This window comes from Erythrolamprus reginae, chromosome 2, assembly GCF_031021105.1.
Source record: "Erythrolamprus reginae isolate rEryReg1 chromosome 2, rEryReg1.hap1, whole genome shotgun sequence".
Classification (NCBI taxonomy): Eukaryota; Metazoa; Chordata; class Lepidosauria; order Squamata; family Dipsadidae; genus Erythrolamprus; species Erythrolamprus reginae.
In genome coordinates this window covers 223,293,864-223,354,871 of record NC_091951.1, presented here as the reverse complement: position 1 = coordinate 223,354,871, position 61,008 = coordinate 223,293,864, and the positions used below count along the sequence as shown (strand labels likewise).

The 61,008-nt window shown below is 42.0% G+C and overlaps 3 protein-coding genes across 7 annotated transcripts; all 3 read left to right on the top strand.

The window, feature by feature from the left end:
• Positions 1-5,615: 5,615 nt before the first annotated feature.
• Positions 5,616-13,660, top strand: TPI1 (triosephosphate isomerase 1). Of its 2 annotated transcripts, none has more exons than XM_070742051.1 (7): positions 5,616-6,046; positions 9,504-9,627; positions 9,726-9,810; positions 9,956-10,088; positions 10,609-10,694; positions 10,836-10,923; positions 13,096-13,660. In XM_070742051.1, exons 1-7 carry the CDS (start codon positions 5,935-5,937, stop codon positions 13,212-13,214), a joined length of 747 nt encoding a protein of 248 aa, XP_070598152.1. In that variant the 5' UTR covers positions 5,616-5,934; the 3' UTR covers positions 13,215-13,660. The 2 variants fall into 2 exon arrangements, 1 of the variants encoding a protein (XP_070598152.1); XR_011558226.1 differs by having other exon boundaries at positions 5,847-6,046; positions 10,836-11,577; positions 12,792-13,660.
• Positions 13,661-19,346: 5,686 nt separating this feature from the next.
• Positions 19,347-32,305, top strand: LRRC23 (leucine rich repeat containing 23). 3 transcript variants are annotated; one of them, XM_070742050.1, is made up of 8 exons: positions 19,347-19,672; positions 21,019-21,149; positions 22,429-22,541; positions 22,702-22,955; positions 23,074-23,204; positions 28,610-28,746; positions 30,256-30,517; positions 32,013-32,305. In XM_070742050.1, exons 2-8 carry the CDS (start codon positions 21,042-21,044, stop codon positions 32,052-32,054), a joined length of 1,047 nt encoding a protein of 348 aa, XP_070598151.1. In that variant the 5' UTR covers positions 19,347-19,672; positions 21,019-21,041; the 3' UTR covers positions 32,055-32,305. The 3 variants fall into 3 exon arrangements, with proteins under 3 accessions (XP_070598151.1, XP_070598150.1, XP_070598149.1); XM_070742049.1 differs by having other exon boundaries at positions 19,653-19,782; XM_070742048.1 differs by lacking the exon at positions 19,347-19,672 and adding an exon at positions 19,728-19,833.
• A 74-nt stretch (positions 32,306-32,379) lies between these two features.
• On the top strand, positions 32,380-59,924 carry ENO2 (enolase 2). 2 transcript variants are annotated; one of them, XM_070742046.1, is made up of 12 exons: positions 32,380-32,595; positions 40,225-40,326; positions 43,880-43,975; positions 44,242-44,300; positions 45,566-45,635; positions 49,904-50,037; positions 50,983-51,205; positions 51,337-51,534; positions 51,643-51,844; positions 51,964-52,072; positions 54,395-54,453; positions 59,222-59,924. In XM_070742046.1, the coding sequence occupies exons 2-12, from the start codon at positions 40,242-40,244 to the stop codon at positions 59,289-59,291; spliced, it is 1,305 nt and encodes a 434-aa protein (XP_070598147.1). In that variant the 5' UTR covers positions 32,380-32,595; positions 40,225-40,241; the 3' UTR covers positions 59,292-59,924. The 2 variants fall into 2 exon arrangements, with proteins under 2 accessions (XP_070598147.1, XP_070598148.1); XM_070742047.1 differs by lacking the exons at positions 32,380-32,595; positions 40,225-40,326; positions 43,880-43,975; positions 44,242-44,300 and adding an exon at positions 44,637-44,705.
• Positions 59,925-61,008: the final 1,084 nt, after the last annotated feature.

Here is a 61,008-nt window from a genome sequence, read left to right as displayed (position 1 = left end):
ATTGATTCCTGTGGGAAACATTGTTTCGTCTTACAAACTTTTCACCTTACAAACCTCATCCCGGAACCAATTAAGTTCATAAGACGAGGTATCACTGTATTAGAGTTAGACCTACATATTACTAAACTGCCTACCTTTTGCTTTTAAGGTTTTATGCAAGCTATAAGTGGATCAATGTAAATGCAAAAATTATTTTCACTGCAGGGATTTAAAACAAACCCCTTTAAACAAAGTGCAAAAACCAAGATCCCAGGGATATATTCAAGTCTTAAATGCAGCCTTTGGGGGTGGGATCCAAATTGTCAATACAATTGTAATTCTTAAAATGAGACAAAGGAAAAATAGAAACTGAAAATATTGAAGTAATTGTCTCTGTCCCCAGCATTTTAGTGAATGTTACAAATATGCCACTGAAAGCCCACATTTGGTGATCTGCATGAAATTGGTTGAGCATCTCTGCCTAAATAATAAGGATCAAATGGACTAAAGTTGGTCTAGTCCACTTGACAGCCCTGTCCTGGGGATACACAATTTTTGGCAAAAAAAAAAATAAAGTAAAAAGCCATTAGACTATTTGCTGCATTGGCCCAGGAAGCAGAGGTTGTTCTTTATAAGCAGATAAAAGTCCCCAGATTAGGAAATACATTAAGTTGAACTTTTGTACTGTGTTGAAGTGAAGCCACACAGAGGTTGTAAATTTGTTTTAGCAAAACAAGATAAAATTGGCGTGTACAATATTTTGGAGCTTTATGATAGAACAAAACGTGGGGTTTCCTGATGATGAAACGTGTTTCAACCATACATCTTATACCTCGTTCTCCCATAGCTTAGCATAAACTATGCTAAGCTACACTTCAGTAAATTTGATTTTTCTTCAGAATAGGAGGAAATGTAAGCTAGAGCATTATGAAAGCAACCATATTACTCAATTTTCATTATAGTTGTTGCGGGGACATGGAACTATGTATCTTAATAAGTTTTTGTTTAAAAATTGGGAAATTTCCAAATGTTTCCTGTAACCATCTAAAAGTCTTTTTACTCCAGCTTTTTTATCTTGATTTCCTTGCAGGCATTTAAAACATATTTTCAAATTAACAACAAAATGGTTACAGAAAAGAGATATGAGGTTTTGGAATGCTCTTTACAGAAAAAACCTTGAAGATCTGGCTTCCCCCCCTCCCCCCTACGTGAGTTTAGGAAAGAAATTGAGCCCTCATTGTTGATATATATTGCCTTCAGCAGCTACTTCTTGCTCAGCTGGTTTTGATACATACATAAATCCCTTCTCACCCCTATCGGTGGTACATCTCTTCCTCAATCTTGAATTCTCTGTTAGGTACCTGGGAGTTTGAGGATTGTACACAATATCTTATCTGTTCTCAGTAATGCACTCTTCTGGACAGAGAACCCTGATGTCTCCTGGGATCTTTTAGAACCACTCTCCCAGCTTAGAAGTTGCAGACCCAAGTGCTCCTACCACCATTAGCATCACTTTGGCCTTTACTTTCCATATCCTCTCTAGTTCCTTCTCCAGGCCCTGGTACTCCTCCAGCTTTGCATACTCTTTACTCCTGTTGCTATTGCTTGGTACCACTATATTTATCACCACTATTGGTTGTGATAAATGTAGAAGTCTATTACCACGATATCTGGTTGACTGGATATACCTCCTGCCCATCTGGATCTGGAAATCTCACAGAATCTTATTCTCCATAATCTTCTGTGGAATCTTCCATCCGGACATGGGTGACTCTAACTCATGCACTGTGCAGAAGGTCTTGTACACAATGCCAGCCATTTAGTTGCGCAGTTCATAATATGCTGTTCCTGCCTGCACCTTACATCTTGTCACTGTGTAAGAACATAAGAAGAGCCATGCTGACTCAGGCCAAAGCCCATCAAGTCCATCACTCTGTGTCACACAGTGGCCCACCAATTGCCCATGGGGATTTTGAGCAGAAAGAGAAGGCAAGACCCTCCCTTTCCCCTGACCCCCAACAAATGGTACTCAAGGGAATCCTGCCTGCCTCAACCAACATAGAGGCGCCACATGGGCATCCGTTTCAATAACCACCAATACACTTGGCATTGATGAATCTGTCTAATCCTGCCTTGAAGCTATCAAGGCTGACAGCTGTCAGACCTCTTCTGTTAGTGAATTCCATAAGCCAATGACCCTCTGGGTGAAGAAATATTTCCCTTGATTTGTCCTCACTTTCTTACCTATGAGCTTTAGGGAGTGCCCCCTTGTCCTAGTATTGTGTGATAGAGAAAATATTTTTTCTCTATCCACCTTTTCTATCCCATGCATGATTTTATACATTTCGATCAAGTCACCCCTTAAATGCCATCTTTCAAGGCTGAAGAGACCAAGGTGTTGCAACCTGGTATCATAAGGGAGGTGCTCCATTTCCTTGATCAATGTGTTGGACTGTTTCTGAGGTCTTTTGCACAGTCTACATCTTGGGCGCTATCTAATGTGATAGTTCTTTGTTTTTATGGATCTGGTGCTTTGTGCTATGCTGCTATAATAAGTGCCTCAATCCTGTCTATTAGTCCAGCCCTTCCTAGGTTCTAATCTGGTAGGATTTCACAATGTCGCCCACCTCAGCTATTTGTCAGTAGTTTGGTACATCCCATACAGGGTTTGGTCTTGCCATGGCACTTCCTCTGCTTGATCTTTCTGCCATGTTTAGTGTTGCCTTGTTCATTCTCTCTGCAGCTCATAATTCCAAATTAATCGGGCCTGGAAGAGTGAGGAAATTACGGTAAAAGTACTGAAGCGTCTCAAATTTTGCATCCATCACATTCACTGCTTATTTTGAATATATAAATAACTTCACATAAATATGTCTACATTTGCAGAAAGTTTTTTAGTGGAAAAGTGTCCTATTTGGAGATGGTATCAATTACTTAGTTGAAACCAGGGGTGGGCTATTGCCCAGATGGTGGGGGGGGGGGACGGGGACACAGTGGGATAGCAAAAATGGAGCTCCACCCCAGAGCGCCCAATTTGCATTGAAAGATGTTGAAAGAAAATGCAGGGCATCCTGCATAAGCCACGCCCACAGTGTGGTAGTAAAAATTTTGGTAGATCTTCACTGGTTGAAACATACTATTTGATTTGGCATGCAACAACGTTTAATTTAATTTATTCGACTTCTATGCCGCCCAATCCCAAAGGACTCAGGGCAGCTTACAACAATACAGAACAATACAATGATGCAATAATAAAAAGAAGTCAAATATTAATACTACTGTAATTATAAAAACCCATTATAAATCCATACTTAAATAACTTCCTATAAAATCCCTAAATCCAAGCTAACAACAACATGCATACCAATCGAACATGATTTGGGCATGCCTGATGTTAAGATTCACAGCCCCCAGGCCTGTCAGCAAAGCCAGGTCTTGACAGCTTTTCGAAAGGACATACATGAAGAGCCTATTCTACCTCTACTGTGCAAAAAAGAGGAAGTGATGCCGTGAAAAATCTGAATCTGGGTTTTCCTCCTACCATATTTTGCATGTGGCTATGTAATCCCAGAAATATAAAGTTTCCAGAAAGAGTGGACAAGTCAAGTGCAACTGCACCCATCCTCAACTTTTATTTTTTCTCTACATGAACTATGAATTCAGCAAATTTTATTCTTGTCATTGTCCCATCAGAGAAGAATGAAATTCTCACATATGAAGAATGGTTGCAGGAACTGGGTATGTTTAATTGATGAAAAGAAGGACCAGGGGAGACATGTTAGCATGAGCCAGCAGTGTGCAGCAGCTGTCAAAAAGGCCAACACTGTTCTAGGCTGCATTAAGGAGCCGAGGTGGCGCAGTGAGTAGAATGCAGTACTGCAGCCCACTAGAACTGACTGCAAGTCAGCGGTTCAAATCTCATGATTGACTCAAGGTTGACTCAGTCCTCCATCTTTCCAAGGTGGGTAAAATGAGGACCCGGATTGTGGGGGCAATTTGCTGGCTCTGTAAATTTGCTGGCTCTATAAAAAGCTAGCATGTTATAAGCCCGAGTCTAAGGAGAAGGGCGGCATTAAAAATTGAATGAACGAATGAATGAATGAATGAACAAACAAATAAACAAACAAATAAACAGAGTGATAGAATCAAGAGCATGTGAAGTGTTAACACCACTTTATAATACTTGGTAAGGCCACACCTGGCATACTGCATTCAGTTTTGGTCGACACAATGCAAAAGGGATGTTGAGACTCGAAAAAGTGCAGAAAAGATCAACAAAAGGGATTAGGGGACTGGAGGATAAAACATAAAGAACAGTTGCAAGAATTGGGTATGTCTAGTTCAGTGTTTCTCAACCTTTGCTGGCTGGGGAATTTTGGGAGTTGAAGTCCACACATCTTCCAGCAGCCAAGGTTGAGAAACACTGGTCTAGTTTAATGAAAACAAGGACCAGGAGAGACATGATAGCAATGTTCCAATATCTCAGGGGCTGCCACAAAGAAGAGGGAGTCAACCTATTCTCCAAGGTACCTGAGGGTAGGAGAAGAAGCAATGGGTGGAAACTAAACAAGAGAAAAGTAACTTAGAACCAAGGAGAAATTTCCTGATAGTTAGAACAATCAGTGGAACAGTTTGCCTCCAGAAGTTGTGAATGCTCCAACACTGGAAGTTTTAAAAAAGATATTGGATAACCATATGTCTGAAATAGTGTAGGTAGGGTTTCCTGTCTAGGCAGGGGGTTGGACTAGAAGACCTCCAAGGTCCCTTCCGACTCTGTTGTTGTTATTGTTGTTAAATTCCTGCTTCCTCAACAGTTTTTCCCCACCAAATATCCAATGTCTCAGAGATGAGGATTTTTCTCCCTCTGCAAGTTCTAAAAGTGTCTGTTAGAAGTATTGCATACAAATATGCTGAATGCCTGGCATAAGAAGCATAGGGGTGCAGCATGCAGAGGAAGCAGCAGTTGCAGAGGTGGGCTGCGGTGCTTGCCCCCGTGGCTCTAAGTGATAGCGGAGTTCAGTGCAATTCTGCTACTGCACCTGGGCCATTCCACCTTAGCAGCTCACCTCTGAGCAGTTGGGATGCTTCACAATGGCATATGCATGTATGTGTAGTATATGCATGTCTGTTTCTGTTTTATGTCATTGTATATGAAATTCAGCAAACTTTGTCCAGAACAGCTGAACTAAGTATGTCAGATTTAGAGGGGCGGGGGAATGCTGAATTTGGTTGGGTTTGGGTCAGGGGGTAGGCTAAGTTGGCTCTTCTATGACTTGTGGACTTCAACTCCCAGAATTCCTGAGCCAAGCATGCTAGCTCAGGGATTCTGGGAGATGAAGCCAACTTAGCCTACCCCTGGGTTGGGTAAACCAATGTCCACATCTTTCATCCCGAAGCAGGGGGTCCTCTAACCTGGCAACTTTAAGACTTGTGGACTTCAACTCCCAGAATTCTCTAGCCAGCATATCTGGCAGGAGAATTCTGGGAGTTGAAGTCCACAAGTCTTAAAGTTGCCAAATTTGAAGACCTCGCTGCCTAACAGGCAGGGATTTAAGCTGCGCATGCTCCTAGTTCCGGGCGATTTCTACCTCAGGGCCGGATGATAAAATATGTAACACCGTCACTCAGAGTTTAACCGGAACAAACTCAACAGGCCTTAGTTCCAAGCCTTCCCGCCTCTCCGTAAGGGAACTTTCAGCCTCGCTTCCTAAGCCGCAAACCCCCTCCCCCCGGAACTCTCGCGATTACGCCGTCTCCGCCTCCCACTTTGACTGGCCGACCGAGAAGCCAATGGCAGGAGCGCGCTCTTGCGCAACGTCTCCGGTTGGTGGGCGGGCTTTCCCCGGGTGTCTATAAAAGCCGCCTGGCGAGGGTGATCCGGCTGCCGCTGCGCTCTTTTGACCTTCTTGTCTCCTTCGGAAAGCTCCCCGAGCGGACGGCCCAGGCACCCCCATCATGGCACCAAGGAAGTTCTTCGTGGGCGGGAATTGGAAGATGAACGGCGACAAGAAGAGCCTCTCGGAACTCATCCACACGCTCAATGAGGCGAAGATCCCCGCAGAGACCGGTAAGGAGGAGGAGGAGGATTTGAACTTGCCGGATGCCTTTGTCTCTGCGGGAAGAGAGGAAGACCGGGACCTCTTGCCTGAAGGAGGCGCCTTGCAAGAGCAGCCCCGGATCCTTCCCTTGCATTCCGGCGCTGCATCCCCCAATTGCAGGCGTATAGGCAGCGGGACTCGGGTGGCTTTGCTGGGCGTGGGAAAGAACCCCAAGAGCTCCCGCCCGTCTTCCTCCCCTTCCTCTCGCCCATCAAGCGGCATCTTCTTTCCGGTGGGGCCATTGCAGAGCATCCTTCCCCTGGCGAAGGAGGTGCTCGCCGGCGCCGCGCCTAAATATAGCGCCCCTCCTCCTGCTTGTGTGGCCGCCTGCACGTACCTCCGAGGCTGCCTGGCTGTGCGGAGCTTTATAGCAATGAATGGCGGGGCAATCGGGCTGTGGAGGAAAGCAGATTCTGGCTTTGGGGTGGTGGGGTGGTGGTGGAGGGAAAGCTATCCGATTGATATTTCTGCCTATCACGCAAAACAACTCTGCAAAAACTATGTAAATCGTACTATAGGTAGATCCGCTATTGTAAAACGTACTATAAGTTGCATGGACAGCTTTTTGTTCCTTGTTGCACAACATGTGGGCTCTGCAGATCCTGCCGACCTGTGGCTCTGTCTGTGCTGTTCATGTATTTTTACCTGCATATTACAGCTGGGTTATAAGACTCAAGACCAAATAATAATAATAATAATAATAATAATTATTATTATTATTATTATTATTATTATTTATTAGACTTGCATGCCACCCCTCTCCGAAGACTCGGAGTGGCTGACAACAAAATATAAGAGATGTATTTATTTATTTAATCTATCTATCTGTATGCTGCCCACTCCCGAACCACTCAGGGCTGCTTGCAGCAATAAAATAACAAAGACAGTATAACAATTAAGTCTCAATAATAATAGTAATATAAAACTATCAAAATCTCACTAATGCAGTCCTACTGTGTCATACATCCCAATCAAGTCTTATTTAGGCTGGAATTAAAGAAAGTGGCAATCACTGAAGCCAGGTTTTCAAGGCTTTCCGGAAAGCCAGTAAAAGGGGGCGGCAGTAGAGATAATAAATTTAGCCAAGCTAATAAAACTATAATTCAGACCTTTTATTAAGTAAAAATACATGAATAATATAACATTTCAAGGAACCAGTTTAGACTATGACTTTCCTTGCTTCCTGTATTGGCAGTCCTAGGATGACTAGGCCTATTTGCAGCAGCCACAGCTTTGCCCAAATCACAGTAATCTCACGTTTAAAAGACTCCATCTGGTCTCTTTTGAGAATGAAGCAATAAGATAGGGATTGCCAAATTAGTCTGCTTCTGAACCTTCAGTTCTTCCTTGTGAGTGAAATCTTAACGGTCTTTTGAGTGAAACTAAGTGAAACAGGTTGACCAGCTGTCTTAACAAGAGTTCCGCAGAGCAGCCAAAGAGGATGATACATCTGGGGCCTTTTAATATCGAGCCCATTCTGTATAGGGAGGTAGCATCCTAGCATGTTGCTCTGAACAGTAAAGAAATGCCTTTTAATGCTATTTGCATAACTCAGTGAGAATTCCTCTGGTAGCAATGACTTGAGAGAAAGCATCAGACAGAACCAGACCCTTCTGGCAAGATCTCTGCTAGCTCTATCAAATCAGAAAGGGCAAGGTGGATTGAGAAAGGAGTGCACTTTCTGAAGTGATATTCGAAGGAAATGTCAAAGGCTCCAGAGGAGAGAGATTCCTAAATATAGGTGTTAGAGTAGTGCCTAAAAATACCACCTACTGGAAACTTTATCCCTATAGCCTGCTAAAGGTCAAGAGAAGGGATGAAGTATAAGAGATACAATTTATTGACCCAGATACTCATTCTATTAATACCCCTTCTATATTGTGTTGCTTGCTTGATTAGTTGAGTAGACTACGTTTGAATGAATTCTGCATATCCTAGTCTACATTACCAATCTGTATTGAATAGAATACCACAATAATGGTTTGTCTCTTTCCTATATTTTTTCAACCTGGTTTAAAAAAACCTCAGTTATGGAGTACACATAGAAAAAAAAATCATTGAAACACAGGTTTCTTACCCCTCAGAATATTTTTCCTAAAGTATAAGATACAGGCCTATGAGGTTATAGTTATAAAGGTTATAGTTCACTATTGTAAGAAGCTGCTAGGACTAAGCATGATTCATGGGCTTAGCGGTGGGATATTTTTTTAACCTTCTCTCACTACGTTTTCTTCCAGTTTTATAACTGCATGGTACATACAAAAGTATGCAGCTGCAGGCTAATTGCTCATTCACCTAAGTGGTAACTGTTTTACTTACTGGTTATCCTTCAGGATCTTAAATGGGATGAAACATTTTCCCATCCCTAGGTGCAACAATTCATTTAACTTTCTGACTTTTTTTTTTTTTTTTTTTTTTTACAAAAATGACAATAAATAAACTTATGGTAGAATAGAGCTGACAAGCAGAACCATACAGAACAAAAGAGTTACTATAATTCTTCTGTCTGCCTAAAATAGTTCATGTTGAAATTTTTAAGCAGACAGAAACAATGGTACTTAGTGACTTCTTGCATAGTAGAATATGTTTTATTTGATCAGACTGAACTGTAGTGATAATATTCATCAGAGGAAATATTCATCAGAACATAAAAACAAAAACCATCTGTTTTTATGTTCTGATGAATATCACCTCTTCTTCAAACCAAGCCACTACAACAGTAGGCCAGGCTGGTTTTGAAATGTGCATGAAAACACATCTGCTCTTTCTAGACTGTAACAATGTGCTGGTAAGAGAAATGTGTAGAATATTTGAACAGCAGGTTTGCACAAGATATGGATATGTACTTCTGGTGGGGGTTCCTGTGCTGGCTTCAAGCCAATCTTGATAGTTGTCAGACCCAAAAATCAAGAAAGACATGCAATGAATCTTCCAAGAAAATTTCTTTATTGTCCCATACTGTAGACAGAGTAATGCCCAACTAAAGCAAACTGTTATCCACATGAAGCCTATAGTTAGGGAACCATTAGGGTGGGTCTGTCTTTACCCTCTTTCTCAGAAATTATCTGAACTAAGTTGTTTCTCTGGAATGCATTCTCCCTCCTGAGAAGCTCTCTCCCTACTACATTTCATCACAAGGGATTACCTTTAGGAAAGTATACTCAATTAAAAATACATTTGAGTTTACCCATCTGATTTGAATAGTAAGAGCATAGCATTAAGTGCAGTTGATGCTTATGATACAGCTGTACATCAGTTATAAAGGCTAAGGGCTAACCAGGGATGGATTTGGGGCTCATATGTGTCCTATGAATGTCATAACTGAATAGAGGATTTGAATGCAAATGAATGAAAGGTAAGTCTGCAACTGAAAGGGCATTTTAAGTTTCTGCTTTATCCCACGTGGTCTTCTTTTTCTTGCTCCAGAGGTAGTTTGTGGTGCCCCTTCCATCTACCTTGATTTTGCCCGTCAGAAACTTGATGCCAAGATTGGGGTGGCTGCACAGAATTGTTACAAGTTGCCTAAAGGAGCTTTTACAGGAGAAATCAGGTAGGTTTGCCAGAATTCTCAGGCTGAGCAAAGCTGCGTGTTTTAGCTAGCAGTGTGCTAAAAGCTCATTTTCTACAATCTGTTTCCACTGTTTCCAGCCCATCCATGATAAAAGATGTTGGTGTCGCCTGGGTGATCTTAGGACACTCTGAGAGAAGGCATGTCTTTGGCGAGTCAAATGAGGTGAGGGATTTGCCTCTTTGGGTTTCTTTTCCTTCTTTACTGCCGTCTATGACAGGCACTGGGTTTTATATATTCAGGATATGTACCAGGATATACCCCAAGCTTGTATAAGTTTTTTTTTTACATTGTTTCTGGTTCTTTTCAGCTCATTGGACAGAAGGTGGCCCATGCCTTGTCTGAAGGACTTGGGGTCATTGCTTGCATTGGAGAGAAACTTGATGAGCGAGAGGCTGGTATCACAGAGAAGGTGGTGTTCGAGCAGACCAAGGCCATTGCTGGTAAGAGACCATGGGGGAACTAGGGAAGGAGTTTCTCATCTCCACCACCCTTCCTGACATCTTCAGAAGAGCAAACATCTCTTGGTTTTTTTAAAAATAAATTTAAGTTCCCATTAACTAGGGAGATTGTAGTAGTAAAACACCATTTATTGCCTTTAAAGTAATGGGACAATTATACTAGATTAGGCACAACACCTCATCATTCATGCTCAGAAAGTCTTACATCATAGTTTTCAGATATTTTAGGCAAATCCGAATATGTCTCTTGTGGATATACTAATGCCCATTGTCAAAAGCAAGGGCTCCCAAGTTAAAGGGTCATTGCTATGACTGATTTGTCATTACTTATAGGGTGTTTTCATTTGCATCACTTGTTTTCAGCCTTTGTTGGCTAACCATGGAAATGCAGGGAGGGAAGCTGTAAAGACACCATCAGATGACCTTTCTTCCCCTCTCTGCCATCTGGGATTTTTTCTAGTCTTTAAATAACCGTTTATTTGCTTTGTTTTTTCCCCCCCAGACAATGTGAAGGACTGGAGTAAAGTGGTTCTTGCCTATGAGCCAGTTTGGGCCATTGGAACCGGTAAAACTGCAACTCCCCAGCAGGTATGAATGTGACTGGGGACATCCTGTTTTCAAACCTCTTGAGAGTGAACAGCATTTCTCACCTTCACTTCAAGATGCTTGCTGCATGACAATACAACTTCTTAAATGGCCACTTTAAAAAAAAACTATTTCCTCTTGCAGGCCCAGGAAGTTCATGACAAGTTGAGGAACTGGCTGAAGACCCATGTTTCTGAAGCTGTTGCACAGTCAACTCGAATCATCTATGGAGGTAGGTCTATTATCATCATTGTATAAGACTGCTGTGGTAGCAATTTGCCAGTTTGTCTCCTGAATGCATAGAAAACTCCCAGTTTCTATTTTCTGCGTAATAAACATATTTGACTGATTCATCTTTGTAGACCACAAACCCATGCACTGGGACTGTACTTAATGAGCAGATGGGTAATAACCCCCCTTCACTCTCATCTACACACAATTGGGGTGTGAAAAAAGTTTTTTAAAAAGTTTATCACTCTAGACTAGATGATATTTTATGAGGAAACAAGCAGCTGTTAAGTGGTATTCAGTAAGACTTATAGATGCCTCCAAAAATGATTTGGAAGAAATGCTTCTCATTCACACAAGCACAGTATCTCTTTGGTATTTGTTAAAACAACTTAGTTTCAGATTAATGTGGCTCTCCACAAACTTTGGGGTGGGGTGGGGGAAAATTAGGGTGTTCAGTCCCCTTAAGTAAATTACAAAGCTGCCAACCATACTGAATAGGTTTCCGATAAGGATTTTTTTATTTATTTAAAAGATTGATTTGACTGCCTAGGCTTACAGTGTTAAGAAATATCCTCTCTCCTGTATTAAAAACCATCAAGCTCTAACCAAATACCATAATAATTTGATTGTTATATGCCATTCAGAGTTGCTTTTTGTGGAATGGATGGCTAGTTAAATATGATAAAATAACAGCCTTACATATCAACTGTGTTTGCGCTGGGTTCAATTCATGTCTTTGCCCACTGTTAATGGAAAACTAGACTTGCCTGCTAGGCAGAATCCATCCTACCAGATGACATCATACCAAATGACATCATTTGGTAGAGGAGGACTTGAAGCATGCCCATCCTGTTGGATCTGGTAAGATGGGCAGATTTCCTTAAGAAAGAGACAACCTGGCTCTGTGCCATTCATGGCTTTAAAGGTGATAATCAACACCTTGAATTGCACTGAGAATGAGAACCAGTGGGGGTTTATAGTACAGGTGATATTTGGAGCTGTGTGTGCCATTGCATTGTGGATCAAATGAAGCCTCTGAATGGTCTTCAAGGGCCATCTCTAAACTGCATTGTAGTACAAGTAGTCCTCACTTACCAACAACCACTTGTTCAGCAACCATTCAAAGTTGGGACAGTGCTGAATGAATGAAACTTATTACTTGTTCTTCAAAGTTCTGGCTATTGCACTGCCTCTGTGCTCACGTGATTGCAATTCAGGTGCTTGGCAACCCTCTTGCACTTAGGACGGTTTTGATATCCTGCAGCAGTATGTTTACCTTTTGTGACCTTACCTGCTAGCTTCCCACAAGCAAAGTCAATGGGGGAGCCAGGACGGAAGGTTGCAGGTCACTCTGGGAAGTCCCCTCCCTTGCTTTCCTGTGAACTGTGCCACACACTACATTCCTCGACCTCTCTGTACTCACAAACCTTCTTTCCCCCTGGCCTCCTTGAACTTGTATGGACCCACATCATCTTCTCAGCATCTCTTGTGCTTTCAACCTCCTTCTCTTGGTCTCTCCAGGCTCACATGGACTTGTGCCCTCAGCTTTCATACATTCATGCCACACCACAACACCCGCCTTCCCTAACTCTCATAGAGCCCGCACCAAGTCTCCAGGTCTCCCACAGACCCCACCTCCACCCCTGGTGGCATCCCACCATTTCCCACAATGACTTGCATGTCTTGGGGTTATGACAGCAGCCAAGCTTGCAGTCACTAAGTGATGTAGTCATGTAATTGGCTTTTTATTACCTTTGAGCTATGGCAATCTTGGTTGCCATTGTAACTTGAAGATTGTCTATATCAGTGTTTCCCAACCTTGGCCACTTGAAGATATTTGGACTTCAACTCCCAGAATTCCCCAGCCAGCAAATGCTGGCTGGGGAATTCTGGGAGTTGAAGTCCAGATACCTTCACGTGGCCAAGGTTGGGAAACACTGGTCTATATATCTCTTTCAGATTGTACTCCACCACATGCCTATTGCCTAAACCCATCTGATTAAACTGTACATTCCGTTTTTTCCCAAAGCTTTGCATGGGCATCGTTGGGAGCATTATCTTAAGAAAAAATAATGACGATGAAACACTTTGCATTTTCTGTTTTTACTTGCTTCATTCTACTTTCTGGATTTTTTTTTCTTTCTTTCGCTAAACGAAATTTTATTCTTTCCAGGTTCAGTTACTGGTGCCACCTGCAAAGAATTGGCTTCCCAACATGACTTAGATGGCTTCCTTGTTGGTGGCGCTTCCCTGAAACCTGAATTTGTAAACATCATCAATGCAAAACAGTGAAACCTTCTGTAGAATCCGAATTATTAAAAAAAAAAAGCTGGAGGGGAGAACCCAACCTAGTTGGAAGAGAAATACTGTAAAGATACACTTGCACTCAAGTGAAATGGCCTCACCTTCAATCCCTTTCCCCACCTTTATCATTCACCTCTGCTGCTAAACGTGGATGCCAATATATGAATATTGTGTTACTTCATAAAAGCAATATTTCATGTGCTTCCTCTACTCATGAGAGGGGCTTCCTGCCTTGGTCTTTATAGGCCCTGTAAACTAGTCAGAGGCCTGTTTTCTTTCCACTTCAAAAACTTCTGCTCTAGAGGGTCATCTGCCTTGTTAATGGTTCACCTAATTTGGACTCAGTGCCTAGTGGCTTGTACTTGCCTGTAAGTTGTATATTCCTTCCGTGTCTCCTAGGCCATTGGTAACTAGAAATAAACAAATGGAAAGTAGCGTGTAGGAATTATTTTTGTTGTTCGAAAGAAAAACATCTCAAAAGGTTTTGGCATACATAAGACATTTTTTGAGAAAACATCGCTGAATTCTCATTCCTTACCACTGGTGGTTCTCTTCCAGCAAGCTAGGAATTGGAACTGGATATAAGAAACCATATGAATATGCTTAAGAGAAAATGTCTGTAAAACACCGAGGGCTTGGATTTCTCAAGTTCTACAGCAAGAATCCAGGCTTAATTCTTCCCTATGTCTGGCATATAACTGGTTGCTAGTCAGTTCCTCACTAGTGTTATGAAATGTCTTCAAGCTCTATCAAACACTACCAGTTCCACTTCTTTATAGTTCAAATGACACCTAGCCTCAGATGGCTAGGCACAAAACGGTTTTCCTTGTGTTAAGAATGGGATTCTGCTTAAAAAGTGCCTAATTGTGAGCATCAGAGGGACAAATTAAATACATCCTGAATTTCTGGAAGCCCCATTGATTTCTGACCCAACTTTCTCTCATTTCTTTAATTTTTATTAAATAGTTTTTCAAACAAAATGCAATTTAGGAAATAAAGGTTTTTTAAAAAGGGAACAAAAATTTTAAAAACCCTATGACTACTCACTTTGCAACAAAAATTAACATGTTATCCAATTTGCTTCATCAATATTACAAAGATCCCTTTTCGCCCCTGGTTTAGTCCTTATTCTCTTATCAAATACAGTATATAAACCACCTCACCTTTCTCTATTTTCAACAAAAAGACCATTAAAGTTTTGTTTTATTCATGATAAATAGCTGAATTTCATCTCAAATCTTCACAACCCATTTCTCCATTGTACATATGGTTGTCTTATTTCTCATGCACACTGCCAAAAGTAGAAATGTAAGCAATAATATAGTCAAAGATATTTGCTGAATTAAGGGAGAAATTGAAATGGATAATATTCAAGAACTACTGGTGGAAAAAATACTGGTAGAGATAGCATCTACAGTGTTCCCTCAATTTTCGCGGGTTCGAACTTCGCGGAACGTCTATGCCACGGTTTTTCAAAAATATTAATTAAAAAATACTTCGCATTTCCCCCCCCGTATACCACGGTTTTTCCCGCCCGATGACATCGTATGTCATTGCCAAACTTTCATCTGCCTTTAAAAAACATTTTTTAAAATAAACTTTAATAAATAAACATGGTGAGTAATAATCTAAATGGTTGCTAAGGGAATGGGAAATTGTAATTTAGGGTTTTAAAGTGTTAAGGGAAGGCTTGTGATACTGTTCATAGCCAAAAATAGTGTATTTACTTCCACATCTCTACTTCGCGGAAATTCGACTTTCACGGGCGGTCTCAGAACGCATCCCCCGCGAAAATCGAGGGAACACTGTATTACAGCAACTGCACTTGGAAATCAACTTGCCTTGTACAAATTTTATCAAGATGAAAATACATTATATCCAGTCACTGAATTTGGATGAAGCAGGTTTTGGGGCTCTTCTGTTTAGATCAGTGTTTTTTTCTTGCCACATTTGAAAAATACTGATCTAGATGTGTGCATTTGTTCCATGTCCAGATGAAGAATATGGTAATATTAGAAACTCCTTGTGCCGCTTCTCAGGCTGGGCTGATTCTATCACATTCTTTGGTCATACTTTGGCTCCTGCCTCAGATCTGTTGAATAGACTACAATGTGGTTTGCATGTCACTGGTTTAATTCCTCAGAGAACAGCCTGTTTTGATGCTGGATTTGTTTGAGGAGGCTGTCAGTTAAAGCATCTGTCAGTTCAGTTTGTTGGATTCAAATGACTCCATTAATATAACACCAAAAAAGATTAAACCTGCTGCATGTTTTGTTTTTTAAGTTGACATAATCAAGGGGTTAAACTTGAATTAACCCCTTGATTAGTAATTAAGCCCCACTGAGATCAATAAAACTTGCGTATATAGGATTCCAATATACAGTATAAATTGAAGAAATCAGATTAGCGATCTGTAACAAATCATCTATCTGAATACTCAAAAACGTATTTTTAACCATAGCACTTACTAGACCAAAAATCATGAATTAGGCAGATATTTGAATTAGACTTTTTATCTACACACTGCATAGAATTTAACAAGATGAATGTGACTATAAACATTTAAATTCTGGATCTATAAATCAGATAAATAATATTTGGGCCAAAGATCTTCTCTATTAACAGTCATATCACAGAAATAGAGCAAATACCTTGGGGCCTTTGCTACAACATATCAAAAATAGTTGTAGCCTAATTTCTTAATATGCTCACGCATAAGGGAAATGGTGTGGTTTCTAGAAACCCCAAAGTCAAATATTAAACTGATAAGTTATTTCATAAATACCACTTTATTCAGTAGATTGCATAACTTTTAATCCAATTACGGGGAAGAAATTATTGAATTGTTATATGTCAGCAAACAGTTTGATCAATCCTATGTCTTATAATAGTAGCATGTGCAGATAAGGACATGTGATCTTGGACTTCGGACAGTATTACATAGTAGCCATCAAGAACAAGGGCAAAGTTCATAAAAGAATTGGAGTTGACTAAAGAACATACTGAGATGGGAAATGATAAACATCTTGACAAAAGAGATTGTTCATGATCCTAACTTCTTCAGAGGGAGAAAGTGATAATTCCCAATTTTTTAATTTACTAGAGTAAAGACTGAAATAAAACTAGTGCCTCGTGTACAGTAATGGTAAGAACAAAAACTTTTACAAACATTTTTAAAAGTATGAGATTATTCTCCAAAGAAGAAGAAACCCATCTTACACAAGATACCAAATCATAAAATATGTGGAAACTCTAGTATAAAAGCTGCCATGATAAGATAAACCAGAAACAAGCCAATCACATTCTGATGTAATAAGTGAGCTCAGACTTATTCTTAAAATCCAATGCAATCCTAATCACAGTGGTCCTGTCCAGAATACTTCTTCATGTTAACAATCTTCATGCATATTTGAATTGATTCAATTTTGATAATCCCTCATAACTAAATGAAGTCACAACCTGCATAATTGGTGACAGGCGGTCTCAAAACATTCTGTGTGACTTTATAGAACAGGGTTTTTTATTTCCCACTTTTTTTTGCTCTTCCTGTTTTACCATAACTAAAGTATATCTTGGGAATGGTTCAACAAAATCCTTAACAAATCTCGTTTAATTTCTAATAAATTGAATTTTTACACTGTCTATAGCCAGCCTTTAGATTCCGAGCACTGGATAAAATGCCTGGTCAGACCTCTAGAATTAGCCTGATAGTGCCCACATTTTATCTTCTTTGAGCTATACGTACTTAGCTTTTAGGAAGAATTTTACGCATGTTCCAAATGTATCTGCTATGTAAGTAATGGATTTCTCAAGAGTGCAGTTACTTGTGTAGATGTAAACCTACATGTTTTATGTCTTCTGTCACTTCATTGACATGCCCTTTGGGGCACCGAGCAAAATCTATTTTCATGTTAAAAGAGCAAGGGAGAGACATACAATGACAGGGGTGTCAAACTCGATTTCATTGAGTACCACATCAGGGTTGTGTTTGACCTGGGGGGTGAATGGCCAGCTTGATGTCACTCATCAAAATTCTGTTTCTGGCTGTAATGGCCTCCTGCAGTTCTCTGCCAGCAAAAACAGAGCTCCTGGAGCTCCATTTAGAGGGCTGCAGGAGGCCTTTACAGCCGAAAACGGCGCCTGGGAGAGTTGCACGCAGCCCTACTGAGCTCCATTTTTGCTGGCAGAGGCACCACAGGCCTGTCCTTTACTGTTTCCAGGGCAATCACATGGGCCAGATCCAAGTACCCTATGGAATGGATCCAGCCCGCAGACCTTGAGTTTGACACCCCTGCCCTATGATATTTGAGTGAAGGAGTCCACAGAATATAGAAGTGGACACCACAGTCTTTGGTGCCATCTGCCATCACCAGACTAGTGTTTTCAGTCTCCTGACTATCCACTCTCCTCAGAAATCATACTTCCTATTTTTGATGGTAGATATCAAAGAAATAGCAACATTTTTGAGAGAAAAGCATGTTGCTATTAGGAAGGTCAACCCTGTCTGGTCCAAGTGAATACTGTATAATGAAATCACAATTCTTCTCTTGCCCATCTCAATGACTTCACCATGTCACTGTTCACTAACTGTGACCCTTGACTGCGGTAGAAAGAGCAAAGCAAATGTTTTGTTCATGCTGGGAACATATTTCCCCAATTACTGTACTTGCAATTTAATTAGAAAATTTTGAGATTGACCAAGAAGAGCTGCTTCATTCAACTGATGGCACTATTCTCTTATGCACCAAATCCTCTGCAAGCTGAAATCAAGAACCAATAACGGTGAAGATTTGTAGCCCAACGTGTTTATTATACATTCATAGGACGCACAGCCTCCTTCCTCACCCAACCTTCTGTATCTAAGTGCCTTTTACTTAATTACTTAATTTACTTAATACACAACACTTTTGCCAACTGACCTGCATGTTAGATTAGTCTAAAATAAATGCAGAATAAGAAGTTCAGCAGAATTCATTAAAAGCAATACTAAAATGAGTTAAAAGCCTAACAAAAGGCCATGCTGCAGTAAAAGCAACTTGGTTCTTTGGCTTGTTCAATTGATTTGCCATGCTGATTCATCCTTGTAGTATAAACCCATTGCATGTGGATGAATCAGTCACTACAGCTTATCATATTCTCTCAACAGCACCCCAATTTATTACCATCCCTTAAGTCTCCTCCGTTGATGAGGGAGATGCAATGGATCCTCATGAACCTTATTTGTCACGCATCTATAAGCTATTTAGCCAGGCAGCCAAAAAGTTATAGAAGTCAGAAGGAAATAAAATAGGGAAGGTGCAGGGGATTGAAAGACCTGGCAGAATAAATGCAGTGAACAGCATTCACATGAGATAACATGTTAGCATTACTGAATACATTTGACAAAACATGATATAGAAGAGGGATACAGATACACACACTGTATGTGTGGAAGATTACTGTACTTCACCCTGAATGAAGAACATAGAGCACAGAATGGTAAGAGCTGGAAGGGGGACCTTGAAGGTTTTCTAGTCCAACCCCTTGCTCGCCAGGGGTAGGCAAAGTTGGCTCTTCTAGGACTTGTGGACCTCAACTCCCAGAATTCCTGAGCCAATCATGCTTGCTCAGGAATTCTGGGAGTTGAAGTCCACATGGCCCAGGAGAGCCAACTTTGACTACCCCTGGCCCTATACCAATCCCGCCAGGCCTGGTGCCATTGAGCAAAGAAACCTAGATCTGGTCAGGAATGATAGTGAGAGTATGTATGTTGAGTAGGGTTTTTTAATTAATGCTTTTATGAATTGTTTTTACTTGTTGGAAGTTGCCCAGAGTCCTTTGGAATTTGGGTGGCATATAAGCACAATTAATAAATAAATCATAAATAAATTCAGATAAATGGTTATACCAAAGGTCTTCAAACTTGGCAACTTTAAGACGTGTGGACTCCAACTCCCAGAATTCTCCAGCCAGCATAGCTTTCTGGGAGTTGGAGTTCACGCGTCATTTAAGTTGCCAGGTTTGAGGACCTCTGTGACTCTTATGTCCAAAGTAACAGCGTGGACATCCTATTATTTCTTGTCTTTTGCATCCCATCACTCATTGTTGACCCGGGTCTGCTTCCCTCCTTCTGACTCCTTTGGGGGGGAGGCTTCTCAAGCTTAGCCACTTTTGCGGAATCCAATTCCAGATTTCCCTCAAACGCCAAGCTTGAGGGCCGCAGCTTGGGAGGCTCTACCCAAGGACGCTTCTCCCGCGCTTTCTTCTGAGGGCCGTCTTCGCGGGTTGGCAAAACCTGGCAGTCAGTCATTCGGGGGGGCCGTCGTAGAAGCAAAGGCATCCGCGTTAACAGCGCCCGCCTCCTCTCCGGAGTTGCCCCTAGCAACCAAGCAATCCACCTTTAGTGGTTTAAATCTTGCACCGGTTGAGCAACTCGGAATATGGATAATACCGTAGTAAGCGTTTAGGTACTGCCGGATTGGAGAGTTGAAGGAACGCGAATTGGGCAGAAGGTGGCGCTAAACAGCCGGAGGGGGGTGAGGGTTGCCTTGGTTTCCACGAGAATAGGGACGCTAAGGTAGGCAAAAAGCAATAGAGGGCTTTTCAACCGGTGCAGCTTCTGCCCAGGGTAGGTAATGAAGTGCCTCTGTCGGTTTTCTCCTTTTTTAGGTGAAGCAGATGGGTGCAAGGACTTCAGTTTCTCTTTTTGCCGGAAATTAAAGTCCTTGTTTAATTTCTTATGTATCTGCCTTCCTATGTCCTAGTTGGCCTTCATGGAATTGTCACTTTCAACCCTCTTGGTCTCCAATAGATTTTTTTCCTGAGGCTTCTGACCAAGAAAAGATTCTAATCCACATGACAACTGCCTGGAATATTGTTTTAAACCCAGCTTAAGTTTGTTTGTTTGTTTGTTTATTGTTTATTTATTTACTGCACAAAAAATAAAGGGAACACTTAAACAACAGAATATAACTCCAAGTAAATCAAACTTCTGTGAAATCAAACTGTCCACTTAGGAAGCAACACTGATTGACAATCAATTTCACATGCTGTTTTTGCACATTCAACTTTGTACAGGACAAAATATTCAATGAGAATATTGCATTCATTCAGATCTAGGAAGTTATTTGAGTGTTCCCTTTATTTTTTTCAGCAGTGTATATTTCTCAAACAATTATAGGATAATAAATTGTATAAATAAACATTGGAAAAGTAATGATAAAAAGTAATGATAGAAGACCATAGAACAGTAGGACAGGGATGGTAGGCACAATGATGCGCTTATGCACGTCCCTTACAGACCTCTTAGAAAGGGGGAGAGGGCAATTGTAGATAATCTAAGGTTAAAGGTTTTGGGGTTAGGAGTAGAAACCACAGAGTCAGGTAGAGCATTCCAGGTGTTGATTACTCTATTGCTGAAGTTGTATTTTTTGCAGTCTAGTTTGGAGCAGTTGACATTTAGTCTAAATCAATTATGTGCTTGTGTTGTTGCGGTTGAAGGTGAAGTAGTCGCTAATAGGAAGGACATTTTGGTATATGATTTTATGAACTATAGTTAAGTTGGGACGGAAACGACGGAGTTGTAAGTTGTCTAATCGAAGAATTTCAAGTCTGGCGGAGTAAGGTATTCTGTTGCGGGAAGAGGAAAATAATAGGACATTTCCTAAAAGCATTTCCCTCCCGTCACCTTCTGTGATGGTAATCCTCCAAATGAGAACATTTTGCCCTTCTGACCAATACCAAGTTCATATTCAATTGAAATAAGATTCTTGGCCAGTTGTTAGAAATCACTTACAATCTTTGTTATTTATAGCCTGAAAGCATTATCTCTGGAAAATGTCAGATGAGGAACCTGATGATGAAAATGATACTGAAGAAGAACTTGAAGAAAAGAAGGAAGAGAGGGAGGAAGATGAAGGGGAAGGGGAAGAAGTTGAGGAAGAGGTAACGCATGTTAATATTAATTGTATTTCCCCCCCAAAAAATATATAAAACACATTTCCTTTAATCATTCATGGAATTTATACAGTATCTCAATCCAGGCAGTAAACAGTTTATTGAAATTACATTAAATTTGGAACATGTTTTCTCTGCCCATCAGAGGCAATGCAATGATGTAACTCTTAACATAGCCTATGTCTCTTTGCAAAAGATACCACAAGTTCCCTTTCTAAAGCAGCGCCTGTTTTAAAATGTATAAAACAAGAAATTCCTGACAAAAAAGAAGAAACAGTAAACAGTGAACTTTGTAGAAATAAAGTAAATGTATGTACATCTCTGAAATAATGGATGCTGATTTTATTTATTTATTTATGTTGTCAAGTACATATTTGTAATATACGTAGATTGTTTATCTGCATAAGATGGATACTGATAAGAGGGAACATTAGGACAGGGACAGTAGCATGCTGATGCGCTTATGCACGCCCCTTACTGACCTCTTAGGAATTGGATGAAGTCAACAGTGGACAGTCTAAGGGTAAAGTTTTGAGGGTTTGGTGATGAAACCACAGAGTTCAGGCATTAACCACTCTGTTGCTAAAGTCATATTTTCTACAGTGAAGTTTGAGGCAGTTTACTTTGAGTTTGTATCTATTGTGTGCTTGTGTATTGTTTTGGTTAAAGCTGAAGTCGTCGTTCATAGGAAGGACATTTTACCATATAATTTTATGAGCTATGCTTAGGTCATGCTGAAGGCGACATAGTTCTAAGCTTTCTAAGCCCAGGATATCAAGTCTGGTTGCGTAAAGTATTATGTTGCAAGTTGAGGAGTGGAGGGCTTTTCTAGTGAAGTATCTCTGGACACTTTCTAATATATTTATTTCCAATATGTGGGTTCCAGACATATGAGTTGTATTCAAGGATTGATCTGGTGAATGTTTTATATGCTCCGGTTAGTAGTGTGATATTACCGGAGAAGAAGCTACGTAAGATTAGGTTAACAACTCTTGAAGCCTTTTTGGCGATGTAGTTTTGGGGATTTTAAATAAAATTGTCAGCTGAACTTTTTATCTCTCCCCACTTCCCAGCTTATCTGCTGTAGTGAAGAAGACATCAAACACATGCACAGAAAGGAAGGCATGTAAAGTGTAGAAGGAAATGTGTGAGGAAAAATAACTATTGCCTTATCATTCACTCTTGATACAAAAGGATTGATACAAAAGGATTGCTGTGACTTGGTGTTTTCTTTTATCTTTTCTTGACTGTGCTTTTCCACCCACAGCCCCAAGTTTCAAACTCTCTCAATGAGGAGATGGTGAAAGAAGGCCTCTCACTTTTATGTAAAACTGGCAATGGCCTTGCACACGCCTTTGTGAAATTAGAAGTCAGAGAAAAGTAAGTGCACACACATATATATATCTTACTTTTCTAAGAATTTTGTCTCCTTTCCATGGGCTTTTAGTCCACTTTCTGGTGGAATAGAAATGTTTAGGGAAGACACTGGAAAACTGATAATTTGGGAATAATGCAATTATCACTATTCATTTTGTGACAGGGAACTGACAGATATCACATTCATCCATAATTTCATCCATCTACGGTATGTAGACTTGTCAGACAATTTGCTCCGTGACATCTCTGCATTAGCATTTCTCAGACATTTGCTGTGGCTAAAAGTGGATAATAATCGGTTAGTCAGTGCTGGCATAGAAGAGTTGCCCTACTTACAGATTGCAAGCTTTGCCAACAACCACATCAAGGATTCTAACGGCATTTGCCACTCACGTTTGTTCAGCCTTAACCTGAGAGGTGAGTGGGTATACACTTATCCATCTACGGTATGTAGATGAATGAATCCCATGAATCTAGAGGAAGGAAAGGAATCCTGGACAAATTAATTATCGCTGCTTATTATTCTCATATCCAGGGAATATGATTGAGGAACTATCAGGACTGAATCCAGATATCTTATCAAATCTGCATACAGTGGAGTTGCGAGGAAACAGTCTAAAGTCTACAGCTGGAATCTACTTGCCCAAGCTCAAAAACCTGTACCTGGTAAGGAAACTTGTCCTCAAATACCCTTTTTACTATACAGTGGTACCTCAAGATACGAACCCCTCGTCTTATGAACAACTCGTGATACAAACTCGGGGTTCAGAAAAAATTTGCCTCTTCTTACGAACGTTTTTCGAGTTACGAACGCCAAACCCGAACTTCCGGGTTCGGCGTTCGGAGGCTCCTGGGAAGCCGCCTGGCTGTTTTAAAAGGTGACCGCCGGGCTGGGGGGCTTCCCAGCACCCCCCCGAACCCCGAACCCAGAAGTTCGGCAAAAGTTCGGGGTTTGGGGGGGTGCTGGGAAGCTCCCCAGCCCGGCGGTCACCTTTTAAAATAGCCGCGCGGCTTTCTAGGAGCCTCCCGAAGCCGAACGCCAAACCCGAACTTCCTCGTTCGGCGTTCGGAGACTCCTGGGAAGCCGCGCGGCTCAAGCCTCCTTCGGTGGTGGCGGCCGGCTTCCGGGTTTCTGAGTTTTGGGCTTGCACGCATTAATTGCTTTTCCATTGATTCCTATGGGAAACAATGTTTTGTCTTACAAACTTTTCACCTTACGAACCTCCTCCCGGCACCAATTAAGTTCGTATCTTGAGGTACCACTGTATATCAAACTAGACATGGTAATTGTGTACATTATTTATTTATTATTATTTAATTGGATTTGTATGCCATCCCTCTCTGGGGACTCGGGGCGGCTCACAGCATATACAAAAAACAGAAAACAATAGTAAACAATCCAATTAATAATACATTCAAAACAATTATTTAAAAAATTCTAATTTAAAAAGCTATCATTACCATTCATTTGACGATCATACTAAAACATTCATTGGTTGGGGGGAAGATCTAAAAACCCCAGGCTTGGTGGCAAAGATGAGTTTTTAAACTCTTTCAGAAGGCAAGGAGGGTGGAGGCAGTGCAAATCTCCAGGTGGAGCTGATTCCAGAGGGCCGGGGCCTCCACAGAGAAGGCTCTTCACCTAGGTCCTGCCAGCCGGCATTGTTTGGTTGACGAGACCCTAAGGAGACCAACTCTGTGGGACCTCACCGGTCGCTGGTATTCGTGCGGCAGAAGGCGGTTTTGGAGATAGTCTGGTCCTATGCCACGTAGTGCTTTATAGGTCATAACTAACACTTTGAGTTGTATCCGGAAACAGATCGGCAGCCAGTGCAGTCTGCGGAGTGATGACGAGATATGGGCATGTCTTGGAAGGTCCAAAACCACTCGCATGGCTGCATGTTGGACAATCTGAAGTTTCCGAACACTCTTCAAAGGTAGCCCAATGTAGAGAGCATTGCAGTAGTCGCACCTCAAGGTGATAAGGGCGTGAGTGACCGTGAGCAAAGACTCCCTGTCCAAGTAGGGCTGCAACTGGTGCACGAGACGGACCCGGGGCCCCCTCGCCACAGCTTAAAGATGGTGCTCTAAAGTTAGCTGTGGATCAAGGAGGATGCCGAAGTTGTGAACCCTCTCTGAGGGGGTCAATAATTCCCAACCCCCAGGGTAATGGATGGACAGATGCTTCGCTGAGTGGACATGTATAGCTGAGTATTGTCAGCATACTGATGGTAACTCACCCCATGTCCTTGGATGATCTCACCCAGTGGTTTCATGTAGATATTAAACAGCAGGAGGGAGAGGACCGACCCCTGAGGAACCCCACAAGGTAGGGACCTAGGAGTCAACCTCTGACCCCCCACTAACACTGACTGCGACCGACCAGAGAGGTAGGAGGAGAACCACCGTAGAACGGTGCCTCCCATTCCCAACCCCTCCAGTCGGCGCAGAAGGATACCATGATCGATAGTATCGAAAGCCGCTGGGAGGTCAAGAAGCACCAGGACAGAGGATAAACCCCCATCCTGGGGCCCCCAGAGATCATCCATCAGCGTGACCAAAACCATTTCCATACTGTAGCCAGGTCTGAATCCTGACTGCCAAGGGCCTAGATAATTGGCTTCTTCCAAGGACTGCTGGAGCTGGAGTGACACCATCTTCTCAACAACCTTCCCCAGGACGATAGTTATTGAATACGGCCGGGTCCAGGGAAGGCTTTTTGAGGAGGGGGCGCACAAGTGCCTCCTTGTACGGAGCCGGAAAGGACCCCTCCCTCGAAGAAGCGTTGGTAATCTCCTGGACCAAGCACCATGTCACCTCCCTGCTGGCTGAGACCAGCCAGGAGGGACATGGGTCCAGCAAACAGGTGTCAGAACTCACAGCTCCAATGGCCTTGTCCACTTCATTAGGTGTCACCAGGTCAAACTCGCTCCAAACAGGTGGACCAAGACGAGCCTGTCTTCTCGACTGACTCATTGTCAATCGACTCTGTACTCCAATTGGAGTCAAGTACATAAATATATTACAGAGCAATATAGTTATAGAGGCTACAGAGAAGCCTGAGAAACACTGACGATGTGAAAGGTAGAGTGTGCAAATGAAAATCTTCCCTTTTTTTGCCTTGTTATAATACATTTTTCCAAGTTTTCCTTGCAGTACATATAGCAGCTTCAAAGAGACAGTTTATGCCAGATTGTGTAATATAGTTAAATAGAAGATGTGTTAAATTTATTTATTTATTTTATTTATTTATTTTGTCCAATACACAATACACATTGAAGAGAATAGACATGTAGTAATATATATAAAGAAAAGGATAGAAGAAAAGATATAAAAATAGAGGAGAAGATATATGAAAGGAAGAAAAGATAAATGAGATAAGGAGAGACAAATGTATCTTTTCCTTTTATGTACACTGAGAGCATATGCACCAAAGACAAATTCCTTGTGTGTCCAATCGCACTTGGCCAGTAAGGAATTCTATTCTATTGCTCTGCTCTTGCCTTTATACTCTCTCTAGGAGGCCGGCGAGGGCCGCCCTCTTTCCAGAGACAGACATCCTGATTGGGTCTGTGGCTCCTTTTATTTATTTATTTATTTTGTCCAATACACAATGAGGGTTTTAGTGGGCATATATATATATGTATGTCACATGTTTTTTTGCTGAATTTGAAAATTAAGGGAGACTAGGATCTATTTCGGCCTTATTTTGGCCTCATCAGCTAGCCATACCCACTGGGACTTGAACCTGCAACTTTTGCCTTGTAAGGCAGAGAATTATCCTCTAGGCCAGTGTTTCCCAACCTTTTTTGAGCCGCGGCACATTATTCATATTTTCAAAATCCTGGGGAACATTGAAAGGGGGGGCGGGGGGGGGCGGGCTAAAGAAAAGTTTGGACAAAAAAACCCTCTCTCTTCCTCCCTTTCGCTCTATTTCTCCCTCTTTCTCTCTTTTCCTTCCTTCCCTTCTTTCTCTCTCTCCATCCCTCTTTCTTTCTCTCTTTTTGCTCTCTTTCTCTTTCTCTCTCCCTCCTTCCCTTCCTCTATGTCTTTCTCTCTCCCTTGCTCTCTCTCTCTCTGTCTCTCTTGCTATCTCTTTCTTGCTTTTTTCTCTCTCTCTTGCTCTCTCTCTCTTTCACTGTCTTGCTATATGTCTCTTTCTTTCTCTTTGCCTCTCTTGCTATCTCTCTTTCTTTCTCTCTCTTTCTCTCTCTGTCTCTCTTGCTTTCTCTTTCTCTCTCTCTCTGCCTCTCTTGCTAAGTCTCTCTTTTTCTCTTGCTATGTCTCTCTTTCTCTGCCTCTCTTGCTGTCTCTCTTTCTTGCTCTCTCTCTCTTTCTCTGCCTCTCTTGCTATGTCTCTCTTTCTCTCTCTCTCTGCCTCTCTTATATGTCTCTCTTTCTTTCTCTCTCTCTCTCAGCTGACTGCAAGCGGGAGCCCTGACGGCGGCAGCTGGACGTGCTGCTGGACACTGTATGTGCCAGGCCCGCAGCGCCAGCATGTACGACGTCCAGCAGCACGTCCAACCGCCCCCGTCAGGGCTCCCGCTTGCAGTCAGCTGAGAGAGAGAGAGAGAGCGCTCCCTCTCGCCGCCGCCTCCCTCTCACCGCCACCATCTCCCCATGACTGCCTGCGGCCGATGCAGCTGCCCCCCCGCTCCTACCGCCAGTGCCCTCCCGCCGGGCCACAAAGGACACTTGCCGCCGACGCCAGGGAAGCTCCAGCTGGGCGGGGCGCTGCCGGTACTTCCGTCCTGGGGCTCCCGCTTGCAGCTGTCCCCCGGCTCCTGCTCGATGCCGCGGTTTTCGGCGCTCTCCTGCTGGGCCCCAAATAAGGAAGGCGGGAAAAAGGCGCGAAGAATGGAGCTCTCCTTCTTCCTGCCTTCCTTCTTTGGGGCCCAGCAGGAGAGCGCCAAAAACCGCGGCATCGAGCAGGAGCTGGGGGACAGCTGTGAGCGGGAGCTCCAGGTCGGCACCGGCAGCGCCCCGCCCAGCTGGAGCTTCGTGGCACACCTAGCCGTGTCTCGAGGCACACTAGTGTGCTGCGGCACACCGGTTGGGAAACGCTGCTCTAGGCTACAGTATTCAATCCCTTCAGCTCTGCACCAGAGTTATATATACACACATAGAAAAATACATGATGAAGGTTATAGAGGAGATACTCATAGTAAAATATATCTAAGAAAGAATAGAAAAGAAGATATAGTAATAGAACATATCAATGAAAGAATAGAGGAATAGAAGAAGAGTTAGAATAGAATAGAAGAAGAGTTAGAAGAATAGAAGAATTGCATAGTCTGATCTTTTGAATTTAAAAATGGATACAATTTCAATCATTAACATGTAGAATTACAGTCCAATGTTAGTGTACAATTTCCCAAGCTTGACTCCAATTTTTGTTGATGCACTGTAAAGATTTTACTAAGAACTCCACAAATCTGCGTTCAGACTCCCATTCTAGTTCCCAAAAAGCCCACTGAATGAAGCAGCCACATTCTCAGCAGTCTAACAGTGTTATAGTAAGAATAAAAAAAGAGTGGGAGGACAGAAATCACGCTGAGCTCCTTGACGAAAGAAACAGCATAATCTTGAAATTAAATTAACAATAAAAACAAAATGCAGTGTAAAATTGATCACTGGGGAATATAGAGGGAACATGAGTGATGACTCAGATTTGTCACACATCATGTGTCAAGAATGTGATCTTTCATATTTATTCATCTTAGGACAATTTCTTTATTACACTTGAGATCACAATAGTATGCAAACTGTCAAGATATTCTTGTCTCTTAATCAGGCAGAATGTAACAAAAAGATTTATAGGAGACAGAGGCAAGTGCTAACTTGATTCTGAAGCCATAAAATCTATAGAGATTAAATTGAATGCAGGAAATCCACCTATTCCTCAATTTTCTCCTTTGTTTCCAAGCAAGACTTTGAAAATGATATCTCTAAAATTAATTGCAAACACATGACTGGTGTATAAGGTCTCTTATTCCTCATTATTGGGTGAATGTACTTTCAATTCAACTCTTTTCTCTACAGAATACCCTATAATATCTTTTTTTTTAAAGGCTCAGAATAATATTAGTCAACTCGAGGACTTGGAAAATCTGGAGCAACTCACAACTCTGCACCTGCGTGACAATGTAATTGAAGTGTTGGATGGCTTCTCAAGCAACATGAAATCTCTTCAGTACATCAACCTACGGTGTGAATAGGCTTCCATATTGAATATCAAAGTCCCTTTGGAAATAAAGAGAACAATATGAGAAGTTATGTTTAAACCATGTCTTCCTAATAAATATCAATCTTTTTTTTAAAAAAGAAATGCACTAGAACAATGATGGGTGGCACATGGAGCCATATCTTCGGGCACAAGTGCCATTGCCATAGCTCAGCTTCAACATGCATGTCTGCCGGTCAGCTGATTTTTGGCTCACACAGAGGCTCTGGGAGGGTGTTTTTGGCTTCCAGAGAGCCTCAGGGGGATGGAGGGGGGTGTTTTTATCTTCCCCCCACCCCCTGGCTCCAGAGAAGTCTTTGGAGCCTGGGGACGACGAAACATGAGCCTACTGGGCCCACCAGAGGTTGGGAAACAGGCTGTTTCCGGCCTCCAGAGGGTCTCTGGGGGTTGGGGAAGCTGTTTTCAACTTCCCCAGGCATTGAATTATGGGTGTGGGCACTTGTGCATGCGCAATAGTGCACGCCCATGTTCTTTCGGCATTTGAGGGGAAAAAGGTTCGCCATCACTGCACTAGAACATTACTGCTATTGACTGCATTAGATCATAGCAACAGGGACAATCTTACATGGTTGCGGTTAAATTATTGGATACGAAGCGGGGACAATGGATTCTAGTTTAGCAGTAAGTCACATTCATTTCCACAGGATTTTATACAAAAAAAAGGGAATTTTATATATGCCCCACCAACGTCCCCCAAATGAGGTAGGAAATGAGGCAAGGGCACAGAGGAGGCATTTGAATTATATAGCAACTATAAAAATAATAAATGACTTGTTCAAAATGAAATGTCAATAGAAATCAAGAGATAGACTTGCAACAACAGTAACTCTCATTTTGCATCATAAAGTATAATCACACCATGTTCTCATTAGTGACTTCTAAAATCTACCTAGCATCACTCAAACATCATTGAGGCAATATAAAGCTTGCTCTCAATATAACTACATCAGTACAATGATTATTCAGTGATTGTAGACCAATACAAGACTCACTAGTAGGGTCTGATATAAGATGCCCTGATATAAGGATGTTAGATTTGTAAAAAATGAATATTAGCAGCCAACAGACTTTTAAAGCTTCTAAGACATTTATTCTATTTGAATAATGTGATTTGTAATTTAAACAGTTGCAGTTCACAATAATTATTAATTTCTACTGACCCAATTGGTCTTAGGTGGTGATTGTTTTTTTTTTTTTGCAGTTATTAATAATTTAAATTTAAATGTCTTGCTTATTATTATGACCTTAGCTTAATGGGAAGATTCTGACACCAGATGTCATATAAAAGTAAACAATTGTACAAGTAAAGTAGGGCAACAAAGGAAATAGTTTAAATTCAGAAAAAACTCTGACTTCATTTATTCTTCCCACTTCCTCCTGAAATTATTGTTTTCTTTAAATTATTATTTTCGTTCTTTAAATTATTATTTTCGTCATAGGGATATATTTTCTATCTCTTTCCCATTTCTGCAGGGGAAATGCAATTTCACAACTCCAGGAGTTGGAAAAGCTGCAAATGCTGCCCATGTTACGAGCCCTGGTCCTGTTAGAAAATCCTTGTTCGGATGATGCAGAATACCGCGTAGAGGTCCTGGTCCTGCTCCCAAACCTGGAGCGCCTTGATAAAGATTTCTTTGAGGAAGAAGAACGCAATGAGGCTGCAGAAATACGTCAAAGGAGAAAGGAAGAAGAGCTGGAGTTACAGAAAGAAAGAGAGAGAGAGAAGGAGCTTGAAGTGAGACAAAGAAAAATATTTTTTTCCCAATTAGAGCAATGTGAAATATCCAGCCCTTTTATCTTTTGTTATAATTACCTTAGATGTTTTTCTTTTAAGTCTACAGTAGTGTCCCATATGGATCATAACTGAGAAGTGGGCACAGGGAGAATATGATATGAGCACTGAAGGCAGATGAATTCTATATGGATAATACATTTCCTTACCAAGGTTGTTCAACTATTTTGTGTAGCTGTTTAGTCTTGAATGGTGCACCTGGATAGTTCTCATGAACTATATTACATTTTATATTACCTTAATCCTTAACAGTATTTCATTATGGCATAAATTTGCTGCAATACAAATCTATTTTAATTGAAAACCCATACTTGATGAAGGGGATTTAGCCAACTGAAGCTTAATTTTATAATAAATTATTTATAGTGGTCTTTAAAATTCTACAGCAAATTTTTATGCAGCATATTGTTATGAGCTTCTTTTGGAAATTTGTAAACAAATGCAAAGTTGGCAGAGGCACAGAAAGAGAAAAATAATATCTAATTTAAAGGAATACAAATGTACTGGAATAAAAAGATTCTGTTGTTGCAAGGATAAAATTTTGGATTCTGCAATGTCACTAGTTCTAAAGGGACCTTTGGAAAACAGAATAAATCATTCCATAACAGAATTTATGGAACTAAAAGGAAGTAGCAGATGGTGCTATCTATACTATAGAGTAGAAGATTTACAGGTGCGTTGTTTTTTTTAAAAAAGCACAGGAAACAAATAGATATTGGGAAACCACTGGGAAAAAACCAATAACTGATTTGTCATTTGTCATTGACATTTGTCAATGTCATTTTATAAAATTATGGTGCAGCCACATTGAGCAGAGGACATAGTATCTATAAAGAAGGTATGGATAGTCCTACTGAGTAAAGATACTACAGAAGTATACAAGGATTTGGGTTGAGTACAAAGAATCAATAAAGGTGATAACCAGCAATTCAAAATTAAACATGTGCAAGGAGATTCTTCACTACAGACTGCATAATTATCTTACGAAACTTTGAAATTGTACTAAGACAAATGTGCAGGAAACAGTTTGATTATTCCATTATTCCAACAGTATGTTCACCCCTGAAGTATAGATGAGTAAAATCATACCTGCTTAAAATAAAGGTACTTCATTGTTTATTGTTTGTAAAATCCATAATGTGCCCTAGAATTGTACAAAAATAAAAGGCAAATAATTCACTGGGGATGCCTCCCTGAATTGGAATATCCAGATTAATGGGAGCTAATACTCTTGCTACTTCCAACAGAATTTGCCAAGGAGAGTGTCTCTGAAGATTATGTTGTTCCTGTCTACTATATGGCTATTGTGATAACAGTTGTGAAAAATAACTCGCTTCTGGTGCAGCCTGTATACTTAGAGTACGACTGATGCTTTGCCGTTCTAAGATCCTCATTTGGAAACACTCTGAGCCTGTTCTTCTCCCTCCGTATTTTTCAGGAAGCAGAAGAGACTACTCAAGAAGACTTAACAACTGAGTGACAAGAATATGTAAGTCCCCGGAAAGGAGTAAGAGCTATAAGCTGCCTTCCAGAGTCTTCTTCCGTGTGTTGTACAGTTCTGACCCAGCTAGCACTAATCTCAGCATGTCACAACAGAAGAGAATTGCACAGCTCCTGGATGGAACCACATTTGTGGATAGCATTTTTGGGATGGTTGCCTGTTCTTTCAAATAAGTTGTGGTTGAAGCATTTCAATAATAATAATAATAAAAAAGAGCCTGGTGAAAGCAAGGCAAAGCGTGTTGCTTTTGCTATCCCATTTCTGCAGCACTATCTCCCCCTCCCTTCCCGAGTCACTCCATCCTCTACGTGCTGTTTGCAAAGCTCCCTAGAAATCCTGACTCATTGTCGGCTCTAGGTCACATGCTGCCATCCTGGCCCTATCAGGAGCGGCACTATCCCACCACTGCTGCTGTTGCTGCTCATCCAGCTACTGGCTCAGAGGATACAGAAGCTTCCCTTCAAGTCCTGCATCTTTCAGCTCGCCATCTAACTCCTCTTAGCAGCACTGCACTAGGAGGGTAAGTGCCAGCCCCCTATCTCCCTTGTCAACCCCCCCCCCTCCACTCCCAGTGACTTAACCCTGGTTCTCAGCAATTACCTCTTAAAGACGACTCCTTTAAGTATTACAAATATTGTCTTTGCCATTCTGAATTTTTTTAATGTTAGCTTTCTAACACATGACCTTCTGAGCTTTCTGTCTCGCCTTTGGTGGCTGCAAATTCCTTTCTCTGGATGTTGTTTTTGTGATGCCCGATCAGAACTCTAGAGTTGAGAGTTGGAGACCAAAAAGAAAAAAAAAGATGTATCCTTAACAGAGATGTGCAGGGAACCTGACAAGTCTTTTTCACGCTAAAGGTGAGCTGAGTTTCTCCCATTATCACCGGCCATAGGCAAGTAGATGGTGCCACTGCAGACTGTACCACAACTGTGATTGACACAGAGTGATAACACTGGACATCTGTGTTCCACTTTGGGATCCTGAAAGGAAAGCAATGGCAGCCTGATAATCTCTTGTTGCACCATCTTAAGATGGTGGTGTGCTTTCCATCTTTTTGCTGGCATCTGGGAAAATGAAGATGTGGATGGGTTTCGTGCGACCAGAGCCTTATCTGAAAGCCTGGAGCTGCAGTCCAGGCAGACATAACATTCAAACAGCTTCTCGTGGCTTTCTTAGGCTCCTCAACTGTGTCTCCTTCTCCCCCTCCCTGGCCAATCCTTATCCCTGCTTATCTGAGCCTGACCTCCTTTCAGAACCAAACTGATCCTCCTGGTTCCTCTGATTTTTCTTACTGCTGGTTTGGAAAGTACTGTACTTGTATGGGAGAATGGGAAAGAGAGAGCTGGTGGAAGAAACTGGGGATGGTGTCAGGAAAGCAGCTTGAATAAACCCAGCTTTTCTGAACCTAAGAGCCTTTGAAGGACAGGGTCAAAGCAGATGATGCAAGCCAATAAAATGTTCTAACCTCAATCAGTACTGGGATGACTCAAGTGTATCCATAGGGCTGATGAATGGAGAATTCTAGATTGTTTTTGGACCCTGCCAAAGAAATGCTGAGACTAATGGAATCCTCAATATAGGCGCCAATCAATGCAAAACAGAATGTAGAGAAGAAATAAATAAATCTCCAGATACTAGAACAGAGAAATTTCTGAGCTAGTTGAATCTTGCCCTCTCAGAGTGACAGTCTGGGATAACAGGTCAGAATAGTGGCTGGTGGGGGGGGGGGGAATATATACTTTAAGGGGCCAGAAAATACCAGCCATAATGACTGACACTTAAAGACCCCGAGGGCTTTTCTTGCAAAGTGACTTCTATTTTTATGGATTAAAATGGATAGGATAGGAAAGAGGAAAACTTAATTCCGCCACAGTTTATACTCTATGCTTAGTCTTTTCATTTGCCCGTTCTGGGTCAGCCTTCACCCCCAGTCTCATAAATCTCTCTCTCCTCCATCTATTGTGGCTTTCATTCCGCTCTCTAGCCTTGCGTCTGCATCACTGTGGTGCAGGTAGAGGAATGTCCATAAATATCTTCCTGATGACACTAAAGGGCAATACGACTTCATCGTTCTTAGGTTCCTTTCAGATTATAGTCATTGCTAAAAAAGAAAAAAAATTACAGTTTAGCACCGGGCAAGAAGGGTATGGTTGAGCAAGGAGGCAAGCCAACTAACTATTGCAAGGAGATTTCTCTGGGAAGGAAGGAAGCTGAGTTCTGCATTATTTTCTGGATCTGCCTACTTTCTAGGCTTTTGATAAGAATGGGTAGACCCCCTACTTTCATGCTAATGAGGCAATGGACTGTTTCCCCCCCCGAACGCTTCATTTATATCTTTGACATCTTTATGTTCAGAATATTAGAGATGGTCAGAAGACACATAACACAATCTTATAGTAAGAGTAGGCCTAGATCTCTCTGAGACCTGGATTGGAGACGAGGGAGAATTATGTGAGAAGTGCTCTGAGATTCAGGAAGGAATTGTAGTTTTTTTTTACAATAAATGCCTCCCTGTTTTAGGCATGAGACCTTCTCTGTGATTACTTGGTATCTCTGGTCAAACACCTGTCTTGTATCTATAACATGTAAATTATTCAGGTAAAATGTAAATAGCATGATTGGTAAATAGCCTTTTTAATTAAAAATAAGAATACATCCTGAAGGAAAAATAAAATTTTCTTTATAGTAAGGCAGTAATCCTGAGGAGTTGCTTAGCTCTACTAGTAATTTATTTGTACATGCTGTGTTTATGCTAGCTGCGTTTGGCTCCTCTAAGGAGCTAAGAGAATAGTGGAATGGGTATAAATCTGCTGAGATATAAAAGCAGTTAGGTTCAGTATGTCTTACTTCCAAATAATGTAATTAAAATTGCAACCTAAAATGGTTAAAGGAGGGAGCTGTGCTTCGTAGCAAATAAATACATCCACTGAAAATAAGTTGTTATATTCTTCATCTCCCCAGTAAAACTGCACATGCTGGGACAAGAGGAATGTAGTTTTTATCAGAGGCAAGGCTGTGAATATCTTGTCTATTCTATGAACGCAGGAAAGAAAGGAACATTGCACACAGACCTCAGAGGTAGCTAGAATTCATTTAAGGAAGCAACTTTTCCCCTTAGTCTTTACTATTCTTATTCTTAAATTGTGATTTTACAGTTCAAAACATATAGGTTTGATTCTGATCAATCTCAGAATTTAGGAATAACATTTGCAGAGCTAGAAGAATAAGAGCCAAATGTCTCAATTTGTAAACATGCTGAATGATGAATAATTATTTGTGGTATAGAGTTTGGGTTGCCTGGGCTCAAGGTTGACTCAGCCTTCCATCCTTCCGAGGTGGGTAAAATGAGGACCCGGATTGTGGGGGCAATAGCCTAGCTCTGTTAAAAAAGTGCTATTGCTAACATGTTGTAAGCCACCCTGAGTCTAAGGAGAAGGGCGGCATAAAAATTGAATAAATAAATAAATAAATTTCAGTCCTTGCAAAGAGCACATGCTCTGCTAAATGATGGTAACGCACACACACAACCACTTTGGATACTAGGCTACAATAATGGCATTATCTGGAAAGGTCACTATTACCTCCACATCACTACAATCAAGACGTGTGCACAGTATAAACTCAAACTAATGCCATTAAAGAACTATAAAACAGAATAGTGTATTAATGTTTTGTCTTGCAAGGACAGTTCCACATAAGGTTTTAAAACTGCTTAGATGGAAAGGTGGCCAAACTTACGATCTCCTGCTACTGCTAGTGCTGGATACCCCTCTTGAAGATGGGTGGTCTACCAGGTGAAAAGGGAGACTAATATAGTGGTACTTGTCAATGGGAAACTACCTATCTTCAAGAATTGCAGAGATCTGGAGTTTCTTGCAGAGAACCAAAAGATTTTGAATTTATTTGGGGCCAGAGGTGAGCTGAGAATAATCTGGTTAGTTTTAATTACAGTTAAATTTATTTATACTTAAATTTAGTAAGTATACAACATTAATAACTAATATAATGGAGCAAACCTATGGTGGATTAACAGTACTTAAAGGTGAGTCCAATTTGAGCATAAAGGAATTCATAAGAAAGTAATTCTACGTAGTGAACTGTCCTATTTTCCTTATGGCATAGCTCCTCTTTATTTTAATAGGATTTGTACAGATGACCATCCTGAATAGATTCTGCCACGAAGTCCAAATCTGGATTTTCCATCTCTAATCCTCTTGTGATATATATATCATTGCTTTTGCCTGGTGCCACCTCTGATACATTGGTCAGGTCTCATACAGCATAATGCACCTTCATTTGTATACTGCTAGAGTCCAAGTATTTCAAGCCATTCATTGTTACTTCTTCATTTATAAAAATTGCACTGTATTGAATGAGGACTTTTGACAAAGAATCTGCAATTACTTCATCAAAATACAATTTCCATAATTATTTGGAGAAACCACAGTAGCCAAATAGCTAATCGTCAGCTACTGGGGAACATGAACTGCAGGATACTATTGTATTCACCTCCTATGCTGAGGCCTCCCACAAGCATCTAGCTGGCTACCGAGAAAATAAAGAACTGGACTTGATAGTCTGAAGGTGTGATACAGCACATATTAGCTTTTAAACTAATTTAAAATTTGTTTGGGTTCCATTATACGTTTGCCATCAGTTTTAAAATACAGTACTTCCCTTTGTTTGATAGCAAAGGGAAATAATTTGGAAGGCAAATTTTCCCATTACGGATAATTTATTGTGCTTTTTAAAGTTTGGGTTAGAAGTAGAAAGTGTCTTATCATGGTCTATGGCAGTCTATGGCATGAGACCTTAAGAACCAATAGGTATGTGATCTAAGCCAGGGGTCTCCAACCTTGGCGACTTTAAGACTTGTGGACTTCAACTCCCAGAATTCCTCAGCCAGCTTTGCTTAAAGTTGCCAAGGTTAGAGACCCCTGATCTAAGCAATTCATGTCTAAATTTCACAGCATCATTTTCTAAAGGAAGCTGTAGGATTGGAAGGGAATAGACATGGGGCCAAAGCAGGAGGAAATAAATTATTTTTAAAGCCTTCTGATTCTTGAATTCAAATAAATCCGACCTCACCATTTTCAGGTGCCTATTCTCTTTTTTTGGGATGATATAAAAGTAGAAGAAAGCACATTTTTCTAACAGAACAATATCTGCAAACATTAACTGCACAGTCTGTGATGAAGTACTGAATATCAACATGGCACGTGCTTTCCACATTGTCATCCAGTCTACCTTTACATCTGTTAATACCAGTTACCCGGTTGCCCTCCAAAGTGACAAATCCTAACATAATTCATGGGCTTGAGGCTACTTTTGGAGATGTCAGAATAAAGTAAGAAATCCTACATTAGCACCATGAACACTAAAGACAATTTAAATTTTCCTCCGGAGTTGGAGCAAGATGAAGTCAATGCTGTTGGACCCAGCAGAAAAATAGACATTGAGGATGCCTTTACCAACCATGGTCAGAAGCAGAGGCAAATGCCCTCTGAAGAAAACACAACAGCAAATTGAGGAAAAAGCAGATCTCCCCTCCTTCCCTCCTTCCTTCTTTCCTTTCTCCCTCCCTGCCTCCCTCGCTGTTCTGCCAGTGTGTCTCAACTGCCCGTAATTATAGGGTAATTAGTCCAGAAAGACACACACCACACGATAGAAGGAAAACCCAAAGTCTTTATCAACAGAAAAACAGAAACAGTTCCCTTTTTAAATGTCAAAGGGATTTACTGGTACACACAAGGCACAGGTTAAATGCAATCCAATTACTGGGAAATTGAGTCCAATTCTAAAGTCCAGAAAGTCCACACACAATCTTGAACAGCAAAAACCACGATCTTGACAAAACTATGAATCAGATAAACTGCCATGAGGCTAAAACAGCAGGCTGCTCTTTTATCTGTAACACTGATTACAGCAGCCCCACCCAACCACAGGTGGCCTCATTTATCTCCTGTAATAATACTTCAGTTGTTGTCTCCTATGCATCACTCTACACATGCGTGGATGTGTCATACATTCTTGTTCAGAATCCAGGGATGATAAGGATGATTGATCTCCTCCTGGGCTGTCTGCCAAACTCCCCTCTTCCAAGTCACCCCCACTTTCCTCCGAGGAAACTTCACTACCTGCCTCTGTTGGCAATAAAACAGGCCTATGACATGTTGATGTTTCCCCTGCATCCACCTCCACATTCCTTGGGGCAGGAGCTGGGCCAGAGCCAACCACAACACTCCCTATGCCAAGTATAGTATGGCTTCATTTCCATAGCAAAAACCAAAGCTCTCAAACTTGACAATTTCATCTTACTCTACTGCAGCTTCCTTGTGTATCCAATGACACTTGGCCAATAAAATTCTATTCTATTCTATTCTATTCAAGTTTAATTTAAGACATTCAGCTATTTGTCTCTTGATATTGAACTGCCATGAAACAAGTCCCTTTCCCCATAAGCCAGCAGTAGGGCTGGCTCTGTGAATGACGAGGCAGCACCTTGTTCCCTTATAAGACATTCTGATCCATTTGGAGAGTCCAGGCCTCTGTCGGGCTGTTACGAGACTGAGAATTGTTGTAAGACTGCAGCCCACAGAGCAGCTGTGCAGCTATTATGAAGACAAAACATTGGAAGCCAGGGCAGAAAAAAAAAATAGGGCAGATATTAACTGAAGTGCCTCTTTGCACCACTACTTTTCTCCCAAGGCTACAGGCAGTTTCTCTCCTTCCCTGCCACCTCCAAAAAAAGGTGTAACTACTTCCAAGCCTATGTAAAATGTCTTTCTCTTTGAAGAAATTGCTCCAGCCAAAGGTAAGGCTACGAATCTCTGCCATGTCCTTGGTTGCCTATCCTAAGTGGGAAGAGGTCCTCCTGAGTCCTGGACTGCCAGGAAAGAGACACAGTCTTTCATTCGAGCCATTGCTCCCAAGGATGCAACTTCAGTGTGTCTGTTCAATGCCAGGAACAGCACCATGAAACATCTGAATAGGAAGAACAGAGAGCATTTTCCTCCCAGGGAGTCCTTAAATTGAAGAATTAAAGAAAAGGCTTCTGGCTGAGAGGGTCTTATTACCAGAAAAACAAATGACCTGCTGTAGCTTTTCCAAAATCAGATGGTAGGCAGTGAGGGTGTTCTACTCAGGCTGGCTGACTCATCTGCACAGCAGCTGCAAGATTATTGAAATATACGCCTTCAGCCTAAATGCACCTTAAAAAATTGCACCAGCTACTTTGAAGAGCCAGGGCTGTATGTCATACTTGTATTCACAATCTAAGACTTTTATGGCATTACCAACTACCCCCATTTTATCCTTCACATTCTTTACACTGTTTGTACACTTAAATTCTATTTCTAACCGAGGGAGCTTTTTGATGGAAACAGGGATGTGAAAAATCATAGATGAAAGTTTTAGATAGGAGGGATAATAATAATAACAATAATAATTTATTAGATTTGTATGCCGCCCCTCTCCGAAGACTCTGAGAGGCTCACAACAATTATAACAATGTGACAAATCCAATATTTAAAATACATCTAAAACCCATCATTAAAACCATGCAAAACAAACCATACATAAACTATATGAGTCTGGGACCGGGGGTGTCTCAGTTACTCCACGCCTGGTGACATAGGTGGGTCTTCAATAACTTATGAAAGGCAAGGAGGGTGGGGGCAGTTCTAATCTGGGGGGGGAGTTGATTCCAGAGGGCCGGGGCCACCACAGAGAAGGCTCTTCCCATGGGGCCCACCAGACGACACTGTTTAGTCAACAGGACCTGGAGAAGGCCAACTCTGTGGGATCTAATTGGTTGCTGGGATTCGTGCAGCAGAAGGAGATCCCGTAGGTATTCTGGCCCGATGCCATGTAGGGCTTTAAATGTTGAGAATAGATGGGGAGGGAGAAAAAGGGAAATGAATACAGACTGATAACCAATTATTAAGACAAAGGGGTTGTTATAAATACAAAAAAGATTACTTAAGAAATAGATAATTATGTAACTACATATGTTTTTGAAATATATGCATGGTTATATGCCTTGATATTTGTATGAACATGAAATGGAAAATAAAATAAAATAAAATTTCAAAGCTAACTCTGTCTTCCATTCTCTTCTCTTGGGCTTTCTATCTTTATTCTCCCTCAGGAAACCCCATTTCCACAATGTCCATTGAGGAGATCCGTGCTCGGGAGATCCTAGACTCTCGTGGGAATCCAACTGTGGAGGTGGATTTGTATACCTCCAAAGGTAAAAACTGACAAGGAAGAAGCAGTTTGCCTCTTTTCCTGCAAGCCATGCATTGAGCTAATGGATTTATTGTACTGAAAGGAAGTGAGCAGGAAAGGCCAGGTGTTACCAACCCTAAATGACAGAAAGATTGAACAGTGTTTACTTTCTCCTCCCATCTCTATCAAATGCCTTACTAAAAATCTGAGCTTTAGTTGAAATAGAGCAGTGTTTCCCAACCTTGGCAACTTGAAGATATCTGGACTTCAACTCCCAGAATTCCCCAGCCAGCACTCACTGGCTGGGGAATTCTGGGAGTTGAAGTCCAAATATCTTCAAGTTGCCAAGGTTGGGAAACACTGCACTAGAACAGCGGTGGGTTGTTCCCAGTTTAGTCCAGTTCTAAGAAATAGAACACAAAAATCAGAGAAAAGGAAGCAAAATATGTCAGATGGTAAATGTCAAGGTCCAAGTAATAGACCCACCCAAAGCAAAAACTCCAAGGCAGGTGGATTACTCAAAGAATAGCTTTATTGGAAATATCATATTGGCACATATCTGGTGAAAATCATCTCTCCTTGGTTTTCACCTAATTAAAAGTGAAAATGTCCCCCTCAACCCCCCCCCGTCCGTCAGTCACATGGCCCAATGAAGGTAGGGTCAATTGGTCTGGTGACATCACCCCTCCTTCCTTCAGCCAGGTGTGAGAATGTCCTTAGTTCCCAAGAGAAAGCATTTTATTTTGACTACACAAATCCAGCTATCCCCTCCCTATCCCTCGCTCCAATGTGGCAGCACTGAAGCTCCAAGATGGCTTCGGCCAGATCAGCTTCAGGGTTGACAGTAAACAGCCAAGCAAGCACGTTCATTTTTCCAGCCATCTCCCAACTACCGTGTTTTCCCCAAAATAAGACCCTGTATTGTATTTTTTTTTAACCCTGAAATAAGCGCTTGGCCTCCTTGCCATGTATTCAAAAGCCCGATTGGACTTATTATCAGGGGATGTCTTATTTTGGGGGGTGGGGAATAGGATATGGTAAATAAAAGATAATGGTATATAAAAAGAAAGCAGGAAAAAATGCTCTTCAAACAAATAAAAGGTCTGTATAAGAACATAAATTAAATAGAAGATTGGGAGCTACAAAAAAAATAAGTAAAGGACAAGTTTGTAAGTAGCAATGGATTTTAAAGGAAAGAAAAAATGATCAAAGGCTTGGCTATTGACTAAAGCCTATTTGTTGGCTGGATAATTTGTAAGATTCAATTCCCGAAGATTGCAAAAGACTAAGACACACAGGAAGGAACAACTGTTTTCAGTCGTGTCTTTTCAGAAATATCTCTCAGGCATTTACTAGCCAGGATCACACTAAACCTTAAATACTTATAGGGATGCTTAAAATGGCATGTTAGTTTTCTGGAATTAATTATTCAAAAAATGATTATGAACCTTTATATGAGATAGGAATTGATCATTGCAGAAGCAATATATTTAGCATATTTTTTAAAAATAGAAGCATTCTTTGCAAATGTTGGCTGGGACAGAGTTTAAGCCAGTTCAGTGACCCTAAATATTATATTATGAAAGGTATTCTCAAATTGTTTTAAAGAAAGACAGATAGCTTGATACATGTTGAATTATATCGTTTAAATAACCATAATTGCAATAATGACATTTAATTGTATTAATGTAAAGTATTATAATTACATTTGTAATATAGTTGTAACTATGGCCATAGCTTTGGAAAATTGAAGCACAAATATTTCTTATGGAATAACTGCCTACATTGTTTTTACCATGTGTTTAAGACAGCGTTTCCCAACCGGTGTGCCGCAGCACACTAGTGTGCCGCGAGACACGGTCAGGTGTGCTGCGAAGCTCCCCGCCCGATCTGCCCCCTCTCCTCCTCTGCCGCCCCCTGCCTTGGGGCGCGACTTCTCTTGCGGCGGCTGCGGCTGCAGTTTCATCTCCTCGGGACGAAAGCGCTCCCAGCCAGGGGGCTGCGAGAGGGGCGGGGCGGGCTTTCCCGAAAGGGATGGAGAAAGCCCTCTCTCGCAGCCCCCTGGCTGGCAGTGCTTTCGCTGCGAGAGAGGGCTTTCTCCGTCCATTTCGGGAATGCCCGCCCCGCCCCTCTCTCGCGCACGCCGCTCCCCTTTTCTCTCAGCCCTCCCTGGCTTCACTTCTCAATCCCTCCCTCCTTCCGTCTTTCCTTCCCCTCAGCCGTTCTGTCTGGGGGTCTCCCGCTCTTCCCTTCCCCGCCTCCCAGGCTTTGCCTTCACCACCCCCACCCTTTTTTGGTTGGCAAGGAGTCCTTTGCCGCATCCTGCAGTTCGCACTCGGCTCGAGGCCGCTTTCCCTTGCTGCGTTCGGAACCGACAGGGCGCTGCTCTTTCTCTCTCTCTCTCTCCCGTGAGGCGGGGGAAGGGGGGGAAAAGCAAAAACCCCCTTCTTGCAACGGGCCCGTGCGCGCGCTCGTGCCCGCGCTCGTCCCTTCAGCAGCGAGGGAGGGAAATCAGAGGGCGAGGGAGCGAGCGAGCACTCTTGTCCTCGGTGCCCTCTGCAGCCTGCCTTCCTTCTTCTTTGCCGCCGCTGAGGGACGGAGAGAAAGATAGAAAGGAAAGAGGGAGGGAGAGATAGAAAGGAAAGAGGGAGGGAGGAAAGAGGGAGGGAGAGATAGAAAGGAAAGAGGGAGGGAGAGATAGAAAGGAAAGAGGGAGGGAGACAGAGAGAGAGAGAAAGAGAGACATAGCAAGAGAGAGAGAGAAAAAGAAAGAAAGAGATAGCAAGAGAGAGAGAAAGAGATAGCAAGAGAGAGACAGAGAAAGAGAGAGAAAGAGATAGAGAGCTAGAAAGAAAGAGAGATAGCAAGAGAGACAGAGAAAGAGAGAGAAAGAGAGATAGCAAGAGAGGCAGAGAAAGAGAGAGAGAGAAAGAGATAGCAAGAGAGACAGAGAGAGAGAAAGAGATAGAGAGAGAGAAAGAAAGAGACATAGCAAGAGAGACAGAAAGAGAGAGAAAGAGAGAGAATGAAAGAGAGATAGCAAGAGAGGCAGAGAGAGCAAGGGAGAGAGAAAGACATAGAGGGAAGGAAGGAGGGAGAGAGAAAGAGAGCAAAAAAGAGAGGAAGAAAGAAAGAGGGATGGAGAGAGAGAAAGAAGGGAAGGAAGGAAGAGAGAGAAAGAGGGAGGGAGAAATAGAGTGAAATGGAGGAAGAGATATTTTTTTTGTCCAAACTTTTCTTTAGCCCCCCGCGCCCCCCCCGCCACCCCGTTCAGTGTTCCCCAGGATTTTGAAAATATGAATAATGTGCCGCGGCTCAAAAAAGGTTGGGAAACACTGGTTTAAGAAATAATGATATACTTAAAGTTTTTTTTTAATGAATGCAGCTGGGTACCCAGAAGAGATAGTAGTTCACTGCTTAGGTCTAAACCAGGGGTATCCAACCTTGGCAACTTTAAGACTTCTGGACTTCAACTCCCAGAATTCTCTCACAGGTCATAAAGTTGCCAGGCTTCGACACCCCTGATCTACGCTATTATTTCTATGAAAAATTCCCATGTTCTGTTTTCTTCTCAGGAATGTTCAGGGCAGCTGTGCCAAGCGGTGCCTCCACTGGCATCTATGAAGCTTTGGAACTGCGTGACAATGACAAATCCCGATTCCTTGGCAAAGGTAGGGGCATTAGAACTGGAATTACCAAACAATATGGAACAAATGCTAGGGAACACTAGTTGTTTATGCCTACTTGTGTGTCTGTGTGTGTACACAGAGACTGCCACCTGCTTTTGAACTAGCAACAACAGCAGATGTTATGGTGTAAAATCTCTGCAAATTGAAATGACTCAGAAAAGCTGATAGACTCACAAATCACAATCTCTCTGTATTCTTTTTTTTTTTTACTGCCTCTGTGTGACTCTGCACATTTTCCCTGTCTGTAGGGGTTCTACAGGCAGTGGATCACATCAACAGCACTATTGCCCCTGCTCTTGTGAACTCTGTAAGTTGCCCTTTAGTCTTAATCTTCCTATAGTTTGCTTCTATGCCTGTTCTCCCTCCCTCTCCCCCTCTCTCTTTCCCTCTCTCTTTCCCTCTCACTTTCCCTCTCTCTTTCTCTCTCTCTTTCTCTCTCTCTTTCCCTCTCTCTTTCTCTCTCTCTTGCACTTCCACACAAGGATTCTGTAATAGTTTGAATTCAGTTCTGAATTTCTCTCTTCCCAAGATGTTGATAGCACTGCAGACACAATCTGGTTCATTTTTGGCTCAATGATGATATATAATTGAAATACTGCAATACTGGATATGATGGTGATGGTTTGGCTTGGTGGGATTTTGAGAAACAGACACTTCATTTCTCCATTAGAGGGAACTATTGCATTGTTTCTCCTCCTCAGCTTTGGATCATGTAAACAAGGGAAACACATTTTTGCATTTTACATTCAGTAACTGGGGTGAATAATGAAGCGCCAATCTACCACTACTCTTTCTTTCTTTCTTTCTTTCTTTCTTTCTTTCTTCCTTCCTTCCTTCCTTCCTTCCTTCTTTCCTCCCTTCCTTCCCTTCTCTCTCTCTCTTTCTTTCTTCTTCCTTCTTTCTCTTTCTTCTTTCCCTTCCTCCCTCCCTCTTTCTTTCTTTCTTTCTTTCTTTATTCCTTTCTTTCTTTCTTTCTTTCTTCCTCTCTCTCTTTCTTTCTTTCTCTCTTTCTTTCTTCTTCCTTCTTTCTCTTTCTCTTTTTTCTTTCCCTCCCTCCCTCCCTCTTTCTTTCTTTCTTTCTTCTTCCTTCCTTCTTTCTCTTTTTCTTTTTTCTTTCCCTCCCTCCCTCTTTCTTTCTTTCTTTCTTTCTTTCTTTCTTTATTCCTTCCTTCCTTCCTTCCTTTCTTTCTTGTAAAAGGTTTTATTGTGCTTCTAAATCTGTAACATTGAGGACTGGTTAATACTTTTTGCTTCACATTTTTAGCACTGCAAGCTGAGAGAAGCAGAGATAATATGGATTGCATTCAAACCATTTCTGTATATGTGGAGCATGAAAACAGTGACAGCTGGAAATGCTTCCTTTCTTCCAGCTATCTTTACCCCGCCTTTTATTTATTGACAATAAATAAAGACATATTTATTATCAAAAGACAGAAGATCCCCCCCCAATGAAGTTCAATCAAATAGTGAATGCTGTGCTAGAGGACTAAATTTCAATGAAGCTAAAGTTAGTTTACCAGGTAGTTTTATCCAGATTTCTTCTGTTTAAGAGATGAATCTTTCTTTCTTCAGGCCTTTTCGGTTGTAGAACAAGAGAAGATAGACAACCTCATGCTGGAAATGGATGGCACAGAGAATAAATGTAAACCCAACTTTTTTCTTCATAAAAAAAATTGGGGAAAGGTCATGAAGGGAGGGAGGTCAAAAGGGTACACAATCCAGTAAGACTAAGACTGAATAGCTAACTGTAGGGCAAGAGTGGGGTGGGGGAACTGCAATTTGGAGTGTCAGCACTGTTGTATTCCTTTCAATCCAATTCAAACGTCAAAGGAGAACAAAATCACGATTAATTGAGAGTGGGAGGTTTTTAGTAACACTGCTCACAAAAACCACTCCTTTCACATTGTATTCTTATGCTCCAGCAAGAAGGCAAATTGAGACTAGTAAACTGACAAACATCCAAAAATTAAATTATTTTAATTTAATTTAATTTAATTTAAATTTAATTTAAATTGACTCGGTCAAGGACCTTGGAATACTAATACTGTATCTAAAAATCTAAGTGCCAAAGCCCACTGCAACAATATAGCCAAGAAGGCCTCAATAGTTGTTAATCTAATCCTACGTAGTTTCTGCTCCTGCAATCTGACACTATTTACCAGAGCTTACAAAACTTTCGCCAGACCCATGCTAGAATACAGCTCATCTGTTTGGAACCCATACCACATTTCTGACATTAACACCCTCGAAAATATCCAAAGATACTTCACCAGAAGAGCCCTTCACTCCTCTACCTGAAACAGAATACCCTACGAAACTAGATTTACAATCCTGGGTCTTGAAAGCTTAGAACTATGATCTAAACATGATCTAAATTTTGCCCACAAGATCATATGCTGCAATGTCCGGCCTATCAAAGACTACTTCAGCTTCATCCACAACAACACAAGAGCACACAACAGATTCAAGCTTAATATTAACCACTCCAAACTTGACTGTAAAAAATACAACTTTAGTAATCGAGTTGTTGAAGCGTGGAACTCATTACCGGACTCTGTAGTGTCATCCCCCAACATTTTACCCTTAGACTATCCACAGTTAACCTCACCAGATTCCTAAGAGGTCAGTAAGGGTTGTACATAAGTGCACTAGAGTGCCTTCTTTCCCCTGTCCTATTGTCTCTCCTATATCTCCTATATCCTCTATAAGTAGTGATGGGCGAACCCAACGGTGTTCGGGTTCGGCAAGTTCAGAAAAACTTTACAGAAAATTCGGCCGAACCCGAACTGAAACTGAACCCGAACGGGGAATCCCACCAAGAGATTCCGGGGGCAGAGCTTTGACGTCACGTATACCGGCAGGTTGTTAAGGACACCAAGGTGATCACTTCCTGGATTCCATGGAATCCAGGAAGTGATCACCTTGGCGTCCTTAGCAACCTGGCGGTGACGTCAAAACTCCGAACGCCGAACACGACCCCGAACTTTGCCCGAAGTTTCAAAAAATTTCGGGTTCATGTTCGGCATACAGAACACTGCAAAATTCAGTACGGACCCGAATTGTGCAGGTTCGGTTCGCCCATCACTATCTATAAGTTTCATTGTGTATTATTGTGTATTGGACAAAATAAATAAAAATAAAATAAAATAAATAAAGCAGGCAAAGGATTGGGGCCAGCAAATAAACTGCAGATTCTTAATTGCAAGAGAAGGAGATGGGGCTTAAGCAAAGCAACACACAAACCCCTTCCTTAAATTTCTTTATTTTCAGTTCTGGGTATGATAAACAGAGCCCAAGACCACAAATATAAGGAGGCAATAGAATGAAAAAGCAACACTTATTTGACGCTTACTTGTCTTGTCCCTTTTGTCCCAAAAGACACAATTACGTCAAATGTGTTATTATTATCTATGCCACTTCCTACATTAATCTATTCTTTGTTGCTAAGGTTGCCTACAGTTGAAGGCAAAACATTTATTTTTGTTTGCTATTTTATGCTTCCTAAATACAAACACATACTGTATACTATTTTGGGTTTGCTTTGACGTCATCATTTTCCCATTTGACACTACACATCTTATCTGGCAATAGCAGTTTCTGGGTGCAGCTCTCACCACGCCACGCAATGCTGAATATAATTTTGGTCCCGAAATAGATTCTTTCCCATGTTAGAGAATTAATGGGAAGAAGAATTCCAACGGCATTGAATGAGGCTGAATTCTAAATAGAGCTCCCTAGAATTGTTCTACATTTTTCTTGATCTCTCACTCCTACACAAATCTCCCCAGTCTTCCTCACAATAGTACATTATGAATTTGTGAAGGAAAATTCTGGAATTTTTCAAGTAAAATGATGAAAGTTGAAACAAAAAAGATGATAATGTGAAAAAAAAATCAGATTAAAATAAGAAAGAAAATGATGAGTCAAAAAGGGAATAATAATAACAACAACAACAATAATAACAATAATAACAATAATAACAATAATAATAATAATAATAATAATAATAATAATAATAATTTATTAGATTTCTATGCCGCCCCTCTCCAAAGACTCGGGGCGGGAATGGGAGGGAATAGTCCCTCCTATTTTCCACACACACTGGAAACAATGCAATCTATCTGTTGATTCTTTTTCTTCTTCCTTTGGGATAGACTTAGGCTGCTAAGCACTGCCACTGTCTTATTTGTTTGTCAAAAACATGTTCAAGACAGCAGGTGTTGGTATAAATATAAGCAAAGTAGGTACAGGTAAATTAGGACAATAGAACAGTAAGACAGGGACAATAGGCACAATGGTGCGCTTATGCACGCCCCTTGCAGACCCCTTAGGAATGGGGTGAGGTCGACTGTAGACAGTCTAATATTAAAGTTTTTGGGGTTTGGGGAAGAAATCACAGAGTCAGGTAATGTATTCCAGGCATTGATCACTCTATTGCTGAAGTCTTACTAGTCTTCTCGCTGCAAAGAACAATGCAAATAATGTATGTCTGAATGAGGTCGCTAGAAACACATAACCCATCCCACTAAAGCAACAGGACAGGCCAGTATAAAGCTGTTCTGCTAAATTGATCTCTCTCTCTCTTGTTTTGGATGCATGTTTTCGATGCTGGACTCCTCCTTATGGATTGTTTTGCCAGTAGTGCTTGGAGTGGATGCATTTTGGCAGGATCAAAATTGGCTTTGGAGATTCTACACAGTGGCTCCAAATCAATACTAATTGAAATTATGTTCTGTGTTAGTTTAGAACAAATAAGCATACTCACCAGCCGAACGGAGACCAGCAAGAATACATTTCAGGAATGACCCCCCCCCCAAGAGATTCATTCTGCCCCCACTCTCCCTGCCTTTCGCAAAGCTTTGAAGACCCATCTCTGCCAACAGACTTGGGGCCATTCCATTGAAACTTTTTATTTTTTTATTTTTTATTTTTTTATTTTTATTTTTATTTTTTAATAACATTTTCATTTTTTTTTTTAACTTACTGGCTTTTTAAAAATATTTTTATTGATTTTTAACAATTTTAATACACACAACATAAAACAGTGTATAGAGAAAAGTGGCCACCACCCCGACAAACACACATACCCCATCACCAAATCGGGGGTGTTTCTTGTATAGACCATTTTAACCCAAGAGCAATATATCTATTTACATGTTATAGAGTGATTCCAATTTATTCCTTATAGCTTGGTCTCGGATTCTACTCGTCATATATCGTCTTACCTTGTCCCACCGTCCCCTCAGTTGTCTCAAGTCAGTTTCATTATCCAAATTTATCCTTTTATCCATGATTTCAAATTGAATATGGTCCACCATGTACCTATACCAATTTTGCATTGTCCATTTTGTCGCATCCTTCCATCCCAAAACTTTTACCGCCTGAGCGCTTTCCATTGAAACTTGACATCTTGCACCGCCCAAGGAATGAATGTTGGATGTGTGGTGTGTGAATCTATTTATTTAGTTTTAATTGTGGGGTTTTTAGTATACTGTTTTTATGTAGATTTCTAAGATGCTGTAAGCCGCCCTAAGTCTCAGGAGAAGGGCGGCATAGCAGTTAAACAAACAAACAAACAAACAAACAAACAAACAAACAAACACACAATGAGGAGAAACCCAGCACACCAAGAATGGACTCTAGCTGAAAAGTTCAGGGGAACAGAGGAGGGAATGCTAGCCTCCCTCTCAAAACAAATGAACTGCTACTGTTTGCAGACTACTCTCGGGTAGGAAACATGATGGAAAAGTTTGTGGTAAAATTAAAAGCTACTATCAAAGCCATGCAGGGGAACCCAAGGCCAGATAAGTAGCAGATGTTGTGGGGTAGCTGTGGGGTAGCTTGGATCAAATATCTTTTGCTGTAATCTCTGATTATGCTATATTCTAATCCATTTTGCAAAATTCACAGCTAAATTTGGAGCTAATGCCATCCTGGGAGTTTCCCTGGCTGTCTGCAAAGCTGCTGCAGCAGAGAAGGATGTACCCCTGTACCGTCATATTGCTGACCTGGCTGGAAATTCAGATCTCATTCTGCCCGTCCCTGTAAGAATCTTGATTTCTTTTCTTGATTTCACACCCATAAAACTGCGGTATGGAGCAGAGAGTCAGGTAACAACAGATTGAACAAGGATCCAAAAGACCTGGATTTCCCCCAATACACACCATACAACTGTAAAGTCCTTTGTATCCATGCTAGTTTTATATCCATATTAAATATACTGTAGGAACTTTCAAAGCTTATATTTAGGGTTAGGGTTATAAGCATGGTATTTTTGTTCTATTTAAAAGCAAATTACTTCTAACAAAATGTTCTTTGCCTCTTTATTCAATTTATGTATTTATTTATTAATAAAATTTGTATGCCGCCCCTCTCCGCAGACTCGGGGCAGCTAACAACAGTAACAAAACGATATAAATAAATCTAATATTTAAGTTAATTTAAAAAGAAACCCCAATTTAAGAAATCAATCATACATACAGACATACCATGCATAAATTTTTTTTATAAGCTTAGGGGGAAGGGAATATCTCAATTCCCCCATGCCTGACAACAGAGGTGGGTTTTAAGGAGCTTACGAAAGGTAAGGAGGGTGGGGGCAACTCTGATATCTGGGGGGAGTTGGTTCCAGAGGGCCGGGGCCACCACAGGGAAGGCTCTTCCCCTGGGTCCTGCAAAACAGCATTGTTTAGTCGACAGGACCCGGAGAAGGCCAACTCTGTGGGACCTAACGGGTCGCTGGGATTCGTGCGGTAGAAGGCGGTCCCGGAGGTATTCTGGTCTGATGCCATGAAGGGCTTTATAGGTCATAACCAACACTTTGAATTGTGACTGGAAACCGATCGGCAACCAATTGCAATACCTAGGCTATTTAGAGATGAAAGAAGCCATTGTGATTAAAAACAATTTCAGACCGTAATTTACAATTCTAGTATGGTGCTTTAAGATATATCACTGAAGATCCTCTCTTCTTGTTCTTGTTCTTCCAGGCTTTTAATGTGATCAATGGAGGATCCCATGCTGGAAATAAACTGGCCATGCAAGAGTTTATGATCTTGCCTGTTGGGGCTGAAAGCTTCCGGGATGCCATGCGCATTGGTGCTGAAGTCTACCATAACCTCAAGAGTGTGATCAAAGACAAGTATGGTAAAGATGCCACCAACGTAGGAGATGAAGGGGGCTTTGCCCCAAACATCCTGGAGAACAGTGAAGGTGAGGGGGAGGGAAAGTACAACACCAAGAGATACTGTACTTTAAAAGAGAAGTCTTTGAAAATCTCACTTAGAAGGGATGTTCTAAATTCTTTAAAGACATAATCCTTTCCTAAATAACCTGCCTTTCAGCTTTAGAGCTGCTCAAGGAAGCCATTGAGAAAGCTGGTTATACGGATAAGATTGTGATCGGCATGGATGTGGCTGCATCAGAGTTCTACAGAGATGGCAAATATGACTTAGACTTCAAATCCCCTGATGATCCCAGCCGTTACATCTCTGCTGAGGAATTGGGTGACCTCTATCAGAGCTTTGTACGGGACTATCCAGGTGAGTGACTACATATGGTCGAAGCCTCCCTACTGACGCTAAAGACACCGAGTCTTCCTCTATTGTCAGTCTGGGGCATATTGTCATTTTCTCATTTCCTTTTTGCAGTGGTATCCATTGAGGATCCTTTTGACCAGGATGACTGGGAAGCCTGGTCAAAGTTCACAGCTAACGTAGGGATTCAGATAGTGGGAGATGACTTGACAGTGACCAACCCCAAGCGCATTGAGCACGCGGTTGAGGAGAAGGCCTGCAACTGTCTACTGCTTAAGGTCAACCAGATTGGATCGGTCACTGAAGCTATTCAAGCGTGAGTTGTCTTAAGCCACTCCATTCTCCAACAGCCACTGTGCTACCAAGTACCTATTCACAGTTCCAAAGTTTATCTTCAGGAGGCAAATTCACTGAGTTTATTCTATTCATTTACAGTTGTAAACTGGCTCAAGAGAATGGCTGGGGGGTGATGGTGAGTCATCGATCAGGGGAGACTGAAGACACCTTCATTGCTGACCTGGTGGTGGGACTCTGTACTGGGCAGGTAGGTTCTAACTAGTGAAAATCATGTCTTGTCTCCTTTCAGGAAGAAGCAGGCAAGAGCAAGAATATTGCCACTTCTGAGAAAGAATCTTAATAAACAAAATTGATTTGGTGTCTGATACAAATGAGCATAGTCGGAGAAAAATGTACAAAAGTGTTTAAAAAGAGTAGACATTTCAGTAAATCAGATGCAAACTATCAGTCACTCTAATAACCAAGAAGACATATAAATCTAATAAATAAATAAATAAACCAAGAAGACACTATGTGTAAATGGGAATGTTGCATACCTTAATACCATCCCAGCAGAACTGGGACCAAAATAAGATACAATATGGAACATATTTGTATGACAAAACAGTTGGGGTAATTTTTATTCTTTCATCCCATGTTTTCCATACCAACCACATTGTGTGATAGCTTGAGCAAAGAGAGAGAAAGAGAGAGAGAGATCTGCCTAAGTCATACACTGAGATTTCGTGGCTAGTATAAGTTTAAATCTGGTCCTCCTTAGTCCTAATTTAGCATCTTAAGCACTGTTTCCTTTTGTTCAGAAGAAAAGAATGACAATGTGGGTAAAGTAAAAGACTGGGACAGAACAAATGGTTCCATGAGGAAGCTGTATTTTGAGTCTTGAAACCTGGGGTGATTTCCAGAAAAAGTGATAGGCCACGAAAAGGACAGAAACACGGCAGCAAATGGACTTGGTTTCCGCTCAAAGCATAGGAATAACAGGGGGTTGGACTGAAAGACCTCCAAGCCCCTTCCAACTCCACTATTCTATTACTCTGTGATTGGTGCCAGTAACCTCAATATCTTCCTCTAAAGCTGTGGTTCTCAACTTCCCTAATGCCACGACCCTTTAATACAGTTCCTCAGGTTGTGGTGACCCCCAGTCATAAAATAATAAAATTATTAGGAAACTCAGGAGTGGGTTCTAACTTATCTCACTGCCAGTTTGCTTCCCCCTGAACTGTGTGGCTGTGCCTCGTAGGTCTGCCTGTGTTTTGCGCGCGCATGAGTACACAATGCCAATTTTGTACAGTGCTGGAAATTCAGCTTCTACACATGCTCAGAAGTCCCCATGGTACAGATTTAATTTTTTTTGCAGTAGTCTATTTGCATGTGGGTGAACCTCCCTGGAGATGGTTAAAGGAGCAGTGTCTTGGTTCCTAAGACCATTGGAAATACAGTGATACCTCGTCTTACAAACCCCTCGTCATATAAACCTTTTGAGATATAAACCCGGGGTTTAAGATTTTTTTTGCCTCTGCTTCCAAACTATTTTCACCTTACAAACCCAAGCTGCCGCCACTGGGATGCCCCGCCTCCGGACTTTTGTTGCCAGCGAAGTGCCCGTTTTTGCGCTGGTGGGATTCCCCTGAGGCTCCCCTCCATGGGAAACACCACCTCCGGACTTCCGTGGTTTTGCGATGCTGCAGGGGAATCCCAGCAGCGCAAAAACGGGCGCTTTGCTGGCAACAGAAGTCCGGAGGTGGGGTTTCCCAGTGAGGGGAGCCTCAGCGAAATCGCAGCATCACAAACACACGGAAGTCTGGAGGTGGGGTTTCCCATGGAGGGGAGCCTCAGGGGAATCCCAGCAGTGCAAAAACGGGCGCTTCGGCTGGCAAAAGGGGTGAGTTTTGGGCTTGCACGCATTAATCACTTTTTCATTGATTCCTATGGGAAACATTGTTTCGTCTTACAAACTTTTCACCTTACAAACCTCGTCCCGGAACCAATTAAGTTAGTAAGACGAGATATCACTGTATGTGTTTTCCGATGGTCGTAGGTGACCCCTATGAAAGAGTCATTCGACTTCCAAAGGGGTCGTGACCCACAGGTTCTGAACGGCTGCTCCAAGAAACACAGAAACATGTCAGCTAAGTACAGCTGTGCAGTGAAGATCCAATTGCTCCCACCTCTCAATTTCTTCTGACGGGCATCCAACTTCTAGGGCCGAGAGGGGTGTGTGTGATCCATTTGCTTCCAGCTTGCTTGACAGTTAACAAGTTTGGGGCAGAATATGGGAACAGAGGAAAGTAAACAGGCAAAGTTCTGGTAACAAGAGAATGGTCTCTTTCTTCTCCCCTCCCTCCTCTCCCCCTGTTTAAGCAAACTTTTGCAGATTTTGCAGTTAGCAAAAAAAAAAAGAGAGAGTTTACTTTAGGTTTATTCCTCATCTCATACTCCCTTTCATATCATGACAGAGCTCAGATAAGCACAGAAAATGTTTATTCTTGGTGAGCTGCCTTTGCCTATAATTGACATGCTTGTGTGAATCTCCATAAAATATTACAGAATTGACATTGACCTTTTGCAGATAAAAACTGGAGCTCCATGTAGATCTGAGCGACTGGCAAAATATAATCAGCTAATGAGGTAAGAAATGTGAGAGAAGTAAAGTCGATGTGCCTGTGGGTGAGGAAAGAGAGTGAGTGAGTTGTGGGAGATGGGAATATCAGCCTGCATCATCTTCCAGTAAAAGTCTGTCCCACTGGATTGGACAAATATAACAAAGGGGAACTTTTGTTGCTAGAGATTCATTGGATCCTGTTGCTATTGAACAGCAATGCAAGCACGGACACAGCACTAGAGCATGTGCTCTGATGGTTGACAAAGTCATCAAAACAGTTTGGCATCTTCAATGTTACCTTTGTCTACCTAATGCTGGCCTTGCCTTGGGCCCAGGCCATTGCTACAGCAGATTGATCCTGTTGTTTCTTGATTGCTACAGAACAGCTGCCCAATACAGAGAATAGCCAAGAGAATAAGGAGTAGAGATCCTTATATTGCAGGTCTTTCAGGTGTCTGAACAAAGACTAACTTCTTCTAAGGATCATTTTGAAGGTCAGCTTATGATGGAAACAGCAGGGAATCTCTTTCAGTTGCTATTCTAGGCCAATTTCTTAGGGGCCTCCAGAGGGAAGTCTTTTAGCAGTACCCAATAAAACATCCTGCACATCTGTTTTTCTCTCCTTACTGCATTTTCTTGTGGAAAATGAGATTTGTCAATGGAAATCATGCTCTTAAGAACCAGCCCACGGAAAGGTGAGTGGTTAAGGCTTGCATTTCTGGCACAGGTATTGGGGGTAAAGAAGCAGGACAATGTACCAGCAGGAAATCATGGTCCACATCTGGGCAGAATACTATGGGAACACTATGGCTAAAGTAAAAGAAGAGGTTACAGCCCAGAAATACATTTTAAAGCTAGCTTCATTTACAGCCAGTCTATGAACCAGTGATGCTGAACTTTTTTTCCCTCGGGTGCCAAAAGAACGTGTGCATACCCTATCATGCAAGCATGAGTTCCCACACCCATAATTCAATGCCTGGGAAGGGCGAAAACAGCTTTCCCTGCCCCCTCGGAGGCCCTCTGGGGGCTGGAAACAGCCACAACTTCTGGTGGGCTCAGTAGGCTCGTGTTTCACCCTCCCCAGGTTCCAAAGGCTCCCCTGGAGCTGGGGGAGGATAAAAACAACCTCCCCCATCCCCTAGAGGCTCTCTGGAAGCCAAAAACACCCTCCCAGAGCCTCTGTGAGAGTCAAAAATCAGCAGACCGGCACACACCTGCACGTTGGAGCTGAGTTAGGGCAACAGCTCGCGTGCCAGCAGATATGGCTCCGTGTGCCACCTGTGGCACCTGTGCCATAGGTCTTCCATCACTGATCAAGGGGGGGATAAGGCCATGATGCAGAAAAACTGATAGTCATGAAATAAAAGATTTGGAACAATAATTAGGGTCCCCAAGAATTATTATTGCTATTCTATCACAAACATACCAAGAGCACTAAACTGACACGTAGCACAAAATTAGGAGCCCGAAATAAAAGCAAGAAATAGCCAAGGATCTGCAGACCTATCTAACTGTAGCTAAAATCACTGTTTCATCATCAGAAGAGACCCCAGGTAAAATGAGCTTCATTGAAGAATAGCATCGTTAGCATAATTTTGATCCTCTACTGGAGGATCAAAATAGGCAAGATGGCACTCCCAACATTGTGACTGAAGCTCCACTCCTGTGTACATGCATACAAGAGAGACGAAGCTTGGACTGGGTTGTGGCATCAGCGTTCTTGCTTATCTTAACACCCAATGGATGCCTCAGAGCACGGTGAAAAGCCATTGCCTGTTATGAACATTGATGCTTGTGGAAGCATGTTCTATAGACAGATGGGTTTAAAGGGGAACTCTTCTAAGTAGCAAAGCTATCAATAGGACTGGTGGCAACTGAATATTCTGTTACAAGCTTGTTACAGAACAATTAATCAGTGGACCAACTTGCCTCCAGAAGTTGTGGATGTTCCAACACTGAAGTTTTTAAGAAGTGATTGGTAAGCTATTAGTCCAGAATGGTATAGGGCAGTGATGGCGAACCTATGACACTGTTGCCACAGGTGGGACATGGAGTCTTATCCACCGGCACGCGAGCCGTTGCCCTAACTCAGCTCCACCATGTATGTGCGCACCAGCCAGCTGATTTTCGGGTTGCATGGAGACTCTGGGAGGGCGTTTTCAGCTTCCAGAGGCCTCTGGGGGGGATGAGAGAGGTCATTTTTACCCTCACAGGGAAGCCTCTGGAGCCTGAGGAGGGTGAAAAACAGGCCTATTGAGCCCACCAGAAGTTGGAAAACAAGCTGTTTTTGGCCTCAGAGGGCCTCCAGAGGGCAGGGGAGGCAATTTTTGCCTTCCCTTGGCATTGAGTTATGGGTGTAGGCACTTGTGCAGGCAGGATAGTGTAGAACCTTCGGCACTTGAGGGAAAAAAGGTTCACCATCACTAATATAGGGTCTCCTGCCTGAGCTTGTACTAGAAATCCTCCAAGGTTCCCTTCTTATTCTATTATTCTATTATTCAGTTTAGAACTTTGGTCGAATCATGAAGCATGGCAACAGTAGTGGTTTGAAGATTTTATTACTTCAGAACCTGAATTACCTGTAATCACTGATGAAAACATGGATTCTGCTTTGTAACAGAGAAGGGTATATGAAGCTGAAATGAAAATTAGATGTTTAGCATCACTGAAAATGATACCATAGTAGAAAGCTTGATAACTCTGCAGGAGGGAGATGTCAAATATGGTAACAAGTCAACAAGAGAGTGCATGAAAAAGAACAAATTTGGAATAGCCAAACCATAGCTAAACCACACTGAAATATTGTGGCAGGATGCCTAAGATAAGCTGTTCATGCTATAAAAACCTCCAGTGTGGCCAGGGGTAGTTTCTAACTTTCCTCACTGCCGGTTTGCTTCCTCGGTGGGGCCATTTCTCGTGAGCACATGTGCAGTCACAAAAAAAATCCTTTTTTAAAAAAAGCCAAAAACAAGATGGCGACCGCATGCACAGTGGCAGAAACCTGCTCAACATTACAGATGCCCAGAAGGAAAAAAATAAAAAACAATTCAATTTTTTTTAAAAAAAATTAAAAACTTTTTTAAAAAGAGGGTGGCGCCCACAGACTGGCACTGACCAAACCATTTCTGTGACGTCATCTTGACATCACCACGAGTTGCTACCAGTTTGGGTGAACCAGTCTGAACCAGGAGGAACTCATCTCTGAGTGTGACTGATCTGTAGCAATGCAGCATGGAGAAATGAGTGAATATTCCTCTACAATACAGCAATATGAAAGACCGATCACCAATGTTCCCTTGCAACTCTTTCCTGGGCGGGGGGGGGGGGGGAGGAGGCCACCCTCCCCCCAGGAAAGAGGTGCAGGAAAGCAGTGTGTTTAAAAGGCGCACTGCTTTCCCGGAAAGCCGGCTTTCCTGGCCGGCACAGGGCTTTCCCGCCGCTCCACCCCAAAAACACAACGGAGGATGACAGGCAGGGCGAAGCGGGGTGGAGCTACGGGAGGCTCAAGAGGCAGCCTCCGCGCTTTTCTTTCGGCGGAAGAGAAGGAGCGGGGGTGGATCGGGCGGGCGGGGGGCAGCGCCTTCTACTGCCGGCACCTCCCCGCCTGCCCCGTGGGCTGGCAGGGGGATGGGGAGTGCGCGCCCATGGAAAAGGGTGCGCGGGGGGATATTTTGGGGTGTGCCGATCACTACCTACAGGAGTTGGATTTTTCCCCCTAGCACAGGGATGTCAAACTCGCAACCGTGGGCTGGTTGCATCACGCACTGGCCTATAGCGAAGAGGGGGGAGTTATAATACATCATGTGACGACAACATGATGCCGTGAGTTTGACACCCCTGCCCTAGGACATCATGTAGCCTGTTTTACAAAGTCAGTGAAACTGCTACCAAACTTTGTTGCTACTTGTTTCCCGTATCCCCTAGATATATCAGGCCCTCATTTTTTGAATCATTTAATGGCAACAGCAAGCAAAATGTTTTTAAAAATACAACACATTTTCCCATCAGAACTGTATTTTCCTCACAAAGAGCCCTGAAGAGGTTTGAATGTAAAAACAGGAGCCGAATAAAAAATGGTTCCAGTTCATAGCCTGTACTTTTATAGTACACTGTCATTCATCGGGTTCCACAGAAGGAGGTGTTCCGACCTTAAATTAACTTTTGGGGGATTATATCTAGTATGTGGCCAATACCCATAATACCCTGTTTTCCCCAAAATAAGACGTACCCCGAAAGTAAGGCATGTCAGAGGTTTTGCAGAATTTGCTAATATAAGGCACCCCCCGAAAATAAGGCATAGTCAAGTTTACATACGGTACGGTGGAAAATCATATGGTACCATTCAAAGCTGTTCATAGCGGTACCGTAATAATGTGGCGTCCCCTGCTGGCCCCTTCCATCGCTTTGTACCGTCCAGTTCAGCAGACACAGTCTGCTGCTGTCTCACCGCCATTACAGTCTCCACTACAGTGCGTAGACTGTAGTTCCTCTGGTGGCCGGAAGCTGCAATAGCAGGAGTATACTGTTATACCATATAAGTGCCGTCGTTTGTGTGTGTGTGCCATACTGACAGGTACCGTACCGTAATCAGTGTACCATACGGTACACTTTCTTTGGGGGGGGGGTCAGCTTTTCTGTCTGTGAATTTGTCTTATTTGAGAAATATAAGGCACCCCCCGAAAATAAGACGTAGCACAACTTTTGGAGCAAAAATTAATATAAGACAGTGTCTTATTTTCGGGGGGAAACGGTACCCGTATTACAGTCCATTAACTGTCTGTCTGCCTTCCACAGGATTGAAGAAGAACTGGGTGATGAAGCTCGCTTTGCTGGGCACAACTTCCGTAATCCAAGTGTCCTATAAATGCATCCTGGCACAGTCCGGCCATGCCTGCTATTTCAGTGCACAGACTCTGAGTGCCCATTAGATCACACCTCCCATCGTCCTTGTTGCACACTCTCCTGCTCCTGGTCTTCTCAGACCCACTCGCTGGAATTGCCCAGGATATGCAAAGAGGGACGCTTCCTTTTGCCTGTCATGACGCAGTGCTGCAAGTCAGCTTGGCCTGTGTTGCGCAGTGTCTGCTGTTTAGACCTGCTTGAGTCATCGTTATAACCCAAGTACAAAATGGTGTCAGCATGTTTGCCCTGGTGTTTGGCCAGTATTTTGCACATTTGAAGGTTGTCCTTAAAATTGGAGTCCAGGCTGTGATTTGCTTGTGGATACAAGATGGTGTTTTTGTGGTTTTTGTCCCTTGCAATATCAGCATCTATGTTTTGATCCCTGTGAGTTGTGTTTAAACCTGTGTGCTGCATATTGTCAGTAACTGGTTGCTCCATGTGTATGTGTGACAGGGAGAGAGGGAGAGAGAGAGAAAAAACAAGTGAGGGAATATATGCTCTTACCAGCCTCAAAATACAATTTAATTACTAGCAGTGTGTGTTTGTGTGTGTGTGTGTGTGTGTGTGTGTGTGTGTGTGTGTGTTAGATCAGTGTTTCCCAACCTTGGCAACTTGAAGATATCTGGACTTCAACTCCCAGAAGTCCCCAGAATGCTGGCTGGGGACTTCTGGGAGTTGAAGTCCAGATATCTTCAAGATGCCAAGGTTGGGAAACACTGTGTTAGATCGTATGAATCTGCATTCCAGAGTTGGGTGCTCATTGATCCAAAGGTTGAATTACTATAGATTTTTTTTTCCTGAATGGGAAGGGTAAGATGTCTGGTATAATACACTGGATTAGTGTGCCATGTTTTATGGGGGTGCTATGGGTAGTGCATTGTGGGCATGTTCTTGCAATCAGCACTTGGCTCAGATCTCTCTCCCTCTCATTGCAGCTTGGATGTTTGGTCATATTTTACCCTCTGCCTCTTCATCCATTTCCCTCTTGCTCTGCTATCATTTCTGCTTTAAGCCACTGAGGTTTCACATTCAACTGCCTCCTCACCCAAAAACCAACAACAAAAGAAAAAAAAAACAGAAGAGAAGGAACCCCCCCCCCCAACATCCAGAAAAAAGTAACCAACAAGTAAAACCTCAATCCAATTAAATTCTGTTTCAACCCTGAGTGTCCTGCCTCTGCTTGAATATCTGTTATTTATCATGGGAAGTGGATATCCTCTAAAAATGGGTGAAATACTCTAGAAGGGTCCTGCCAGTTTCCAGAAGTCTCAAGACACAAAGATTCAAGTTGGAGCTTGTTGGCGATACAAATGGAGCCAGTGGGACCAGCTGAGAAAGGTTGGCCATGGGGAGAACCTGTCTATACCTGTGCTTCAAAGGTAGATCCTGCTAAAATAATGCCAAAATATGCAGGGCAAACAAGTGAAAATTCTTACTATGACAGAAAATATTCCCCTATTATTGTTTTCCCTACAGATCCTGAAAAGAAGGACCTCTTGATGTGGTGCTGGCTATTGTTATGCCGGGCTTCACGTTACAAGCCCCCAATTAAGTCCAAAGTAGAAATTCAAACACGGTTGGTTTATCAAAAAGAAAATATTGTCCAAACGCACTTTTAATCAGCCAAAGTGCTCTCCCACAAACCACAAGCCTTGAATGCTGTGAAAAACATAAAACAA

Bases quoted from the DNA above. Each gene is read 5' to 3' on its own strand.
- ENO2 (XM_070742046.1), top strand. From the start codon at position 40,242: ATGTCCATTGAGGAGATCCGTGCTCGGGAGATCCTAGACTCTCGTGGG. The intron at 40,327-43,879 runs GTAAAAACTGAC...TTTTCTTCTCAG, and splicing joins GGATTTGTATACCTCCAAAG to GAATGTTCAGGGCAGCTGTG. The intron at 51,206-51,336 runs GTGAGGGGGAGG...CCTGCCTTTCAG, and splicing joins CATCCTGGAGAACAGTGAAG to CTTTAGAGCTGCTCAAGGAA.
- TPI1 (XM_070742051.1), top strand. From the start codon at position 5,935: ATGGCACCAAGGAAGTTCTTCGTGGGCGGGAATTGGAAGATGAACGGC. The intron at 6,047-9,503 runs GTAAGGAGGAGG...TTCTTGCTCCAG, and splicing joins GAAGATCCCCGCAGAGACCG to AGGTAGTTTGTGGTGCCCCT. The intron at 9,811-9,955 runs GTGAGGGATTTG...GGTTCTTTTCAG, and splicing joins TCTTTGGCGAGTCAAATGAG to CTCATTGGACAGAAGGTGGC.
- LRRC23 (XM_070742050.1), top strand. From the start codon at position 21,042: ATGTCAGATGAGGAACCTGATGATGAAAATGATACTGAAGAAGAACTT. The intron at 21,150-22,428 runs GTAACGCATGTT...TTCCACCCACAG, and splicing joins GGGAAGAAGTTGAGGAAGAG to CCCCAAGTTTCAAACTCTCT. The intron at 22,542-22,701 runs GTAAGTGCACAC...ATTTTGTGACAG, and splicing joins AAATTAGAAGTCAGAGAAAA to GGAACTGACAGATATCACAT.